Raw genomic sequence first — 72,089 nt, 5'->3', positions numbered from 1 at the left:
TAGCTAACGCCGCCGCCGCCGCCGCCGCCGTAGCCGCCGCCGCCGCCGCCGGATCACTATCCCTATGTCGAGCTTTCTGCGACAAAAGTCGCAGGCTCGACAAAAATTGAAAGACAATCACTACACGCAAATGAAAAAAAAAGCAAACGAACTCTGAGCAACTGTGATACATAACTGTTCTTTATCTAATTGTCTTTTCTAAAAATTGTTAAAAAAAATCATTTATTTATGTCTAAATTTTTGTTGAACCGTTTCTTTTTTCTGAGAAAAACTATTCGGATTATCATAGGGACGAATAAATATTTTCTCTGTAAAGTACTTTTGCAGCATCCAACCTCAGATTTGTAGTATAGAAACAATTGAACAACAGTTGTTGCTCATTTTGAAAAGCAGTAAACATCTGAATAATAAAACAAGGTGATGTATATGGGTATTTGACGGAAGCTTAACATCTTGCTTTTTGTCAATCTTCAACATTCAATGTCATATCAAATTTTTCAAAATAAAATTTTTTTCTCTAATTATTATTCATGTTTTGATACTCTTCTTAAATTTGATGCCCAAATTTGACCTGTCTAAGTTAAATATGTTAATAATTGGAAACCATAAAACCATTTACAAAGAGTTTGCACTATTATTCTGCATTTTATGGATGAACATAAACATCTTTGAAAACGGTACTACTTTATTGTCACTTAAGTTACTTTCATTCACACGGGGACTTTATTTCTTTACTCGAAGTGCGTAAATCAACGTGGAATTTATTACACAGTAAATGTATTATACTACAAAATCTATACTTTTTTATTTTTCATTTACATTTTATTACCTAACAATTACATAAAATATTATATAATGCCTTAGATAATTATCGTTTGTAGTCTACGCAATAATGGCGACATCCTATTTAGACCACCTAATAAAAAGTTTAAAAATGTTTAGTCCCATTTAGTAAAGTACGCAATTGTGGTGAAGTATTTAAGCACTTGTCTTTATAATTGTCAATTTACAGACAATTGTAAATAAACATAGCATTTTTGAGTGTTTTCACTAAATAAGTGCAAGTTTTATCTTTCAGAACTGAAAAGACATCGACTTGTATATGATCAGTGTTTGATTCACGACATGGCGAAGTTTAAATATATCTGTCTGTCTTAGTCATTTTTCAATATATTCGTACCATAATCGTAATTGAAAGGTCATGTATACAATTTCCGTTTTCAAGAAATATTAAATTTGATCAAAGAATGAATTGCCTTAGAAGAGCAAAAATAGTTTCTTGAGCAGACAAGAGCAAAGGAAAACATGCATTTTAAAAAGGATTTACTCGCGTCCTGTTAAATATAAATTGATTGTAACATGTAAATTTCATGGTTACAAGGAAATACTTCTTTGAATCAAAACTAGACAAACCGAATCGGCTGCATGCAATTGAAGCACTTCCAAATTATAAAAATTATTGAAGTAAATTAGTTCCCATCCTAAATATGTTTAGCATGTAAAACTTCTGTTGTTTCCAGTATTACGTCTGCTGTTCTCAGGTTGTAAATACTTGTCATGTGACATGAGTCATCTCATCAGTTATGAATGAACGTAGATTCCCGAAAAAAAATGTTTTGTCAATTGGATGTATATACCTGTAATATATTTTCTGCTTTATACAAACAACCCACAAACTAAATTAATGTATTTTTCAACGGCAGGACATTTAAAGTGTATGTACATTATAGCCGAATTGAAATAAACTTAACATATAATAAATGTAATCGATGTGCTGAGGTTAGTTCTATAGGTCATCTACCTACCTATCAAAAGGACAACATACTTTTCTTTACACAAAATGTAGGCAAAACTTTAAACAAAACAATCGATATAATTATACATACATTATAAAATATTCACAAGTAAATCAATTTTAGTCTTAACGGTAATTTCGGTCTCAAAAACCATGTAAAACTTTCCAGTATTCTTAAGAGTTTTTGAAAAGTTATTCTTCAGGAATTATTCTTGCTGTAAATTCAATCTTGTTCAGACTTTTTGTTTGTAGTCAATCGATTACTATTCAGTTGTTTTTAGACAATTTAGTACTTAAATCAATCACACAGATATGTACTATATATCAAGGACTAACAGTATAAAAATAGCCAGCATAGATCTTAATTGATTGCAAGCAATATTTCTGACACCCTGACTATAAGTTCTGAAAAAGACCGCAGTGGTATTGTTGTTTAAAAGAACGCATTGCATATGTCTGAAAACACCACCGTCAATATGTCTGAAAATACCGCAGTGAATGTAAAAATACCACAATGGATGAAAATTGTCTGCAAGAATGGACCTGATACACATATTTTATTTAAAATTCTGTTCAAATCCACATGGCAATTCAGATCAAAACTGACATACAAGAGGCGGTTATGAATATCTCGCCCTTTGCTAATAGCGATCGATCGGACTAACATCAACAAACAATTACAATGTCTCTAAATGCACACAAAGCAACACACCTAGATACATATATAAATAAGGAGATGCAGTATGATTGAATATGACTAGTCCAAAAGAGACCAACTGATATAGATATAAAAACTAAAGGTCACCATACAGCTTTCAACAACGATCAAATTCAATGTTCCTAGTATAGAATGTATACATATATATTAAACAAAGTACCCTTCTCTCCTTGAATAATATTTCTTGCGTCTGAGAAAAAAAAAAGAAACCTTTTGAAATGTAATTTCTAAGTAATTGATTGGATTAATTGTATTTATATATGTGCCAGACCACCGACAAGTGTCGTATTCTATTATCTCACTGATTTTTATAATTTTTGATAATACAGTGTCAATTAAACCTATGTTATAATTACAGATAGTTCAATTCACAAGTAATTGTCGCATATTTCCAATTATAATACTTTTGTTTGACTAGATGTATTAGTACCTATTTACCTAGCTGGATCTATAATTGAGATATTTCCACTTTTACTCTAACAAAAAGAAATGTACATAGTTATCAAATAATTGAGAAATCTGATAAATTATATGTTACGAAATTATTACTTTTAATTTTATAATTGGTTAATTCAAACTTCAACAATATCTTAATTCATATTATAACAAATGTTTCTATATATATATACACACACACAGAAAGTAAAAAGATTTAAAGCCTGCACGCTTTATGTTTTTATCAAAAGTTGTCATTTGGATTCCTACTTTATTGATTTATTTTTATTTGAACTTGGAAAATATATCTAGAACTTTAAAAAGTGCGTCACCATGCATTCCACATCACAGTTCAGTGTTTACCACGTGTGACGTCCGTTCTCCTGTATATCACTCCGGATATGACAAATAAATACATGATAATTATGGTTTCCGGGGAAGTTGTCATTTCGCTAAAATTGTCTTATTCTAATAAAAATGAACTATTATAGTTCAGCTATGACGATCTATAAAGTATATATCATCTACACTGAAAGTTAAAAATTTAGAATTCCATGTCAATTGTTGCAGCATGATTTAAAACAAAAATATCTGTTGTTTGTTTTTTGGTTGTTTTGAGTTTTTGTTGTTTTTTTTTGTTCATATTTTTTGCTTTGGTTGTTATCATGTGTGTTCATCTAAGATAATAAATTTTGTTTCAATTTTCATATCAAATTTGTTCCACAACTTGACATTTAGAACTAGAGATTTATTTTGCACACTTGCTCTTCTTACCATGCGTTGTTTGGATAATATACTAGTTGTGAATCTAAAAAAGGATTTAAAACACACCAACAATTTATCTTATGTCACTTTCTTAAGACCAGAGTTAAAATAAATCAAATCAGTAAGATACATACAGATTCTATATATATTTTAAACATTCATTCAGTGAACGCAAGTTCCTATATCATATGTAAAAAAGGTAAAATTAGTTTCATTATTTCATTATTTATTCAATTACTATAATGGTAATGTTGATTATTTGTAAACATTTCAATAACAGAAAAAAAAGAAGAATAGAATATATGTTATTTGGGATAGAAACGAAAGGAGTTTTTCAGAACATGTAATTTCTACAAGTTCTTAATACATGTATGTGTTCATGGATTGATATAAGATTAATTTTACTCATTAAAACATTTTCATCAAATTTGTTTAAAAAAAAATGCCATATGATTTGTTAAAATTTTCGTTTTCTCTCGTGTTGCTCTCCTGTTTTTCGAAATTCTTTGGGGTCAATTCTCCAACGAAAATGACTTGATGAAACATTTCATTGGCGCATCTAATTATGTATGCAAACATTTCTCAGGTTTTATCACCTGCTTTATGACGTGACAAGTCATCACCAAAAACTTTTAAAGGCGACTTCAGCGTAAGCACCTCTAAAACAAAACATTAAAATGACTCAGACGCCTTTTCGGGTGGTATGTCAATGTGTTTCGGGTGTTTTAACATACATAGTTAGCTAATTACGAATTGGTTACACCACGATATTTCATGTCAAAATGGGTGTTTTTAAAGTTTTAAAAATAGCCGATACCAAACGCAAATACCCTAATTGTAAAACATCATACGATGGGGCGTTAATTGAATGAGTATTTTTAGAATTCAAAGTTTAGAAAACCAATACTATGTTTGAATACGGATTGTTTGCTCATTTTTTGTTTTGACGTATTTGGAGTGTTTGAATTCATTTAGTATTTTATCCTGGCCATAGAAACCTCTTATGTTGACAAGATCACAATACATTTGGAACGTTATACCCGAATATAGATTAATCTGTCATCCCTTTAACGTTTCGCTAATAATTTATGTTCAATCGAGTGATATAGAATTTAAGAATAAGAACCCTCTCAAATCCTCTCAAATGTGAAATTAATTGATTTTATTAATTTTATCAACAACCCAAAATTAAATTCAAAATATATCAAAGAAGAAGAATTTGCATTTGTAAAACTCACGATTGATCCAGATGTGGTAAATGTATAATGAGAATAAAAAAACCAATCTTGGTATAAACATGTGACCTTCTACCCACAAAGGAATTTAAAAAAGCTAACCTGAGGAAAACTATTTGACATTTTAACCCTTATGAGGTATTTGTGGGAAAATGATTTTGATTATTGTATTTACATTTCAAGGTCGATACAAAAAGTTTATAACATTAAACAAAATATCTCTGTAATGCAATTTTTGCTATACTTATCAGTTTTAACGTTTTTGCATAATGGAGCTTACCAAAAAGGACCTTTTTGTTGTACACGTTTTGTTCTTTGTGTAACCATGTCTTTGAATAAAGTATTTGGTAAGATGAAATTATTGAAGAAGACAATGGCGTGCGCTAATCATATGAAAATATAAAACCATTTCCAGAATGTGAAACACCAGTTTGTTTCTAGAATAGCGTTTACCATTAACGCTTCAAGAGCATAAGGAGTCACAGTATAACTTTCAAATATCAATCTCACGATTTCTTAAAAAAAATCGCCAGCCATTCCAATCCCTTAATGTGTGATCTGGTTTGTTAGCGTGGATACTAATTCAAGGTTAATGATTATAAAATCTCAGTTTGACATTTTCTCACGATAACTTTATATACAAACGGGATGACTAATCCTTTCCTATACCTAATTTTCCATTCCTTAAAGGTGACATTTCGTTAACAATAGTTTTTTTATGTGTCATTACTTTCTTTTCGTTATTTATATGTACACAGCTATGGTGAAGTACATGTGCATGAAGGTATAGAAATAAGTATGTTACACTATTGTTTCAGATAAGGGTGAAGGTTTGGTACCATTAAAACGTTTAAACCCGCTGCAAATGTTTGCACCTGTCCTAATTCAGCAATCTGATGTTCAGTAGTTGTCGTTTGTTGATGTGGTTCATAAGTGTTTCTCGTTTCTCGTTTTTTATATAGATTAGCCCGTTGGTTTTCCCGTTTGAATGGTTTTACACTAGTAATTTTTGGGGCCCTTTATAGCTTGCTGTTCGGTGTGAGCCAAGGCTCCGTGTTGAAGACCGTACTTTGACCTATAATGGTTTACTTTTATAAATTTTGACTTGGATGGAGAGTTGTCTCATTGGCACTTATACCACATCTTCTTATATCTATATATTTTGAAACACTAAGTCATGTGCTTGTACGTCAAAAAGGATAGAACTCATTATAAGAGTTCCATACTCTTCTTTTTTAATTGGTTCATTAAGCATGTACCAAAACTAAGAGTTTGTTTTTCCAAAGCTGTTTGCTGGAATCTACAATAAACAATATTTGTATTTCTGTGTCATACTCATGATGTTTTTGCACGATATTCTTATTATAAGTATATTTGCAGAACTTCATACAAATGTTATGTATACTTGAATTCAAAGTTCTTCTTTAAAATGCTGAACCACTAACATATAAGAATAATAATAAAACAAGTACACGTCAGAAATCAAGTTTTACAGTCCTTTATCTGGTTGTTCAAAAGGAAATTACCTAATGTTCATACTGCACAATGATATTACAAACCCTGAGGTGGTTGAGTATCGCAGATACCCAAACAGTTTGATAAATGCCATTCCACTTATCAAGTCAAATCCTTTGAAGGTAAGTTGCTAGTGCTGTTGCGTTAATTATTTAATCAGAGGGTTGTCCTACAATATAATATCTTTGCTAAGCAATAGTTTATTACACAAGTATTATGGGTACCAAAGGGGTCTCTTTGTCAAAATCTTCAAAAATATTATAGTAGTTTCATGATGCATCGATGTATTTTTCTCCAGATGGAACACAATATAAAGATAAAAACACATGTTGGTTTTTAAACATAAATGATAAATGTTTAATTGTCTCTTTTGTAAAAAGGTAAAGTCAACAACAATAAAGTTATAATATTTAATACTTTTTGCATATCTTTAGGGGACAGACATGTGTTGTGAAAAAGTAGACTATTTAGCGTGGAGTAATGCCTAATTTCGATCCAAACTATGATAGTGTTCAAAATTATACGAAGGCTAATCTTTTTATATTCACTGCAATATTCTATCATTGATTTGCAGTTATTTTACTTACAAGGAAATAACGTTTTCAAATGAGTCACGTTCTAAAGCGTGGATTTTACTTGAAAATTCAAACGAAATGACCCTCTTCCGTGTCAGTTGTTCTGGACCGATGCAATGAAGAGCAAAGCCTGATGAGAAGAACATATATTCACTGCTAAGTTTATGTAATATTTGGTTCATATACATTTCCGAACAACTTGGGCCCTAATTAGTCGGTATTTCAGTGTTTATCGTTGATTGCCTCTTATCATGTTTCTTTGTTGTTTATCGTTTTTCACATTGATCAGGGGGGGGGGGGGGGAGGGGGGTTCACGACTGAATTGTTTTACATTTTTTCATATCGGAGCATTGTATACATGGTATAGCTTACTATACGGAATGGAGCATATACTTTTAGCATTTAATCTGTGGCGGATATTTGTCTGATTTGCAATCATACCACATCTTCATATTCATATATTGATCAAGCTAAGGATACATACATCTGCGCAAGCCTGTTTTTACTCTATTTCTAGATCTTTCTGACCGTTAAGTACCCATATACCAATATAAATCACAATGCAATGAAGAAAAAAATACATGGACACGTATTAAATGATGTACTGGTTTTGAGTAGCATTTACCAGATTGTCTTTTGATGTTGGAAAATGCATTTTTTTTTGCAGATTTCTCATTAACATAGGGCCGTTCGAATTTCATCAGACTTAATCCGATAAATGATACTGCCCACTTTCAAAAGTAATTACATGTGTGGACGTATACGTCTACCTATATAGATAATAATGGCGCTAATTAAGTTATGCCCAATCTAAAATTAAAACAAATCAGGTGAACAAACGAATAGCGTTTCTGGGTCTCAATAGCTCTGTCTAAACGTGCACGTCTAAAATGTATACTAGACAATGATTTAGTATGAAATCTATGGACCTTATAATTTGATATGATAATAATTCGTATAGTATAATATAGGGTGCAATCAGATTATTACTATTTAGTACCTAACTTTTTGAATACATAAATAATATAAATCTTCCGAATTATAAAAATCCTTTAAGGACAATTATGTATTACATATGTAATATGCACCGAAGAACGTTGTCATTATTTCAGTACAGAATGTTTCTCTTTATTCATTATTTTTTATCATATTATGTAATTTTCAAAAATGATATAAAAATCATTTTTGGCATGGTTGAGTAAATGTTAGTACAAATTTATAACTTTAAGTTTATTGCCATCGCTTTACTCAGAAGCCAAACGGTAGCTGGAACAACAAATACTTGCAGCTTATCGGTGTCATTGCAGATAGATAGCATGTGAAAACATCGACAACTTGAAATTATCTTCAGCATGAAGGAATTACCAGTTTCTGACAGACATTTTCCGATCAACTCACCTGATTAAATGCTTGAAACATACTTGAATAAAACGATTAATTTTGTAATAATTCAGTATTTAAAGTTGAAATAATCAAACAATAAACCGATAAAAATACAATAAAACAGGTCTAGCTGCCCAGAATAATATCTCGTCCTATAACGATACAGCCTCCGTGAATCTCGTACTAATTCTTCATGGTATAAATCATATCAAATGTGATATAATATATTTAATAAATCATAAAATGAATAAATATTTAGTACTTTTACATGTTTATAAGATTATTATCTTAGTATTTATATTTATAGGCGTGAGGAGAAACCTTATAAAAGACAGGGATATCACGCTACAAGACTCACCGTCGCGTTGTCTTCATAAATTTTAGACTTGTTATCAAAATTTGATCGTTTTATATCTTTAATGACTGCAGACACAATATTTTCTGTTCTTACGTAAAATGCCACATACAAATGCATGAGAATTCAAGAGTTATGCTGGAAACATACTCGAATAAAACTATTTGTGTATTGAGTAAGTATTTAAACCATTCACTCTTTAAAGTTGAAAATATTCAACAATAAACTGATAAATAAACAATAAAACAGAGCTTGCTGCCCAGAATAATACCTCGCCCAACATGCAATAATACAGCGCGATGGTATCACCAGCTCAGTAGGCAGCACTTCTATCCTCGCACTTTAATATTTCAATATCGTCTAGGAAGTCTTTTCTGTAAATTTAGTGTTCGCAAAAAGTTAAAATAATTTGAAGCTCTCAGGGTTTTCTTATCTCCAGGCCTAAATGGTCATATGCAAATGTACTAAAACTTTCTGGCAAAAGTGTTTTTAAATACTTTTTAACCATAGTTGTTATTAATATGGTTATCGAACTGGTTTGATTTTAGCACCAATGATTATGCAGACGAAACTGGAACCTTAATGAGTTTTCTTAAACAATAGATAGGATTCTATAGCATATTTCAAGCTCTAAATCTTAGGTTGTACGGACGTTGTAAATTATTTTCAGAGAAACAAAGTTCTGAAAATAAAAAATTTTTAAAGGAGAAAGGGGGATTTTTTGTTTATCTTTTCAATCGAAGTTTTTTGATAAAATAGTAAGATTTGACATATTTGGTTATGTTTTACCTGTTTTGCTTTAAATATTAGGCTATAATCTTATATTCATAGGAGTTGAAGTAAAATCTTAACTAGTTTAACTCACTTCTTGTGTACTATGTTGGATAGTTAGTAATCATATCATATATCCTTATTTTATAGTTGTTTAAAAAATGTTTGTATAATTGAATAAATATTATACACCTTTAATACACTTATATTGATAATATTTATCCAAATAAGTTTAACACTTTCTCATATAAACAATGTCGTAACAGCCAGATAACGACATATGCCTGAAAGCGGCAAGTAGAGTTACACCTTACCAGATTTCACAGATCAAACAGATTTTAATACTTTGTGTAACACTGATATAATGAAGTTAATATCTTTGTATACACATATGTATAGGATGACCAGAAGATTTACAATGTTGACAATATATATCACTGATTTAGATAACATTTGACAAATTAGACCTGCTAACGACTACCGGAAAACGTCCCTGGAATGACCAGTGTTTCTCTCCGGAAACAAGAAGGTTATAATGTTTATTAATAACGACCTTAATCTGTTTGACATTTTCTCTTAATATATCGTGTTTGGAGAATGAAATATTTGTCTTTGAAGTCGTTAACTTTTAAATTCCTAAATGTGACTTATTTTAATTTTTCATCCCCGAATTAATGCGAACTCAAATAAAATAAAACTGTCAACAGAGTTCATCAAGCCAACAAAGAGTGATCACAATAATATTTTAAAAAATGCATTTCTTCAACTTGATGCGCGTATGCGGATATTTAAGAATAATTTCTCTTTAGTTTACAGAGTACATTCAATACTCAGGGATGTTTCTGATAAACGACAGCCGTTTTTCAAATCTATTTAGGAAATGCTTACAATAGTTAATTTGTGTTTCAGGAAAGCGATAAAAGACAGAAAAGGAAAATTCTACTTTTATCCTTATGTTTTTTAATGTTGTATATTCAAAGTCGACATAGCATATGCGTTTAAGTGAATCATTCACAGCTCTCTACAGTAGTTAGCTGTGTTAATCGTACGTTCAAAACTTTATATTTGATAATTAATATCACCATATGACATATTGAATAAGAATATAAACGGTAAATATGAACTTCTCAACAAATAGCAGTGTTAGCCAATAGACTTCATTTCATTTGAAGTGATTGGAAATCAACCAAATAAAGAATTATTTACATTTACACGAAAAGCAGCGACAGAATGACAAGACATATTATTTCAAAGTGATCACAGATAAAAGAAATGCACATTTAAACATTAGAAAAAGACCAAAAATATTCGCATATAAGTTTTAATTTACGACAAATATTTATAATGTTTGTAAACTATGTTGTGAGAGCTAATTATTATTTTATCAAAATTACAGTGTTAATGACATATAGCAGTTTTTTTGTAATAATTATTTGTTAGTACTTCAAAAGTTTTCGCAAGGTATTTCAATAACCTTGTCGACCCTCTGTTCTCGCTCCATAGGAGTTCAGGAGAATTCTTCGGTTTTAGCTTGTTACCTAGATTTGTTTCTTAATGGGTTCAATAGATTTGAATATCGGCAAACTACTGTTGCCTTTAATTAACTATACAAAAGCTGTATATGGGAACATACAAACAAGCAATTTTATTCTTTATTCAACCAAAATTCTTACTTTTTCCAATTGTTTTACCTGTTTTAACCTGTCACATTACATGCCGTGATTCGTGCATGTGTTGTTGGTCATTAAACAGTTATTATTCAACATTTAAAGTCCCCAAGTTTAAAGTGATTTCTGCAGAAAATAAAACCCGTCTAAAAAAAACCCCGAAAAAATCTTAAGACACTTATATGTAGTGCGTGACTCTAAGAAAATTTCGTTTTATGGTCATGTAAACAATCGTATGACATGAACACTTTGGCCATATGAATGAATAATTACGCGTAGATTGATGAGGCTTTTTGCACATTGATACCGTAAAATATCGGCCACGAGCCACAATGTAAACCGCGGAAGAGACGAAAAAATATCACATCGTGTCAAGCGACTGTATTTTACGAATATCTATACACAGAAAACCTGATAATATGTTAATCGTACTAATTTTGACAATTTTTATCCTCCCTTAGACATTTCTTTTACACTTGGTTGTCTTTCTAAAAGTAAGATTTGTAAGTTCTGAAAGTACATTGTGACTTGCCGAAAAGTTTTGCTAAAAAAACAAAAACAATTCAAATGTCACAAAACCATGAAATGAAAGCTACAGAGTGACTGTGCTCGGAAAGACGATGATTAACACAATGTTACAAAGAATATAAATTATAGCAAAGTTATGTTAAACCATGTATTATCACAATATACTTCAGAGTAGAATGTATTTTGTCATAATTTATTTAGAATTTTTTCATTTCAGAAAAAATCATATTGCACGGTTTCGTGAAATTAGTGCTATATTAACATATGATTCAAACCTTGAATGGTTGAATAAGTGGGTTGAACTAAAAATAAGAGTACACCATTCCGTCAAGTCAGAAAGCTTGTGTTTACGTGATGTTTTGTTTCCTTGCATATTAGATACAAATTAAACCGCGGATACAAAACGTTGCACAAGCATTTCTCACCATACAGCTTTCGAAAGCTTACAAAATAATTTGTGTCCTTTTTTATTTAATATAATTAGAAAATTGAAAGTCATTTAAATCTACATAAAACTGCGACAAAATCACAAACATATCAACTCAAAGTGATCACAAACAAAAGAAATGAACATTTAAACATGAAACATAGACAACAAACGAATCATTTAAACATTTTATTTTACGACTACTATTTACGATTATTGCAACTATTTTATAAATGCTGATTTTAATTGATAACTAAAAATAAATAATATAAATATTATTCCTAATTGAATTATGTAATTAAACCTAATAGCATTCCCCTGCATTATTTTTGTCTCATGTGGTATAGTTTTATTTGTTTCTGTTTCATTAGTGCAAGTGTTCAGTCCGTACTGAACGGTTCGCCTGTCTTTTTATATGTTTGATTTTACAGATTTCAAAGTCCGATAATCACCATCCATCTTTTTTCTCCATAAATGTCAGTAACCATAAATTTTTTAGGTAGTTATAACAGGGAGCATCAGTAGTAATACTGATCTTTAAGACCTTCAAAATGCCAAAATAACAATTGCAACTCTTCATATACAGTAATGTTATTACTTTTCTAATGTATTCAAAACAATTTCCATTTAGCTTGAAAAATGGTTAATGAGATTGTGCGAGATCGTGGTAAAACATGAAAACGTTTCCATGTTACTTATGATTAACAGCACGACCAACATCGGGAATGTTTCCGCAAATAGTTGACGTTTTCAACATAAATTGTGCGAGATATCCCCTGTTTTGTTAAATATATTTTGAACAATATCTCATGGTGCTATTGTTGAAGAAGACGTTGTTGTATTTCGACTATATTGAAGTTATTTCATGACAGTTGCGGATTCGAAGGTCACCGGTAGCCAATTAAGAAGTGTTATATAAAAGAGGGGCGAAAGATACCAGAGGGACATTCAAACTCATAAATCGAAAATAAACTGACAACGCCATGGCTAAAAAAGAAAAAGACAAACAGACAAACATTAGTACACAAAACACAACATAGAAAACTAAAGACTAAGCAACACGAACCCCACCAAAAACTGGGGTGATCTCAGGTGCTCCGGAAGGGTAAGCAGACCCTGCTCCACATGTGGCACCCGTGGTGTTGCTCATATTAGTACAAACCTGGTAAATAGTCTAATTCGGTAGGTCACATTCGTGAAAAGGGAACGGGATTGTAGTTACAGTTATATAAAATGTGTGATAGAAGAATACGTTAGCGTCATTGTTTACTGTTATTTGACGTCAGTAAAAGCAAAGTCTCCCTAGATAACCGTGAATAATTGAATGCTCAAATATTTCTTTTGGTATGCTGAAAAAGAACATTGTTGTTACTATGACTTTCGCAACAAGGGTTAATATGCGAAATTTATACGTTAGTGACAGGCATATATTCAGATAATATCTAATTTAATTTGAGAGATCGTTAAGATGGAAAAGAAAAAAACACAGAATCAAATCATCAGTGTTATTCTTAGACGGATATTTTAATATATTGTAACATTAACCAATCATGTCTGTTCGGCTTGCCCACCCAAATTTGTCAATATAACAGAACTATAATAAGCTGTCATACAAGTGAGAAGTTTAGCTAGCTTCAAAACCAGGTTAGACGCACGATTATTTTCGCAAAAGGCCCGTACCAGGTTTCATGGACCTCCCTCTTTTTGAATCTACACTGGAGTTCGGTATATTTGTTAATACTTTTGCTTAAATTTCTGACGATAACAAAGTGTAGGACTTTTGATGCATGTGAAAAATTATTGGCATCCGGACATCCAATGCTGAAAATAATGCAGAAAGTGATTTCTCAATTAGAATGTATCTCAGTCACATTACATATTACACCTATTGCATATCATGTAATCTATCATTTTCAATTATCAGTTTAATCATTTTGTTTACTTTTAATAGTTCACGCTCATTGTTTTTCTACTATCAAACTCGGTTATTGCATCTGTAAATATAAAACAATATTCTTTCTGCCTGTAGGGTACATAATACCCGTATAAGTACTCTATAAATTTTCTAATATTACCATTTGATAAATGTTCATCCTGTGATATCCTGAATGAATGTGGATAGTCTTTCAATCTCATTGTTTATGCTGTAATTGTAACCATTTACACCTGTAACTTATGGTAAACAGGAAATGGTATTTAGGTGTGAAATGATTTTTAAGACCATATGAATGTGTATTACTAGAAGTTGGTCGATACTACTGCTGTTGGACTATAAGTATCATCAGCTCAGTAGTCAGTGCTTCGGTGCTGACATTATTTACAAAAAAAACTGTTCTAAAATTGCCTGTTGGTGAATTAAGAAATGATTGATTTATGAAACAATGGACACTCATGCAAAATTGACCTTAGAGAAATTTAGTTTTTCCCTTTTTTAGGTTCTTCTGGTCATGTAGCTCCTTATGTTTCTACGTTTTTACACATCACTTGCTATCACATGTTTAGGTTTGAGCGTTTCTGATGAAGGTAAATTCAGGAAAACAACTTCAAATGCACGAAATGTATAAAGTATTCTTGCCAGTTAACTATAACAATCTTTAAAAATTCATAATATTCTGCAGTGTAAATAATTTTCCTCTTGCTCTTGCTTTTTTCAATAAGATTTCTTTTTTAACAGTTTTACAAATTACTTCCAGGGCTTATCTGAATCTGTTGAATTTAGTGTCACCTTGGATGAAATGTATTCTGAAATTGTTCAATTATTAATACGTTTTAGAATACTTCTGACTGCATTTTGATAACAAATTCGTTATCACACCTCTTTTTGGTGTTCTTAAAAATTAGGTATGAGTAGAAGACATATTGATATGCAAGGAAATATGGCCTTTGACATTTGTCTTGCTTTTTTTCTTGAATTAATTTAGAGGCGTAAGCAGAAATTATCTCAGATTTCGATAAAATATTGCTTTTAAAAAGCATATATTGGAAATATTAGCAGGTCTTTCCTCACTACACCAATAAAAAACTCATTAAGCAATATCAATGACAAGACAAAGACTTCATTCATCTTATCTCCTTTTAATATGCAGGTCATATTCAAGTTATACAGAACTGATGTAAACATTTAAGCCTTTAATGTGCATTTTTTGTATCATTTTTCAAAAGTAGACCAAGTTCACATCACAAGAATTAACTGGTTATGTCTAAATCTGGTGTAGTATTTGCACATTAAATGCATCGGTATTCTTTTACACAGTCTTTTAGTGCAGCATTCTCTTACATTAAGACGTGGGTGCATTTCCGGTCCTAGTCAACCCTCGGCAATCTATAAACGTAGACATTTTGCAGTCTGTGGAAGTGAGTAGATGCTTTTATTTCATTTGTTTTTGAATTAAGATAGTGTCTGGATTCCTTCTTAGAAATGTTTACTAACAGCATCCGTTCAATCATAGACTACGCAATCAGGAAAAGACCTGGAATTTGTTGCACAAACATCAGTTAACGCTAAATGTTGTTGAAAAGATAAAAGTGCTTATTAAATCTGTCGTATTTGTTAAAAAGTTAAGATTAACCCATCGTTGAACCATACCTTTAGTAAATATTTTTATGAAATGTAAATTATTTAATCTTGAGAGAATGGTCCTCTGTAAATTATTTAATCTTGAGAGAATGGTCCTCACAACATTGTGTAGTTTAGACCAGTTTTATTAAATAATTTAATATAGAAAGTAAAAAAAGCATGAAACCCACATGTCAACAGCAAACTATAATATTACATTTCCACGTCGTTATCGTAAAACGGAGCGATATCATCAAATCTGTTCTAAGTACTTCCATTGTTCTACATAAATCAGATAAGAGTACTTCTTATAAGGTTAATGATACTTGGAAAGCATGTAAGTGCAAATGAACCCAACGTCCGGATCTTAAGATTTGTTTACATCATTCTGACTAGATACTCATTATAAATACAGGAAAGGTAGTTTATAGATATTTTTGAGTATATTGTACCGCATGGTTTGTTATGTCAGCTTCAAAAGTGCATTCCCCCTCCTATATTTCTTACATGTAGGAAAACAAATTTGATCAAGTAGTTCGCCCACAGATATCCTTTAGATAGATTTCAATAACCTCGTCCTGTATTTTTACAGATTTCTGTCAACAATTTTATTTTCAAATCCTGTCCTTTTTTTAAATTATTGTATTGGCAAACACATAGTTTATTGCAACTACTGAAAAGAAAAAGTCTGTAAACAACAAAAATGAAATTGCGCACTCCTTCATGATATCATTTACCAGTTAGACATAGACGATATCTCTGCACTCAATAAATCTGGCAAATGAACCAACAAAAGACCAAAACACGTTTGTTGTTTTATCGATTAATTTATTTTACATTTTATCATGTCGGGTCCTTTTAAAGCTTACTATACGGTATGTTGTTTGCTCATTGTTGAAGGCCGTACGGTGACCTACAGTTGTGAACATCGACTTCATTTAGTCTCTAGCATATACTTGTCTCATTTGCAATCAAACCACATCTTGTTATTTTTATTAATAAAAATAGTGTTTCATTAGTAAGTGCAATACTGATTCATGTGCTCTGTGCAAATTATTAAGGCCGAAAAACGCATTTATTTCTATTTTTTCTGTTAAGGAAGTACAGAACACCTAAGGAAGTTAACTCTTTAAAAATAAGCTGAGCTGTTTATTCGCATACAATTAGTAAAGAGAAACCAAGCTTCTTAATGTTCATACTATAAGTAAAGAGAAATCAAGCTTCTCAATGATCAAAACTAGTGGTTGTCAAATTTCTATATTTTGGTCAAGAGGTCAAAGTAAATATTTTGTAACAATTTTATGAAAATTGAACGAGCAAAATCTATTTAGTTAAAGTGCTGGGTACCTTCTTACGAAATGGTTATTTCTAAATTTTGATAATAATTTTGCTGGTTAATTGGTGTTGACCGGAAGCATAAAGCTGAACCTTGCATTCACTTTACTGAACACTATTTTGACCAAAATTCAGCATAAAACACATCCGATTACTTTTGCTTATGTGTTTTTAATGCTTGTAACAGTGCCAAGGCTAATAAACCGTAATATTTTGTCTCCATATTTTCATGTCTAGATTTAACCCTTCTATGCATTTAAGAGGATTTGGAAGGTACTAAAATCAAATGAAATATCCAAGCATAGTTTCTCTCCCTTTCTGACAGTGATACCTTTGTCCTCTTACTACCTACTTGTTACCAAGTGTTATTTGAACAAATAACCAGGTTATATACCATACTTAAATGCATTGATTTGCTTTGAAGTCAAAGGAATGTGCATATTGTTGTTAACTACCAAGCGTTAGATAAGGAGAAACACTGTTGTTTTAACGTGTTTAAAATTTGTGAATTTTTATTCATTTGAAGTTCGGTATTTTTGTTATTTTACTTTTAAGGCTATACTTCTCACTTTGAATATTACAATTTGAAGTTTAGAAATCCAAATTTGTCGGAATAATATTTCTGTGGGCTTCTCGATAGTAACGTTTTATAAGTTGCATGCATAACGTTAACAAAGAATAAGATAGATGTACATGTGACAAATATCTCAGGAAATAGCAAGATCAGGGAAAAGGGCAGTTGTTATCTTATAGTTCGTTTCTGTGTGTGTTGCATTGTCGTTTGTTTTTTGTTCACTTCAGTGTTTCTGTTGTTTCGTTGTTTTCCTCTTATAGTTGATGTGTTTCTCTCTGTTTTAATTTGTAACCCGGATTTGTTTTCTCTCAGTCGATTTATGACTTTCGAACAGCGGTATACTACTGTTGCCTTTATTTAACGTACATACCTTTGTCGCTGTTCTTCATCTTGACAGATTCTATAACGTTTCGACCTATTTATACATCCTTAGTTTTCAAATATTTGTTTTTGAGTGTTCCTGGTAAAATAAATCCAGAAAAACGCCTCTGACGCACGTTATTTATTGAGTGTTATCTTAATTTACCAGTTCTGGGTCGATACTAATGCTGGTGGACTATTAGTCTGCAGTGGTATTCACAGCTCAATAGTCAGTGCTTCGGTACTGACATGATTTATAACATATTTTTCTGAAATTCCCGTTGATAGATTCAGAACTTGTTATAATGACACTAAGTTACCAATACATGTAGGCAAGTTGACCGTATATGAATTTTGCTATTATTTTATGTCATTTTGTTCATATCGCTCCTAAAGTTTCTTCTTATATATACATGCCTTGTTTTCAAATGTGTATGGTTAAGCGTTCCTGATGGAAGATAAACCCAGAAAAGCGCTTCGGACGAAAGATTGTTTAATGTTATTTTCATTTACATGAGATCATCCAAAATATGCATGAAATATATGCCGTTGGACGTTAAGCAACCTTGACATCATTCTTATTTTCTCGTTTGTTTTAAATTAACGTAGTGTGTGTGCTTTATCTATAACATTAACGGTACCAATGTTACTGCACCAGATGCGCATTTCGACAATAAATTTCTGTTTATTGATGCTCGAGGCAATACTATTTAAAAAAACCGAAACTTATACAAACGTTAAAGAGCTGATCAAGCCAAAAAGGACATAAGGTGTAGCCAAGCCCGGACAATGAACCAGAGCTTTGCACGAAGGAGATATATTCCTTAATTCAAAATGATTATAAAAATTTCATAGCATCAAACTCTAATCAAACTGTCAGCACAGAAGTACTGGTTAGTGGACTGTTGATACATTTTGGTATGAACAGTCCACCAGCAGATGCAACGACACAGTAGTAGTAATAATATTAACGTTGCCAATTTTACTGCACCAGATGCGCATTTCGACAATATTTTCAGTGATGCTCGAGGCCTAATTACATATCTAACATGGATGGACATTTGTTATATTTGGATTTGATTGATACGAGACAACATATTCATAAATTTCTTAATTAAAGAATCAAAACGTTTCCATCATCCATGCAGTAAGAAGTAAAGTAATAGCATTTTGCACTTTTTCGAGTTATATGATAAAAGTTGTCAACATTTATGTCCCTCTTAAAGAACATACCTTAAATCTCGATCTTGGACAATGTAACGGTATCCTGTAACAACATATCTAAAGGTATCATATCCACATCCCGAAGTTTTACAAATTGAAGTACTGAGGGCGTTGCTTTAATATCAACTTCTGAAGTGATCAAAACGTAATCGAATATATTTTTTTCTAATTTGTCAGTGATTAACTAGTAACTGAGTTAACCGATATAAAACATGCAGGAAGTCCAGTAATAGTATTTTTGTGCCTTACCCTTACGACACACCTGGTCTCTTTCCTATTGGAGTTTTTTTTTTGTTTTTTTTGTATTGATAATCATTTATCCTCGGATACACACATTGGTAAACAACTGTTGTCTCTAATAAAAAAAAAATATTTGCAAAAACATTACAGTTATACGAATACGAAAGTTTTATTTTTATTCGGTTCACATATAACAATACAAACATAAGCTCTTACGAGCTTTTTACCGAATATAAGGTAACAGAAACACAACATTAAAAGACAGGATATATAACAGCTAGCACAGTTGTACTAAGGGACTTGTTTCATTATAATATATCTTCAATTCTAAGCGATATGAATCAAATTTTTCAACGAGTGAAACTCATGCAGAACATTTAGCACGAAATTCACACGCTTTTTGTGTGATCATTATGCAAGAAGTTATGTATATTCAAACTTATAACTTTTTTCCAAATTGCACACACAAACTCAATATTTCGTAGTCGTAACAAAAATAAATAGAGGATCACATGAGACACGAATATTGCGCCTATATCAAACGCAATTTGCAATGGGAAAAAAAAATAAATGAAATTATACAAAATAACGTTGAAGTATTATAATGATATCAGCAAAACTTACATAATACTGTTAGATGTACGGTATACATGTATTATGTGTGTGTGCTAGAACTGCAAATATAGCTCAAGTTTAACTGAATGATGGCCAATATATATAACCCTTCAATAATACATCAACACTACCTTCTTGAAACATCTTCATGCCCTCTCGTCAATAATTAAACCTCTCGAAAATACCGAGGCCAAGTCCTTACAGCAACTTCAAAGATGACATTCAACTCATCATCTATACAAAATACAGCAAATTAGGATAATTGCAGATATTGCTTTCATTTGTTTATGACAATGTTGGAATAAGCTGGTTATATGTTTATGATTAAATGAAAACATACTGATCACACTTTCTTGGCGTAGCCTTCAAGAGGCACATTCAGAGTCAAAAGGCTGTAAGCTAAAGATGTATAAATACAAGAGGGACTATGTGATAGAAAAAAGGTCTAAATAATATTGAAAGACGTCTAAGGTAAAACAAGTCCCATAGCACATAAAAAAAGGAAAGTGTCCAACACTAAAACAAAATAAGAATGAAAATATAGATAAATTTGAGGCAACAGTAGTTTAACGATGTTGATATATTATAAATTCATTAAGAAGATATAAATCAAGGTAAACAACAAAAACCGAGGGAATCGCATGAACTCTAAAAGGGGCGAAACCGGTCGCGTCGACATGGTAAGCGTCTCCAGTTATACATGCATAACCGGTCATGACAATCCATACTCGATTAAAATATCGCAACCGGGAATAAGACACAATGGTAACGGATCAAACGGCTTTTCTATAATCTTAAGACCTAAGACCTCGAAACATGTTGCTAGTGAAATAAGACACAGTCACATCGTATCGTTCAACCCATTCGTGATGGTGATCGTATAACTAATGTATTTTCGATTTTAATTTGAGCAGTTTATAAAAAAGGAAGGCTAACATTCATATACCTCATAAAATATCGCTTTGCACCTCCTTGCATTTAAGTAATTTTTCTTTAATATACTAATATCTGGGGTTTTAAAATATATGTGGAAATGGTGACGTGATGGGTAAATAGGTGTCACGTGCACTTGTCTCGTACACAGACGACGTAATTTAATCAATTACTAGGCGTTTGTGTATACGTCATCGTGCAAAATTTTCAGTTACAACCAGTAACACTTTGCATTTGACCATGTGTTCGTAGACTAAAAACTCTTTCACTTAAATTTGATTTTTTCCAGCTCATTTTTGCTACTTTAAACGATTTAATTATTCGTCAGATTTTAAAACGAACGGTTTAAAAAAGAGGGACAAAAGATACAGAACAGTCAAACTCATAGATCGAAAACAAACTGACAACGCCATGGCCAAAAATAAAAGACAAACAGACAAATAATAGTACAGATGACACAACATAGAAAAATGCTCGATTCGTAAATCCCTACATGAAGTTCCAAACATTTAGCCATCGCCTCAGTGAATTCCGTTTGTAAATTACCTCTCTGGCTTTGGATGTTCCCAATAATAATTTGACACTCTCACTGTGAATACATGCGGATGCCTGGTTGATGGCGCCAAACATTTATACTTACACAATGATGTCATTGGATTTAATTAGATTTCCAACATGTGTCCTGCTTTATCCTAAAAAATGGACACATTCCTGAAATACTCCCATTCTAAATTATTGAAAGCTATCATTTTGCATTAACCTTATTCACATTGTGTATATTAGATATACCCTATCGGGCTGACGCCCTCATGGATATATGTAATACATGCACCTACTCAATTTCTGCAGTAAGAATTTGCACTTGAATTTGCATTTAATTAACATTTTCGAATCTAAATCTTATTACTTGTTTTTAAATTTTCAAATCGTGCGTTGCTTAAGCAACAACCTATCTTGTGGGACCCAACAAACTATCTGTATATACAACTTAACTAGTTGTAAATAAGTAACGTGTTGTGATATCTCCAATAGTATTGTTGTAGTAAAGTGTAGGAGTTCTTAAATATGTAATCTTACATCTCATGTATGACTAAAGTTTAGGTTTTTCTGCTTTTCTTGTCATTCTTGTATTTATTTTGGCGACATCGTATTATCCTTACGGTAATACACCTTTGATGGAGTGCAAACAAATTTGGTTTTTGATTAATTGATTGGATTAAATTCCAGTCTCAAGTATGCATTTTTTGCAATTGGTCTACTTCACGTGACCAACTACGATATATATTATATAATTTAAATATCAAAAAGATATAACATTGCAAGATTAAGGTAAGTAGTAGTAGCTGGTATTATCGGTTGATGTCGTTTTCAGTCGCTATCAAAGAGTATTTACAAAACATTTTTAAAACCTGGAAAACAAGCACATCTACGTTATTTGGTCTCTGTTGGGTAGTTGTCTCATTGTCAATCTAATCACATCTAATTTTATAGAATAAGCGAAAAGGCATAATACTTAAGGATTTTAATAAATGCTTAATACACCACGTTTAAAAATACTTTTCAAAGCATTTTATCTGATATGGATGTACTTTTATCCATAACGCTTGTATCTCGTTTCTCACTGTAATATTTTTCCGGTATGGTACTATAGGCGTTTTCAATCGAGATCGAGTTTGCGTTAATCGATGGAACATCTGTAAGCCTTGTCGAAAGATCAAGAAACCAACAATAAGATGAAGTTATATAAAAATATGGAGATGAGGTATGATTTCAAATGAGACAACTATCCAACAAAGTTCAAATAAAGTGGATGTAAGCATTATGTTGGTCATCTATTGGATAATTAACTTCTAATTGTATGATATACAATTTGATGACATTCGAATGGTTGTAAACAAGGCCTTTAAACTTAGGCATTAAATAATATACTATTCTTTTCAATAAAAATTACAACTCATTTGGAATTTAACCAGCTATTTTAAAATGGTGGAAGAATTAACATGTTGTACAAAACTTATGAACTAATTAAAGTTGAAAGACTTACTTCCTTGACTGAGCTTGGCGATATTCTTCTTCATAGTGGGAATAAATGTTTATTATTATGCTCAACATAAGTATTTGTTCGTGGCTAGTATATAATTGTCATTTGAACCAGTGGGGTAAAATGCAAAAAACTTAGTAGGGTATACCTTCTTAACTTTAACTTGGTTCCCAATTGAACTGTTAGTGGTTTCATGTACTTTTCCGTTACTAAAACTATGATATAATGGGATAATAATTACATTAGATGTATGTTTCATTATAATACGTTATTCTGATTGGCTAACTGCAACCTCGCGTTATTCCTTAATCAACTTCATTACACAATGAAATTTATCATTCATGATGACACAAGGTCCCACAATAAAGTGCACAGGTAAATTAAATAAAAACTTGATAAAAATCGTGTTTTCATGATCCTAGCTAAAAAATGTAATTATAAGTATTGAATGCTTCTTTTTGTAACTTCATAGGGTTGTAAAAGCGTTGACCGTGCGCTTATTTTTAGAATGAAGAGCTTCCGCGCTTCATACAAAATGTACTTCGGTCAACGCTTTTACACCGCAATGAAGTTACAAAAAGAAGCATTCAATTCTTAAATAACGCACAATCTCAACAACAGCTGACGCATGTCCTGAAATCTATACGCTATGTGTTGCTTTGGAAACGCTTCCGCTAAGAGCAAGAAGAGGAAAGTTATTCGGCATTCAAAAAGCGTTTTTTATCTTAAGAATAATTTTGAATAGTTTTATGATACTTTCCCTTGTACTGGTAAAAATGACGTAAATTAATCTTAAGATGAAATACGAAAAATTGTTACCGATGTCATTGCCACTGTGATAATATCTAAATGATGCATTACATATAAAAATACTTTATAAAGTACAAGACAAGTAGTGTAACAAAAAAATTGTTCACCTTTGTTTCATTTGTTTTACTGTGGTAGATTGGTTTAAGTAGTATGTTGTAGGAGAAAACATTAAACTGTGAACAAACGACACTTCACGCTTTTCAAATTGAACATATGTAAACGTTTACGAGACTTTGATTTATGTCAGTGTCACTGATGTGTTTATGTTTTATAAGAAAAGGACAGAATCTGGACAAATATAGAAATTAAACAAATTACATTTTTTCTTTATCATTTGTAATCAATACGTCAAACTGAAACTATGCAACTGTCTTTTAAAATTTATCTTATTGTTTCATTCTATTTTTAGAACTATTGAAAAGGTATTTGAACATTTCCCATTTTGAAAATTGTTATCTTGTGAAAGCATCATGGCAAACAAGAAACCATTTGACAAAAAGTAAACAAACGAGAAGTCAAAATTGAGTTTGATACGATTAAAAAAGTTTCAATTCAAGATATGTATTAATTTTTAGTCTTCCTTTATGTTAATTGAAGCAAAACATGTCTATTGAAATATTACTATTAAACGAAAGATATATAATTTCCTCGTACGTTACAGAGATAACGTACGGAAAAAAACGTTTGTTTTTACCAGAAACATTTTAATTGAGCTTTTTTTTTAAATATTGTCTGTCAAGAACGAAACATGGATTTATGTAATTTTGAAATGTTGATAATAATTATCAACCTTATGTTCTCTTCTGTGTACTTTTCTTGAGATATCAATGATTTCAAGTATCTACAGCTAGTAACTGTAATAGATAAAATAAAAGAAAAACATGTTCAACAAGCTCAAAAAATTTGTATACAACCAATTGTTGACCGCAGTTAAATCGGAGATGACAATATGGTTTACAGTTTGATCACGTAAGGTCTAAAATCTACACAAGGTCAAACTGTTCATTCGTGGTTTATTTTCTAATCATTGTTCAAGTATCAATAAAATATCTTTTGACTGGGATTTAACCAATCATGATCCTATTTATCGACATTCTAGAAAAGAAACTCCATGTTTTTATTTCGGGGGGGGGGGGGGGGGGGGGGTGAGATTCATCGTTTTCCCTATGAGTCAATTGTATTCATGGTTCTACTCATTCATATTGTTTGTACCCAATGTCAATCACAATTAGCACGTGCTTCACTTGGAATTTAATGTCACCGATTTTGATTATTTCGGCATCACATTCAAAAGCTGAATGTAAACAGACAATATAAGCCAGGCAGGAATCTTAACTAAATTCTTACATATAATTCGAGACAAATCAAACCATCAAGTTAACTTATTTTCATTTCTAGTTGAATAAAAGACGCCATCGTTCAACATTATTCTACGATTACTTTGATTAAAATAGCATTCTTGGCATGATTACTTGGAAACAAACAAATAAACTTTCTATGTTATGCAACATTTATCAAGATTGTATACTTTATTGAAAAAATCAAACCAAAGTTTTATATTTTATTCTATATTTTTGTGTAAGATTAAAGGCGTGAACGTTTGCTATATAAATAAGCTGTTTATAAGCAAAGAATGACTTGTGTTAATTGAATATGACTTAGATTTTTTATGTAATCAGTGATTTAACAATTTCAAAAATCCTTGAAATTTCTTTACGTTTTGAAATTCCATTTCTTCTATTTAGATCCATAGTTTTTCACATAAATAAACATTTGATATTATTATATTAGAATGTTTAAATATTGACAGTTGTAAGGATGTATCGCCATGCTGGATAAAGACCTGAGAAATAAAGGTATACATCACACGATTCATATAGTCCCCGCCTATTTTACATTGTACTCAAGCTTAAAGATGCGAAGATAAATAATTTAAAATATTTCCACCATTTATAGGTACGTCACTGTGTACAGGTAAATCTAAAATGACATGAGGCTCCGTCCGTTCACTTGCATAATTAAATGCTAGTGATACTAAACTATTTGAAGTTAGTTTACCTGTGCTTGCCAAACCGCGTGGACGAAAATATTCTCCGATAGCGATTTTTTTTTACCCAACCACAGAGCACTACGTTCTGAATACAATCTACATTTGTGATTTACTTTGAAATTGCGTTGACGGTTTTACGCTAATAAAGGAACATTATTTCTATATAGGATATTTACGTGAAAACTTGATAATAACAACAAACATATATATTAATAGGAATATAAAGAATATATCGTGTAACAATTGGATTATACTATCAACAATTATTAACAAAATATTATAAACAATTTAGGATTTTTGTGAACATATAAGCTTACATATTATATGTGATAGAAAAAAAAAATACATTCTTAAAAAATAAAATGTGAACATAACTGAATTGGATTTATATTAAAAGGGAAATTAATATCAGTGATTTTCGTGTAGGGATTTTATTAATTTTGTGAATTATTAAATGTGCTGACAAATTTGTGATTTTTGTTAATTTCAGAAACTGTCCAACATGTTAGCCAGGTTATACATATATCTTTTAGCTTTTCTGAGTATTGGATATACTTTTGCAAGTGGTAAGTATTTTATATTATCTTATTTTGTACAGTATTTTTTACTATTAATATTATATAATTTGTCGTTCATATCTTAGAAAGTTTTATGCATCTAGTTTTTTTTTTTATATTTATGTTTTGATTTGTTTTGTTATTCAGTATATGAATTCTTCTTGTTGACAAACGGATAAAATGATATTAAATTTACAACATGAATAAAAAACGTACACTTAGTCAGAGTTTATCAAAAGATTTGTTTGAAGTGGTTTATTTTTGTCGTGTAAGCACATCCTCTTTCTGTAGTTAATAAAAATTCTTGTTATTGAAATGTAATTTTTTTCTTTACTATTTTCGCGCAGTTTTGAACTGTGCAAAAATTTTATAAACTTGAAAATTCAGCAAAAATTGACAAAATACTACGCATGTGGTTTATTTTAAAAGTCACAAGATATGCCATGATACGTGATCTTTTAAAGGGCCCTCACTGACAATAGTCTTTCCTTGTCTTAAGCCTCAAAATAAAAAAAAAAATGGAAAGCGATGATCTTTTTATCCTGTAAAATCTTTAACCTTGAAAGTAGACTGGTTTTCATCGTGACTTCGCTCCTTTTTTATAAGACAGAAATGGCTAGTTGACTTCAAATTATGTTATCACAAATGCAGGTCTTTCCTGTCAAAATAACTATACTCAGGTAAAATATGACATAGAACATAACGTGATTAAAGGGTATTAGATATTTAGTCTGAGCTCATAGATAGTTATCGTTGCAATATATTGCAGTTATGTACGAAAAAGAAACATTTATCAAATGAAATTGGAAATAAAGTAGATTTTACGTGACACTAGGCCTACAATTTAAAACATGTCTATTAGGCGACAAGATTACTGAATAAAATATTAATGTTTGTTGTACAGTTTGGACGAACATCGGAATTTAGCTGATTAATACTGTTAGGAGATTTTAATATCGAACAGAGTATTTTAATCGATTAATTATTGACTATTGGAAATGTAATTATATGGTAAGTTTCCTTTGATCAGTATACATGTATGTGTTGCGTCATTATTAAATGAGGATAACTATATGGTTAAAGTATTGCCGGATATTAAAGATAGTCCACCAATGTTCAATTTAGATGCAAATTGAATTTAACATCAATGTAAAACGCCATTTTAATTTTCGCCTCATATCAGTACTATCAAATCGCGGTCTAGTAAAGAGAGATGATGTTTTTTTGCCCAGAGAAAAGTTAATTTTTCATTTTAGGTAAACAAATGAAAGCTTAAGCTTTACTTTTTTCCTTGAAAAAAAAAACGAAAATAAATATTTGTTTAAATGACAAATCTAGAGAAATAATTAAAGCCGTTACGCGGAAGAATAATTTTAAGAGACAGAATAATGAACAATTTTGAAAATATCAACAAGAGAAAAGAAGAAAAAAAACCCCCAGATTTTCGACGAAGCAAGTACATAACTTAGCAGAATGTCTTGGACTAGAAATAGTAGGCATTCATTTACTATAGATTAGGGGAAAGTAATTTATCAATCTATCGCCCTACATAATTAAACAACATTGTTTTGAAAAACATAAAAATGATTGATCAAGCAACAAAAACAACATCAATGGGGCAATTACTGTGTTAATTTGTGAGGTTAAAAATAACAGATCATCCCTTCCGATGGTTAACGTTATTAATTTTTTACAACAAAGAAATGAGGCAAAACATTAGATTTTTTGGCAACAGAACACGAACATAAAATTCTACGGTAATTCCTCTCTTACAAATTTCACTGTCATTTTCTATCTGAATTGCAATTTAGCACATTCTCTTTTAATCATCTGTCTGAGATAGGTAGATATAAGTATTGCATAAAGACGGTAAATCTCTTTCTTATATTTTGTTAATATTCATTAAGATTGATGGATACTTATGAGTACACTCATTGTTATAGACACAGTTGCCATTAACTGAGTTGATTGGACGAGGTGAGAAGGGAGGGTCTAACTGGAAGGGTTTTCTATTTTAACAGCGCAACTTGTTTTTGTTATGTACAATTGCGACATTGACGATGGGAAATGTCTTCTGTCACTGATTAAGAACCAATATATATGATAGTAAACTTTTCTTCGAAAGAGGGTCTTAGATAGGTCTGAGACCCTTTTCATATATGTAACTACTACCATACCCTGAATGACACTTGAACAATATTCTGATGAAGTATGTAACCGAAATGTTATCCTTTATGATTGGTTGACCTTAATATGTATCAAATATTTGCCATTGGAGATAAAGAAACGAAAATTCAATCACCGAAAGGCCAATTTAACACAGGAAAAGGACAAAACTTAAAAGAAAAACTCAATACGCCTCGATTTATTTAGCGTCGGCTCGTTTATTGCTTTTTTTTTGTTACAATTATAAAAGGCGGTAAGTAGATATAAGAAGATGTGGTATGAGTGCCAATGAGACAACTCTCCATCCAAGTCAAAATTTATAAAGGTAAGGGCTGTATACATGTAGCTGCTGAGTTAGGGGACTATTGAAAGATGACTTCCTCACCTTTCTCGTGGTATTATGGAAATACAAGGACATTTGAAGGTCAATGAAAAAGTTTAATAAATAAAATGTTCGATCGTAAGGTTTACTGGGATGAAGCGAACATGAATTCAGTGGAATAGTATACAGACATACAAAAGCAAGCCAATTTTCTATTTTTAGAATAAATTTAAGTTACTTTTTGTGAATTCCTTTTTTAAGTTTAGTTTTTCATGGGAAGCATGACACATGGCAGTCTTACGGTGACCTATAGTTGTTAATTTCTATTTCCTTTGGTCTCTTGTGGAGAGTTGTCTCATTGGAAATCATACCACATCTTCTTATTTCTATATATTAAAGACACTTCTTACATTTTAGACCCAACTCATCTGTGGTCAAAAGTGAAGGTTTTTTGTTTCAATATATATTTGCAACGATTTGGCATCTGGCAAATATGCTAAACAAAAATCAGTCAACATAAAATATCGTTGAAACAATTCCAAAACATTTTCCCATTAAAACTGAAAAACAAAAATCAAACAACTAGTCTTTTCAGATAATCATTTGTTTGTTTTTGAACATAATATTAATCAGAAGTGGTAACAGAAGACAACAGGAGGTAGTATCGGAATGTGTTTGTGTTTTCAATGAATACTTTGAAATTCTATGTATATACCGAAGCCAAAAAGTAGATTCAAACAACGACCAAAAATTCCACAACTTTTGCGCAAAGAAAAATGGGGGAACAAGATAATCAAATGATTCATCTATATAGTAGAAACCGTCAACGTATATAAACGTTAAGCTATAGACAAGAATGTTAGTCGCAGACTGAACAGGTGAAAAAAAAGATACTGTTATGAAATTATTGGGAAAACAATAAAAGATATGTAAAAGTTTATTTTAGATCAGATATATAAAAAAAATAAATTTTTTAATCAATTTTACACAAAATTCGACTTTTTCACATCAAAAAGGAGACGTACGTGAGAACCTTGAGGCCGGCATTTTTAATCATACAACATTTTGTATCTTCTATTTGAAATTAGACGTTTACGTTTAATTTTAATTGTGGTTCAAGAACATTTTCGTCAAAAAAAATAAGGCTAGATTTTAAACAATTTAAACGATATTAAGTTTTTCGCATACAACTTCTACAGAGGTAACAATTTTATCATTATCATGTGCAACTAAGCTATCTGACCCTACATTTACCTTGAACAGTACACCAAACACCTCTGTAGTACGTTACTTAATAGATAAAATAAAATTCCTGAACTGAATGTATTTCAAATAAAACTTGATCAATTCTTTTCATTGTATAACAATGTACATGGTTTGAAGACGTTTTTTTCTCACAGTGACAAAATATATCAAACTCTCATCTTTAATAAGATCATAGTATACCATAGTTCGATTTTCTCTATATTGTCCCTGTTATTCAACACTTTCATAAAAGCTGAACAGATTTATAATTAACCATAGGACACTCTGAAACGTACTCCAATCTTTATATTAGTAGTCGGAGCACGAATCCGTGGTTTCTTTGCCAAACTCATTCGGATGTGAAAATCAGATATATCAGTTGAAGATTTTGTTTTGCTCCATGGAAATGCGTGAAGTACAAGTTTCTTTGAAAACTGACTTGAAAAATGTATGAATATTTGAGTTTGATAGAACTAGTGATTTATATTTAAACCGTGAAATAAATTCATATAAATATACGTATTTTATATTTAGATAGAATAAAAATTAAGACTCCGCGTATAGTAGTTTACTTATTGGAGTGTTAAACCAAGAAGATCCTGTTCAATTCGCTTTCATTACTGTAATGATTTTATAAAATAAGGAGATATGGTATGATTGCTAATGAGACAACTTTCAAACCAAGTCCAAATAAAGAAGACTTGAGCATCTGTAAGTCACCACACGGCCTGCATCAATTAGCAAAACCCATACCGTATAGTCAGCTATAAAAAGTCCGACATGACAAAATACGAAACAATATCAAATGAAAAACCCAACGTGTCCCAAAACAAAACGCTCAGCTTATATTTTCACAATACGGAAAATGGACACATTGTGATATACCGCAACGAAAAAGAAACCAAGCCATTATTGTGAACTAGAATTTCTAGTCGTCTCATGCACAAACCAGTTTCTGAAATGAAAAGAAAATACCAGTTTTTTTGTTCAAACATCACAACGACCAGGGTTCTCGGTCATAAAACTTTACTCCGTACTCAGAGTACAAAATCTGTGCTCAAAACACCAAATCCAGTATATTGCTTGGTTGATTTCTGAGTCTGAGTACGAAAATCATGCTCGAAATGTTTATGACCGCAAGACCAGTACAGTGATACAACAAACTTTTCGCAGAAACAGAAACAGAAACACACACACACTGTTTATCCACTTTTCATAGATCTAAGTTATGTTAGCATTTGATATGAAATTAATTTGATAATTAGAGGGTTGTGACAGGATATTGAACGTCTCTGCAGACGAACTCGATTTATTTTGGATCTTCTTACTAATTTAGAACACACACATGCACTGATGGCAGTTATGAAGAATTATTTGACATGGTTTTTTTTTCTTGCAAAAATAACATCTTACATAATAATGGTTTATGGGACAGAATCGTTATCTTTAACCCTGTTGTAAAGTTAAAACTTTATTGTTTCATTAAAAAACGATAATAATTCGCCTATTTTTGCTGGGAAAGATAACCCTGCATACAGATCATAAGTGTATTTGATAGCAAGGCGAGGAAACATGTGATCATGAACTGACAAAACAAATACCTATATGTTTTAAGATGTTCCTCTTTATGTGTGGTACTTAGGCCAAATCAAGTTAAAATTTCAGGGATATTTAGTACACCTTTATGATCAACCTAGACGGCTTCTGAAAGGATAAAGATAAAACTTAAGAAAAGCTAAAATGAAACTTCAGAAAGGCTAAATTAAAACTGTAAAAAGCCTAAATGAAACTTCAGAAGGGTTAAAATGATACTTTATAAAGACTAAAATGAAACTTCAGAAAGGCTTAAATAAAACTTCAGAGAGGCTTCAGAAAAAAACTTCAGAAAGGCTTAACTAAACTGTAGAAAAGCTAAAATGAATATTAAGAAATGCATCTTCAAGAGAGGCTTAAACGAAACTACAGAAAGGCTAAAATGAAATTTCAGAATGGTTAAAATGAAACTTTAGAAAGGTTAAGATGAAACTTTGGAAAGCCTAAACTGAAACTTTAGAAAAGGCATAATAAAACTTCAAAAAAGCCAAAATAAAACTTCAGAAAAGCTAAAATGAAACTTTAGAAAAGCCAAAATAAAACCTCAGAAAAGCCAAAATGAAACTTTAGAAAGGCTAAAATGACACAATTGTAAGGGAAAGTGAGCGTGGCTCATATCACACATTTTATGTGAAGCATTTACAGAAAGGGAACTCCAGAAATAATATATAGAAAGTACGACAGGGATGTAGCCGCGTTTGAAAATTAACTTTTGACGCCAAAAAAAACTTAATATCGGCCTACAAATGATTTGCAGCGTCGGTGTACTATAACAGTCAATATTGCATTATATATCCTACAAACACTTAAATCAAACAAGTTAATTTGTAAGAAATCATGAATGTGTTTTCGTTCATTAATTGAAGAAAATTAATAGTCAAAACAGTATTCCTGCCAAATTATAACCATGTGTTAAAAACATATCTGTACTTAGTATGCAATTAAATTTGGAAGATAAGAAATTACTTTAGCACAGTTTTCTCGCCTTAAATTTAGAGAGTCGACAATATGAATTAACGAAGCGCCGTGTTTAAGTAACAGTTTTACTATTTTGATACACTAAAAATCTCTATTCGTATATTTAAAGAATAATTATGTCAAAACTGTGCCAAAAAGTAAAAATACATCAGTTGTTTTTCAATCACCGGATTAGATCCTTAGTCATTAATTTTTGTGCGAGGTTTAACTACTTCCGTTTCATCTTGAGATCGTTGCCCGACTACGACGAACATTTGTCACCATTTTTACTTTCTTTCCGCAAGACATATATGTACAAGTGTTCAAGACGTTTAGAGAGTTATTTTTATCGAAAAGAAACTGAGAATAAAAGTCCAGTAGTGTACTTCGGATTAAAAAAAGGAAAAATGAAGAACGACGGAAAAGGAACATCTTGTTAAAACCTAACCCCCGATATTTGTTGAAACGTAAATGGTTAAAGATAAATTCCACTGAAATTAGAAGTTAGAACAATTAATCTTCATAATTGAAACCTAAAGAGTATTTTAAATTGTAAGATTTCACAAATGTAAGTCACTTTAGAATTTACAACGTTAAGAAACGTTGTATTTATAAAACAAACAAGAATTGTAGTTGTTTTCAAATATATGGACTGCAATATACGATAAATTTAAATCTTGAGGACGTTGGTATTTTATTTTTAATGAACAACATAAATTTTATTTTACATAATTTATCATGTACAAGACTTTTCTTATCTTTTAGTAATCTCGTATCGTAGAGTGAAAATTAGCATATAAAATTTAGATGACAATTATGTGCACATATTGTACTGATGCACCTAATCTTTTCCTTTGGGTGTGGTCGAAAGTCAACTCAAATCGTTATAAAAGCCTACAAAACATTAACCATGTGTCCGTGTCACTGCATATGATAGTATGTTTGTGACATTAAAGAGCTCGTAGTACTATAACGTGTGTGTCAAGTTCACCTGTACGCTTTCTTGGAGAGTTTAAAATCCAAACCAGATACGATTTGAGAAATTGTTCCGTTGTTGTAGGAATTTCTTTTCAATCAATTCGAGTTAATAACTGTGATTGTTTTCCTGTGATGTTTACACAGTTAGCGATCGTTAGTTTAAAATGCCATAAATGTTGCAGTTTGATCACCTTTGCACCAGGCTATCACGAGATTTCAATATCACCAAACTAGGAATTTGAAACATTTCTTTACAAGTTTAAAACATTACTTGTTGGCCTAACATTAAAGCTATAAATCAGACATTTTAAGCCATAAATTGAAGAAGTTTGTTTGATTTTTTTAAAATGTTTAATTTAATACACGAAGTCAATCATATCTAACTGATTTCGAACATTTGAATATGGGAAACAATGCATTTGCTGTAATCTTAACATTCCACTGGAACGATCATGATATATTTTAGTCTTCCCCTTATCAAAAACGCTACTTGCATTCCATTAGTGTAAGAGTTGGTGTTTTTTGGTATGGATTTTGAAGTCATATAGTACTGCGGGTTTTAATGTAAATAAATCACTCTAGACAAATGATTAAAATTAAAGAAATATAATTGATACATTAAGTACACAGTCACGCAGTTTATTTATCATTGACTTCGGAAATTAAACAAAAAAATAAGGAAAAAAGTCTAGACTTTGTTTAAATTATATCTACATTGAACTACCTCAACGGGAGATAACTTGCACAGAACATGTTAAATGAAAACATGGGCCTCATTTTTATTTTGTTTTTACAATGTCAGCAAACTTCTTCCTTCCAGATTTTTCCTCTAAATTTCCAATGTTTTTTTTTTAAAACTTTTTTTCAAATAAATAAGTTTTTATTGACACACTTAGAATAGCCAACACTAAATTAGATACTAAAAAACATACCCTACGTATTTTCTTCTGTACACATATTATCATATTCACTTCAAAGTTGTATCTCATTGACAAAAGACCAGCAAAAATTCGATAATGATAATAACAAAAACATCACGTAATTTTAATTTGAAAATACATTTTACGTTGCCTGTTGATGAATGTAGAACTGCAATACTCCCATGCCACAGAAAACATGACATGTCAACTTCATTCTGTGGTGAACTTAAAGGGCACTAAATGCAATTTATATTCAGGTTTTACATGTTAGGTCAAATTACATATTTGACATGCACCTGATTTTAATTTCAAATAAAATTAAGAAACTTGTCAAACGTTTTAAACGTCAATTAAACTGGCCCCATTAAATGTCAAAAGCAAAATTGAAATACACATTTAGCTTCACTTGTAGTACTGAGAAAAATGAATTAAGCAAATACTTAAAAGCATAACAATTGTGTGATTTATACAGCAAAAGAAACAAAAATATGTAATTTATTACAAAAGCATGAAAAATCTTCATAACTAATTTAATCAGTTAGCATGCTTTTATTTCATTACAAAAGATCTTGCGGCAATTACAAATCTTTCAAAGTACTGTCTTCTTTATAAAGTTGCGCTCTGATTAACGACAGAATCCTTTCATGTGCAAATTAACTGTTTTTTTATGTAAATATACAGTCGTACGACCATTGTAAACTTTGTATAAGTTTTGTTTCTTTAGCATCGTTGAACAAGAAGTATTAAATGATTAAGGCTCTTAATTGGGATAAAAAATATACTGTTGGGAATTCTATGACAATTTAGTATATTATTGTCTATAAGGGGAGGACAAAAATCGTTTACGCGTTTGACAAGAATGCAAACATTAATCTGAAAGTCCAAATAAAAAAGCGACCAAATTCCGAATCTTATGTTGTATCCCTTAACATACCTGAAAAAAAAACACCTTAATAAAAAATATTTATTTTGTACTTTCAGTGTGCGTGACGAATGGCCCCTTGGGCATGATAACGGGTGCAATTCAGAACTGGCAGATAACAGCATCGTCCACGTATCCTAAAGAATGGGATAAGAAATGTAGTGAAAAATATGCACGTGTCTATCTCCCAAACAAATATGGCTGGTGTTCTAAATATAAATCATCCTCTGAATGGCTGAAGATTGACCTTGGAGTAGCGGCAAGGGTAAGGAATCATACGTTTAACTTTTTTCTCTAACAGGTATATCTTCAGAACACTCATAAATTCTTGTTTGTACAATCATAATATTCATATCCATGTAGTAATCATAATATATATTGTTTGAAATTTCACAGTGATAACATACTCTAACTTTGTTTAAACCTGTTTATTTACTTTTGACTTTAATTATTTATCCCTTGTAATTTTTTATTAACTGTGTATTTGCATTCAGGTGTCACAGGTCAAATTTATTCGTTCATTGTGTGTTAATTTACGTTTTTTGATTGAGTTAAGCCTTCCAATTGATATTTTATAGTGTGTTTTTCTATGTTGTGATGTTATACTATTGTTTCAGAAAAGGGAAAAGGTTTGGTACCATTAAAACGTTTAATCCCGCTGCATATGTTTGCACCTGTCCTAAGTCAGGAATCTGATTACAGTAGTTGTCGTCTGTTTATGTAGTTCATACGTGTTTCTCGTTTCTCGTTTTTATATAGATTAGACCGTTGGTTTTTCCGTTTGAATGGTTTTACACTAGTAATTTTTTGGGGCCCTTTATAGCTTGCTGTTCGGTGTGAGCCAATGCTCCGTGTTGAAGGCCGTACCTTGACCTATAATGGTTTACTTTTATAAATTGTAACTTGGATGGAGAGTTGTCTCATTGGCACTCATACCACATCTTCCTATATCTATATCTATATAAATGTTTTTTATTTGCATTTTTTTGTCTTCTGTGATATAAAACCTTAGAGTAGGGGAAATAAGAAATGACAGTAAGATACCGATGTTGTAAACCCTTAAATTAAACTTGGAATTTTCCAACCAAGAAAAGGAAAAAAAACCAAACACTAGGCCGGAATCTCATAAATTCGAATGTAGATAGGCCGGGTTTATCGGCAGAGAAAGTTCGCGTCTTTTGCTTTGGTTGAAGAATGGCATGAAATCGGACTCGGTAAAAATGGCACAACAAGAAATGAAACACAATCAGTTAACGAAATTTATTAATATTGCTGAAATACTGAAATATCAAGACTGTCTGACATTTACCAACAAAATTGCAATGCTAGACGGGCTTGGATTTTACGGAAAAACAACTTTATGTTGAATGAGGACAACGAAATAATTCGAAATTAAATTATCTAGAGCAAAAATTACTCCCAAAATAAATGATTTCTCCCTTAAAACATTTATTAGTAATGGCAAATAGCTTTCTTTCTCATAGATATTGTTCTGTGGTATGTGGTTTCTGATTCTCCATTCAATTCAACTAGTAGTCATTAGCATGTGGTCTGTTATGAAAAGACAACCCATGACAGATGGGTTTTAAAATATTTTATCTCTTCGAATACGATACCAGGTTTTGAAAATTATTTAAGAAATAATGACCAAAATTTATTTTATTCTTTCTGTTCACAAAAGAAATGAGAGTCAACATCTTCTTTCATTGAGACCCCTTCAGCAAGTTGATTTATAACGTGCCCTAGTCATGCAAGACAAACTGTATATCTATTTAGAGCATATTTCACAATTTTCTTTTGATGAACATCATAGATAACAAATTATATAATAAACATTCTTTTCAATAAAAATGAATTGTTGAATTTAATGTCTATGTTTTGAGGTCGTGTTTTATTTCATCATATTTCTTGAAATGGAACAAATTTACATTTCAAGGGTGACACTGCAAAAAAAAAATATATTCAAATTTGAAATATTGAAAGCGTGAAGTGTGGTTACCAAAATATAATCTCAAACTAGGGAATATTTTAACTATTCTTTAAAGTACTCGTTAATACGTTTCACCTCTTCATCTAACAAAAGATCGTTAATCTCGTGAAAGGACGGTATTTACAGTTTATACGTGTTTTTTTCAAAATTGCTTCATCATTGGAATATAATACGATACAGCTCCCGGCCGGCAATAAACAAAATTCAAGTTATCGTATACGCCAGGATTTACTGTATACTAATGTCACATGTACGAAACAGAAAAAAGTTTTCTTTGTAATTTAAATCTTAAATCAACATGAAATACTTGTTTTTTGCGATAAGTTGTGTCTTGAGATGTATCTTGTAGGCCAGAACTTGTGTGTTGAATTTCACAGTAAACCTCATATATTTATTTGCTTTAAAGTATCTGACTCCCAATTAGAGGGTAAAACTATAATATGATAAATGCACCTATATCTGTTAATCCAAATCTCAGACAGCTAACATAAATGGGTGACTGACTTCCCAAACTTCTCAGTACTGTGTATGCCTTCCAAGCAGGAGAGTGCTTTATTTGTATTCCAAGGGAGACTAATCTTAGCTTGTTTAGATAAATATCTCTTTATTTCAACAGCAGACAAGATAAGTGTTTGACTAATAATTAAAAACCTTGTTAGATCAACAGAGTATTTTATTAACACTTTTGATTGAATATACTTATGTAATATTCAATAACTACCTGAACGAAATAACTTTAAAATTGGTTTATTATACGATTTTTACCTGTAATTCCTATGATATTAAAGTAAATCCGAAGGCAGAGATTTTTATCAGGAGACACTTCGGCGAAACTTTGTTTAACAAGTTATCAGAAATAAAATACAAATATTCTTTATGTTTATTGACAATCTTATTGAGCAGGTAAATAAATAGGACTTAAACTATCTTATTATTGTTGAAATCTCCAATTAATTTAAAGAAATCTTCAGGGAAAAGTGCATTTTATTTGTAACACAGGAATTTTGCCAAAGGAAGTATGAAATATGCTGAAATAAACATGCATTGGATCTTAGAGGTCTTTAAAGAAAACACTTACTTCATACCCAAATCTTTAAAAATATTAGTCATTGTTCTATTTTGTACAATTGTCATAGATAGTACTGTTTAAAAACTCTTTCTTTCGTGTTGCATTTTCAACAAATGTAACTGAAGATTTCACATTTGAAAGAGTTGTCTTTCATACGCGTTTGATAGGAATACTTTTAGTACACAATTTATGGATTTGTCAAATCAAATACTACCTCTAATGTCCTCTTTTACGTGTATCTACAAATAACCCTACGAAAGCTTTATGCCTCATTTGATAAGGCTGTAGCTTAATTTAATTTTAAGAGCTTTTTTTTTAATTTTTAAATTCCTCAAGGCGAAATTCAAATTACATGCTTGTTGAGAAAATTGCATATTTCACGGTTGTATTTAGTCTGAATTACATTTAATACATCTTGATTAACACGGTGGAAAATTTGTAGATTCGAAAATCCGATCAAGCACCTACGTCAGTAATCAAGATCAAGTAAACGTTTGACAGCATAGAAGTATTGTTGTCTTGTTCAATGAAGTAAACTTTTTGGTGCTATGCATTTTGTATTTAGCATTGTACTGCTGGCATTTAAAATTTTGACATGATTTTATCAAAAGTAATCATAAAGTTTACATCTTAAAAAACTACTATGTGACAGGAACATATCTGTATATGAAAAACTTGACAGAAAAAAAGTAAATGAAAAGTCAAACAAAAATTTTATCGAATGTTTTTGAGAGTTTATCAAATTACTTGAATGAAAGTAAATCACATGATCTTTTTGTGTAACGTTTCGTAAGTAGATCACTAGTACATGTACAGTGTATGTACCGATATGACATCAATATTTTCATGTGACCGAAAAAACTTTCAATTGTTTTGGAGACACACCTATCGTTTACAGATTAGACAACGCCAATGTTTTACTTACGAATGGCTAAAATAAAAGATAACTCACCAATTAGTTTTGTATGGCCTTCAAGTACTTATTTGTTGTTTTATGATCTTTTCTCAAAATATAAAAAGATAACAAAATCGTACTAAATTGCTTTATTAGACCATTTCAAAATTTCTCTAAAAACCATTATTCCTATACCAAAATAGGAATGTGGCATATTTAGAGAAATAGATGTTTTATAACGACATTATCACAAAATCAAGATATGTACTCTGCATGTGTCACCGTTTAAAAATGATTCTTACTGTTTTACATGAAGGGTGTCTTATATTTCTTCACATGTAGACCCATCAGTCATGGACAACATAGTCATGCTGATATTCCATAAATACTATTTGTACAACCTGGTTTTGTGTATAACATCTACAACTACCAGTGAGATTAAATTAATCAGAGGGACTCGGGAGTCATGACGTCAGTAGGCTCTGTAGTTTGTTTGTAATCCTCATTTTTCATTTTTTAGTTTTGATTATCGGGTAAAAAGAAAGGATTTCCGAATGTTTTTTTTTCAATCATCCGAATATAATTTATGTCTCACTTCTGTTTTCCATGCAGTAAGCACATTGAAAATATAGCTTGGGATCCGGCATGCCCGACAGTAGAATAGGATGGAATAACATCACACAAATACGTGTATTGAATATAAGAATAATGCTTTGACATATGACAGGAAATTTTGAGTTTGTCACAAACTTGCATTATCTCATTGCATGCTTTGATTATTATTCGTCAGGTGACTGGAGTGATGACACAGGGTAGAGGTGACGGCAAGGAATGGGTGACGTCATTTAAAGTTTCGTATAGTATGGATGATTACAACGAGGCATACGTCACAGACCAGTATGAAAATCACAAGGTAAGTAGTATCTATAGATTAAGAGTTGATAAATAAAATTAATGAGTTGATATAATAGTAAAAATACAAAATTATGACGTCAAGTTCACAACTTGTTATTACTTAACTGTTATGACGTCATTGCACAGATTGATTTTTCGGCCCGTACAAGTAGGGAGGTTCGAATATTTTAGTGTTATTAGAATACCATAGAATGTTTTAGAACCTAAATATTAAACGCGAGCTCCCGCGTTCACTTTTCTAACAAGTCACATTCGAAGTTTGAAACAGCTTTATCTTAAGAGGATGTTCATTCGAGAAAGTATAGTAAAACGTCTTGCAAAAGTTATCGGTTAAGTCATTTACTCCTTTTGTACTCATCTGATCTATTACATTTGAGATCTTTGAAGACAAGTAGAGGTGAAAGGTTATTCAAGATGTGACTAAAAATAACACAAGAGTAACATTTCACCGCAACAATAAGTGTTGACATCTGTAAACTATAGAAAAAAACTCGTCTAAGAATTAGAAAAATTAAGTTCACATTTGCATAAACATTCAACTAAGAGTGTCAAAGATATCTGATTGAAATGGGAAGACATCTATAAAATACAATTAAAAAAGGAATAAACTAAAATGTCACAACAAATGGCGGCAAACGTTTTCTTAAAGTACAGGTAAATTATATGGTCATATACATTGGCTAAATTGTAAGTGCAACGTGGATAATTTAACAAGAAACTGAATTTAAATGAACAATTTAAAGTATCTACCAGCGATAGTACTACTGAAAATTTAAATTAAAAACTAGATTATTCTCATTTCTTTTAATGCCATAGGTATATATAATGAAAAATGTTTATTTTAAATCTAGTTAAGGTGGTACCCAACACCTTGACTAATATTAATTTGGCTCGTTTAATTTTCATAAAATTTTGACAAAATGTATACTTTGACCCTTTGACAAAAATATAAAAATTTCAAAAAATTTGAACCAACCATTTTATCAGAAAAATTTCATTGGTTATATAGTAGTTTGACAAACACTAATTTTGATCATTGAGAAGCTTAATATTTCCTTAACAATACAACGTAATTAAAACGTTTAGCTGATTTTAACGGAGTTATCTCCCTGTAGTGTTAGGTACCACCTTAACATTAAATACTACCCTGCATATGGTCTGAAACGAAGTCGATAGTGAACTGGTTGTCATTGAAGGGCTACCAATATTGAACTATTGTTTCAAAGTCATGTACTCTTTTATTTCAACAACATTAGAAATCTGTTCATTTTCTAATATAATTTAGTTGCTTTTCCTTCTTCGAAATATAAATTGAAGTTTACTACTAAAACCGATGTTGATGATATCCACCTAATCTAAAATAAATAAGCCTGCAGGTTAAAGGAAATATTTCGTCGCAAAAAAAAAACTATCACTCACCCGAATTCAATAATCAAATTGTCGTCCCCTAATGTGCATGTGTTAAATTTAAACTCCTTGCAAATATTATCACAGTGTTAAATAGTGTTCAGAATCTCCTATCTATTCTTACACAATCAGTATTATTTTTCCCGCGCTTTTTTTAACAATAAACGTGTAAGATCTCCCATAACAGTCTTTTACCCCTGCACAGGTTGACATGTCTGCGGTTGGTGGCTTTTTGAATTCCTGCAATAAAGATCAATAAATTGATAATAATAAAATATGATGATTAATGATGTGCTTAATTGGTTTATCAATTATCTATTAATTATCATTGTATATATTGTCATAGCCTGACAATAGGTATTGTTACCTGTCAATCAAGGAATAATGTATTGATATATGAAGTTGTTAGTGGTTTCTTCATTATTATACTATTTCAAGGCAGAAATGCAGTGATCATTCTAATCAATGAAGATAATTTATATTACCTTCCACAAATTAAGTAAAGCAAAAAAAACGGCCAGTTTTTAATTAAGAAAAGATAACAAAACTTATGTACTGAAATTGGAAAAATTTGATATTGATTTTGGTCTTTTTGATTGTGCATTAAACACTGTTTTGTTCTCATATGCTTATAATCAAGAGTGTTATTGAACTTAAAGATGTCATTTTCACATTGAAACATTTATTTGAACGATCAAACATACGCTAGCTCATAAAATTGGTTTATTATTATAATGTTAATATTATGGATAAATGTTCTACGTTTTGAACTCCTTTCTTAACACAAAAATTAAGATAAAAGCCTTGCACTACGTGATATAACAATATTGGCGTGTATAGTTGTACGCAATATGTATAGGCATTAATTTAAAAGCGTATTATGTATCTATCTTCCCTAAAATATGTACTGACAACTAACCTTCAAGAATTACAACTGAAAGCATGAATGTAAATTTCCATGTGCACAGGTGGTACAAATCGTTTTAATAAATACCGAATCACGTTCCTGTGTTATTTATAATTGTTACACGCAGCACAAGACATTCAATAGGTCTTCAATTTGTTTATGTTTATTTGAATATGATGTAATAGGATTTATCTTTATTTTGTATTGGTAGATTTAGATTCAAAGCTTCATTTATTCTAAACACAATCACTGACATATCAATGGCTCAAAGATATGTCAACTTAACAGTTTTGCAATTTCAAAATGGTAAAAACTTGTACATGTTTGTAAGCACTTAAACACTTTAGTAATCTTTTCTGAAGCTCAAAGGGATGGAATTCGAATTCAAAGGTATGACAGAACATGTATAATTTTTCAGTTACCAAATTTACCTTTTTCTTTCCATTGTCAGGTTTTCGAGGGTAATACTGATGCATTTTCAATTAAACATACGTACTTAGATAGACCAATAATTGCACGTTACATAAAGTTCCATACAGTCCATTGGCACCGGCATCCTAGTATGAGAGTTGAAGTCCTTGGGTGTCAGCGTAAGTCATATTTACCGGTATTATTTAATTATACACATCAAAGGGAATAATAAAACAATTTTCTAAGGTAGACACGGAGATTGTTTACTTGTTACATCAGAGTTGTTTATTAAAAACCATGCACAATGATTACGATAAAGATTAAATTCGTTTCAGAAAAATGCAACTAAAGAAATGAATAAGTGATTTTAATATTTCTGCATAACGGATTAAGAATACTAAAATATAAAAAAATCTTAGTTCTTAAACACAGCAAGAATATATATTGACTCCGAGTACTTTTGAACGAATTCCAAAAAAATATAAAAAGATTCAAGCATGATAAGGAGGGCTATTAAGTGGTTTCGGTTTGTGCACATTTTCTATTTCATAAAATACATGTTTAATAAGCCAAATTGATGTATAAATGAAAGAAGTTTTATACGATATAAAATGACATAGCAATTTTTTTTAATTTTATGGCACAAATTTGCACATCTGTTTTTTGTTTTCGATCAAGTACGGCTTTGCCAAATAGTAAACTTAACCCAAAGACCTCGTAGGTAAGCATTTCAATGTAAATGAAATATATATATGACTATATACGAATAACAAAATGTTATTATTTTCTTAGTTTGTAAAGAACAAATTGGACTGCCTCCTTATGGGAAAATCCGAGCTTCAACATGGGCAAAAAGTAGAAAGAAGAGTTCTTGCCAGCCGGAAGATGGGAATATCCTCAGCAATAAAGCATGGTGTGCAAAGAAACAAAACGGTAAGTTATGGATACTATTAGTTAGAAGTTGTGTAAACAAATGTTTATTTATTCCTCAGAAATTCGAATTTAAAAAACATTAGAACCATTCTTCAAAAGCAATGGCAACATTTTTAAAATACATTAAGATTAATTCGATCGTTTCATTTTTAAGCGACGAAGGGACCTACAGACTTACATATGCAGGCAAGTGAACGTATAGGTTCTTATGAAGTGCATACCGTACCCTCTTTGCACACACTCATGCATAATGTATTGCTTTGTGATAAAAGACACTTTTGATATTGGTATAATCTCTTTTATCACACATATGCCGAAAAATTCTTAGTTCAAATCTATTTTTAGACGTTTACCAAATAAGTGGGTGATTTATTACTTTTTACAATCCTGTGTATTCATGTTGCTTTTATCAGATCGTGGTTGCAATTTAATTTTAAAATATGCCGCATTTCTGCATATATTTGAATTGTAAAGTAATATGATCAAAATATGTATTTGATTGTTTATGAAGCGTGAAATACTTTCTTTTATGGATAAGACATCCTTTTAAAATCTTTGAAATTCTAACAGTGTTGTGAAAAAGTTTAAACTTATGCACAAAAGAATTTGTTATCAAGTCTTAATTGGTACCACGGAGAAATATGCAAAATAATTATTGATCTATATGACTAAAATTTTAAGTACTTGTTAAACTATTGCCTAAGATGGTGTAAAGTCCTTGATACGCTAATCTTATATAGAGATTATTCTGACACGACTTGTCGAAACTAGTGTAATACATAAGTGATTTTGTCTATAATACTGTGTTTTTTTGCCTCGGAGATATTATACCTATCAATGCAAGCTCAATTTCGATAAACCGTTCTACATAAAATGAAATATTTCAGGACGTGTGTGTGGTATAGTTTACGATAATTTAAAAACCTGTAACAAAATCAGGGTCATATTATACGACATAGCATTACTCGGAATGGTATGACCTAGTGGTCAATATTTCGTGTATATCATTAGGCTTTGATTTGGTCATGACTAAATTACATACCTAGACCTATTTTATAATGTTTACCTTCTAATTTTCAAACAACTTTTACAAATAAGTAAATTAAATCACCACTGACTGCAACAAATAATGTAACAAAAGTCACAATAGAGGAATGCTTTGAAAGGTTTCCGAAAGACTCATTTTAAACATGTTTAAAAATAGTTTATAAATAAACATTAGTATGTAAATTTGCATCTAAATGTTTTCACAGACTTTGTCAATAACTCTATGTTTAAATCACATACAAATGTGCTCTAATTTAAATAATTATCTGCTTTGTGTTTACTTAACATAAGCCTAAAGTATGAAAGTAATAGATGTTGTAAACTTGCAAGTGCTCTCAAATCCACATACAGGAATATGATGTTTAAATCTCGAATTTATAATACAAGTCTTTATAATAATATTTGGTTAAATTCACTGTTATAAAATAATATAAATAAATAGTTACGGTATTCAACCTTTTTCATAACTATACTAAATATTACATTCATTTCAATATAATTGGTATAAACATACTTGTATTTAAAAAAAAATTTTGGTGGTCTCTTGTCTGTCTGTTTTTCTTCTGTCTTGTGGTTTCAAAAATGAAAAATGGTAACCCGTATGACCAAACACATATAGAAAACAATTCATGTCATTTCCACTTTCTCTGTCATATACACACACAAAAATGAGTATATCCAAATTATTATGAAAGCATTAAAGGAGTTTAATCGTCTGAAATAGTAGGTTTAACGAAAGCAGTAAACAAAGACTCATCTTCTTATCGAATCTTTATTCGACCATTGATTAACATGCTTTCAAAACTATAAGTATTCAAATGTACAAAAAGTAATACTATTTATTTACAACATGTAGAACATCAGTGGATAGAGATAGATGTCGGACCTCCAACCCTTATAACAGGGATTTTAACTAAAGGCAGAGCAGACAGTAAGAAACAACACTGGGTGACTAGATTTAAAATAACTTACAGCAACGACTCCCAAGTCTGGTACCAGTATAAAGATGCTCACCATGCGGAACCAAGGGTAAGTCTGTCTGTGTGTCTAACTCATGTACTCAGGCCTTCTGCATACTAATATACAACAACGAAACACGAGTAGCAAGACATAAAGGTTGAATTTTGAAATAATAGAATTTGTTATTCATCACGTTTAGATGAGATAAAAAAACAATGTACTAATACATGAACATATTTCAGATATATATATTTATTTGAGATATGTTAAGTTTTTCTGGAATGTTTGTAAATCAAAATTTTTTTCAATCTTTGTGTTTGTTTTGTCGTAAACTCTCGCGGTAGCACACAGTTGAAACAAATAGAAGTAGCGTCACAGTGGATCTGCATCTAGCAGTAGCAGTACACACAGTTATGTAGGCTGCGATTGATGATGTTCATAGAAAGAGATCATTTCAGTGACAGTAACTTTTCACCACAGTAATTATCACTGTGTATCATCACCACCGAATATAGGTACCCTTGGCCTGGTTCTCTTTTCATTGTCTAAGAAAAACTACATTACTGTACATATACCAACATATAGGTACCCAGGTAACTATACGCTGGTATTTGTACAGTAATGTTGCTTTTCTTAGAAAGTGAATAGAGAACCAGGCCAAGGGTACCTATATCCGGTGGTGATGATACACAGGTGATTATAATACAGTAATAAGTATCTATTGTATCTATGTAGATAATTGTTTTTAATATTGACTACTATGAAAACAAAATGTTTATGCTTTACTTGTGTTTAAACTTTACAATTTATCATTATTAAAACAATAAATATTTGTTGTGTGCTTTAAAAGATTACTCCACTAAACCTATGTATTTGCTGAGGTTTATTTCCCGGGAATGTATCCCTTATTTAATTCAATTAACCCTTTGTATTATCCAACTTTAACTAAGAGGAATGGGAAAAGGTTAACCCTTATCTATAGTTTTGAAAAGTAGTTTTAGAGAAACCACTTTGCCGTTTGGAAGGGGTTTGCAAAAAGGATAGTTGTATATTTTAAAAGCACTATACGTCTAACCAACCCTTATATTCGAGTGATTATCATAGAAACAACTCTAGATAGAACACCAATGCGATGTGGATTAGGAATAGAAAATTACCAAGAATTTCACCTCAAAGTCCTAATTGATATCATATTAAATGTGTCACAGCTTTGAAAAAATAACATGCCGAGTAACACAATACATGCTTACACCATTTGTCATATAACCAACTTAAAAACTAATAAGCCTTTAATCGCTTATTAATTGTATACATACAAAACTACATGCGCTTTAATGGTTATAACTTACAATAAATAATTGAGCTTATTGAAGGAATTTCACAGAATTACTCAACGACAATATGTATATACTCTCACAGATAAATACAGCGTGCTTATGCTTCGTTTCACCAGTGGCAGCAGTGTTCGTCATTTCCGCTTCCGGTAGAAGAAGATTCAGGAGGGATTAAAAATTCATCAGCAGGCCTCATTTCTAAAGCTGTATTGCGTAATAACAAAATAACTGAACTTAACAATTGTATGAATTCTGTCAATGTTGTATATACTTAATACTGGGATTTTATCAATGGAGGATGGAAGAAAGTCGCATTCGTACTCACAAAATTTCACTTCTTTTCAAGAAAAAACTTTAGTTGTAGACAGAAGTTGACGTAGTTATCACAGCACTTCACCTAGTTCTAAGTCTGATGTATAACAAATTTTCGTCCGAATCCAGCGATAAAGTCTCAGTTTCTTTTTTCTCTCTTCTTATTGACTTTATGGTTTTTGGAGTTGATTTTTCTGACAAATCTTCGTTTTTTAGCCTCTGAATACATGGTTATGGACCCGATATAACTCGTCCTCTGCGCAATTAATTCCTGACATTTACACGGATGACGGCCTGGTAAGAACTAACTACGGTGGCGTTGAACCTTTTCTTTTACTGTAAAGTAGAAATTTTCCAGTATTTTCTGTTTATGAATTCAGAGCGAAAATCCGATTGCCATTTGCTGCTTACAAATTTGAGTCCTCAAATGAATGTCTAGTTTCACAGTATATTATTCTTAACTTATACCATGAAAATTATTTTGGTTTTTCAATTCAACAATCTACACTTGAGTCGCGCAACTAAATACAAATACACGCTTAAATGAAATTTAAGTTTAAAGATATTCTTTAATTTTTAACAGAATGTAGTGATTATTTGTTTCAAATTTTTCACAGTATGACATTGTCGAGGAATCAAATTCGTAAATTATTATTGCACGTATATATTATAACTATATTTTATTTGATGATGTATATTCTAAATAATTTATCATCTTTAGCAACAAAGATAACGCTTTTTGAACTTCTCTTATTGAAATGTATAAATTGACATAAATTTCTTTTTTAACTGAAGTAAAGTTGTCTGTTCCTAATATATAATTTTTAAGAAAATGCTACGTCATTGACGAGTAAATTGAGCATGCGACTATATATATCCTTTGCACCAGCACCGACACCCTACTAACATGTCTCACCACTAACATTACAAGGGGAGCTAACAAATATTACGATAACACAGCATGTGATCATGAATTATTTAACGCTTAATACAAGTCATGTTTTTACAACTGCATGAGTGTGTTGCATGGTTATTTTTTAACTGAAAAACTAACTACAGGACGGAATGCTGCACAACACACGGGCTGTTTTATAGAATGGTTGTTATATAATGTCCATATTTGGGCATTGTTCTGTTCACTTGGAATTGCATGGCAAACACAAGAAATAGCCTACACACCAGTCACGTGCACATTATTACATGAAATCACAACACAATTTGCACTTGTTATGGTGGCATCATTTTTGCATTTGTTTCAGAGATTGATTTTTGAAATTTATATTTATTTCAGCTTTTCGGAGGAAATAATGATAAAAATACAGATCGTACACATTACATTAATTCACCTTTCGTAGCAAGATATGTACGTTTCCATCCTTTAGAATGGCATGGAAAAATATCAATGAGAGTTGGACTTCTAGGCTGCCCACATACAGGTAACTTATCTTTTCTCCCTTTGGGCATTGCATGGCAGGATCAATTGCTCCGGTAGTAAAACTTTTTGAAAATTCAAAGAGCAATCTTATGCTTCTTATAATTAATAAATGGTCTTTCTTAAAGGTTAGGGGTCTGCTTTGATTCGTATTTCACAGTAAGATTAAAATGTATTGCAGTAGAAAACGGCCAACTAACAAGTAATATAAATATTAAGAAAGTCCTTAAAACTTGCAAACCAGCTATACCTGTAAAGTTATTATTTATAAAAACAACTAAAATAAGTCACCATAGATATTGGACACCAAAAGAAACGGCACCAAATAGCGAAAGAAAAAGTAGAGAGACAAACAATATAGACCATATGAGCTAGAGTGCATGACTTAATAATAAACTTTATACACCTTTTTTTTAATACAATAAAAAAGAGGTATTCTTAAAAAAAATATTGTATCTCCCTTTTTTTTTTGTATAAATGCCGTGTGTCGTAAAATATGTTCGTTAGAAATTCTTATCTTGGATTTTTAACGTTTAAAATAAACGCATGCTTCCTTCTTCTATACCATCTTTTGATTTTGTAAGCATAGAGAGAATAACAAAAAAATCACCATAGATACCAGGATTAAAAATATTGTATCCCCCTTTTTTCGTTAAATGCCGTATGTCGTAAAATATGTTCGTTATAAATTCTTATCCTAGATTTTAAACGTTTAATAAAAAAGCATACTTCCTTCTTCTATGCCATCTTTTGATTTTCCAAGCATAGAGAGAATAACAACAAATTCATCATAGATACCAGGATTAAAATTGTGTGCCAGACGCGCGTTTCGTCTTCAAAAGACTCATCAGTGACGCTTGAAGCAAATAAGATTACTTGTTTTTGAATTTTAACAATACTTCTGTTCTAGTTTTTAATCTGCTTTACCATTTTAGATGTTGAAAAGTTTATATATATTACATTGAAGAAATTAATGCAAATTTACAGGATATATATTTCATAAGTGCAGACAATGTAAATATAATGCATTTTGTTTTCGGAATTCAGGACATGAAATTTCTTAGCAAGTAGTACCCTAGTTCCGATACATTAAATAATTCTTCATATAAATCTGGTCACGCATGTAGGCATATTTATTGTCACTACTGGTTTAACAAGACATTTAAAATTTTGAACATCTTTCACTTTACTTTTGTATGTTTTACGCCCTTGTAAACATTAATTTTAACATCTTAAAAAGATTCTCCTTTTATCTTTGCCTCAAACATCTACCAGCTGTTTACAATTAAATTAATTAATGAGAAACGATGAATCAGTGAGACATTTTGGTACCATTTGGAAGACCTACAAGAATAAAACAAACAACTTTCAAGTTATTATTTTCCTTGTAATTATGTTAAGTAGGAGAAATGCAAAAAAATGAAAACAACACTTTATAAATTTCATGCAATTATGGCTAACTACTTCATGTTTATTTGACTAAAATGTTCCTTAAAAGAAAACGAACTTTCAGTGCATACAAGTTATTATTGTCTCACTCTCTCTGCACAACATTCAGTTTAGTTGAAAAGAAGTAAATACGCAATACTGATATAGAGGGTGATGCAAATGTGTTTTCATGTCAAAATTAACATACCTTTCCCATGGGCTTCCTCAGAAGGATGATGGCATACGTCTATCAATCAATTATTATCCATTTCATAGACAAGGGAATATTGATTTCATATACATGTGTATCTTGCTTCATACCAAACCAACATCTTGAGCTGTGATCTATGTCATTACACCCAAACTTTGAAAATAAAATTCCCTTTGCAGATCGAACAATGATTAGATTTTAAATTTACAATCTACCCCTGTTCTGAATGATATGAAATACTCATTCATTTAACCCTTTCTTAAATGCATACAAGACTGTAATTATTTTTTTATAACATTATATTCAACATGAAACTGATGTCATTACTGAAAAACTGTGCACGTTTTTACTAGGTTCTTGTGGTGATCAGTTCATGCGTGTAAACGAAGACACCCCTTGTGGTAAGTAAAAATATGTTTATATAGTTTTCATATCATTAATTTTCCATTCTTAAGTGTTTTAATCATAACAATGTAACGATGATAATTTTGTAGTTCAGTGAAACACCCTTCTGGCAACAGACACAACTACAAAGTCTATTACATTTGGTAAATGGTTTTGTTTGTGCAAGAATCATTCTGCTATAAAGCTACACGCACCAGGATACGCCATTAGGGGAGGGGAACGATAATTCATTCAACTCCCTACAGATATTTATACATAAAATTATAATTTGTCTTCCGTATTTAAATTAAAATATGGATATTTGTAAAGAAACCGATGTCTCATATTTCAAATTTACTTGTACCAAATATATAGACGATTGATTTTATTTATACTTTATAAAAGTTACCCAATAACGATTATGATAAATAAATGCTCAATGTCCTGTGCAAGGAATCAAACTCCTTTGAGAAAATTAATTAGTACAGGCAAATCGTATCTTGATTTGTTTATATTTAACAGACAAAGGAGAAAATTGAAGCGCATAAGTATAAGCATTTTTTAAATTTTGAAAGCAAAATTCTTTAATGTTTTTTTTTCCAGTTGAAAATCTTGCATTTAAAAAAGAGGCTTGGATAAACAGCAAGCGTCACTACAAGAGACACATCCGTAACAGAATCACACAAGGACATGCATCAAGGGCAGTGGACGGTTTCATCGACCAGGATGTTCACCGATGTACAATCTTAGATAATATTTATGGAGATAATCCAGTCTGGACGGTTGATTTAGGACATAATGTTGACGTTTCAGGTGTTGTCATTTATACCTGGCAAGGATTTGATGAGAAAAGTATGTAGACAAATATGAACTTGTAATTAAAGAACATTACATTGGTTGATATAGTCGAGCATCTGGTTTTGTCAGGTTGAATGGACTTCCCCTTTTTTAATTTACCTTGGAGTTCGTTGTGTTTGTTAATACTTTTATACATATACATACAATATAGCTTTGTACAGCATTGTGTGTTGAAGATAGCAGAATTTATTTTGATCCGTGAGGTCAAAAACAAGAACAGAATTTTTTTTGGAAATAGATAACTCCAGTTTTTATAAGAAAGATACCAAACCAAAATCTCAGAAAACCTTTAAATTGAAGCATCGATACCAAAAGAGTTCTTATCAATAATACGAAGTATACAATCATAAACCTTTAAGGAACATAGACTATTTTGATTTTGTACAACCTAATTACACCGCTTTCACATGACTGGATACTGGCAAAGGAAAGGACATCAAAACAATCAATAGTAACATAAATCCTGCAGTCACTGTTTAGTCTTGTGTAGACGCAATACACAACTGGCGTAACAGTTGAACATATGTTAACTACTGTCGCATTACTTTACCAACGGATAAGACTCGTATCTTTGATGACAGTATACCTACCTTACACAAAAAATCAAGCTACAATGATTTTGCTTGGGAGAACCAAGATTTTATAAGTTATAATTACAATGGAATCTACATAACCCAAAGGGGGCGAAAATATCAGCCTTCTATGGTCACCTGAGAGAGTTGCAAGTTTAGTGTTTAGTAAATACGATTACAAAGAGAATCACATGAACTCCAAAAGGAGCGAGACCGGGTGCTTCGACAAGGGAAATCGTCTCCTGTTACACAGGCATCATCTGCCATGCGAATTCACACTCAGTCAAAATATCTCAGTCGGGAGTTGGACAAAATCGGTAAATTACAGATCAAACGTTTACGCTGGTATATAAAGATCTAAGACTGCGAAAACATGTCGCTAATGAGTTGAGACACCGACATATTGTATCGGTCAACCAATTCGTGATGATGACCGTAAACTTATGTAGTGTCGATTTGAATCATACTTCTCAAAAAAAGTACAACAAAAATACCGAATTCGAAGGCAAATTCAAAACTTGGAAGTCCATAAAAACCGACAAAATCAAACGCTATCAATCAACGGAACAAGTGAAAAACAGCTTCCGAAGAAAATGCTTTGTTAAACCTGGATATTAAAATAGGATATAAGTATTTCCTATATACAAGAATTTACAAATGAAAGTTGTCAGTTTGAATACCTTCACTATCAAATCTTAGATGAGACAACCACTAATAAAAGGAAAGTGATGATGTTTAAAGCATGATACCGTTTTGTCAATTTGATTGTATTATCAATTCGATTTGTTTAGGGTGATCCTGCATAGGACAATTCAAATAAAGTTCTTTCCTTAAAATTTACGACCGTTTCTGATCATTATGTCCTTATATAATTCACTTGTTTTTAATCTTATTCTGTTGTGTATTCTCTTTTCAGAAGATACAGCAACATCAGAACATTTGAATAATTTAGATAGACTAGTAATATATGTCGACGATAAGTCGAAAGGAGACGATGATTCGAGTGTGACTGGAAATATGTGCGGTTACATAACAAAAATAAATGGTGCTTTATCTTCAGACAAAATTCACATGCAATGTGTACGACCGCAAAAGGGACGATTTGTATTGATAGAGGCATGGGGTGCTTCTAATAGTTATAGTAGACTTTTTAGTGCGGTCTTGTGCGAGGTAATGGTATATGCATGATAAATACTCATAAATCCAAATGTATGACGTAACAATCATATGTTTTTTTCATGACAGAGAATGTGATATTTTTTATCGATATGACGATATTTTGTTACTTTTTATACGATAGTGGCAATTATTATATCCATTTTATTGGATTATGAATACAAAATGTGAGGGAGTTAAAAAAACATAAAGCACCATGTGACATATGATGTCAGACAGATTTCGATTTTCGTGTTGTCACGTGACATACAAGGTTGACAGGACCAATCTTACATATAAAACGCTTAGTACTTCGTAAATACCTCATATGAGATAATTATATTGTATCAAATATACAACATTTAAGTTATCCCTCATTGTGCCAACAAGATAGAAGAATGGTTAGTTTCGTAGAAAGCTTCAAGTACATAATAACTTGTACGAGTTGTACGCCAAATACAACTAGGAACCTCGTCGAGGGTTAAAAATACATTACAAATGTAATAGACACATTTTATAGTGTATAAGAGATGAATTGTGTTCATTAAACATTTCTTAAGTATATACATTATAGAATTATAGTTCATATGGTGAGAGTCAGTTTGATGAAACTTGTTAGTATGGAATAATCATGATGACAAGCAAATATTATTATATAATAAATTTCATTATTATAAATATGAAAATAATATCATCCAGGTAAAGATATATATTTTGTATTATATCTTTGAGAACCTTAGTGCTGGGCACTTAATGCATTAGTTTCGGATAATCACATGTCGTGTTACATATATCATGTGATATCCTCATGGAAAGAAACTTATTTATGTTATGTTACATCATTTTGTATATTGAAAACATCCCATTTCTTCAGTAATTAATAATTTAACAAAAAGAATTTAAAATTTTGCGCACCCCTCAAGCATTATTACAAAAGCTTTATTTAATATACTCGCAATGTTTACTGCATTGAAAAACATCTTGATCAATATTATGAAATATAAGCAAATTGGATGAAGTGAGAAAATTATTTTAACATTCATCAAGATAATTCACAATTAACTTTGTAGTATAAAATAAGCAAGTGAATAAATTAAAAAATATATGATAAAATTGTTTTCCTTGTAGTAATATGGGACACGAATCTCATTTGAAATCTTTTCAACGCATCCAATCTTAACTTTAAATGTTTAAGTAAAGTAAACAAACACGTTTCAATTGAGTAGACATTTAGTTTTATTTTAAGACAATAACATTTAAAGGTTTCTTCAAATTACATGGACGGAATATTTTGTATAACAGGGTATATTCATCCACACTGCCTAAGTTGTAAAACTGTTTACGAGAATTTAAGGGTAATAGTTTTCAGATAAATAAGAATGCACTTAGTGATGTTCAGGTTCATACATTCATTTGATTCAAGTGTTACATCTTTTTGACGCTCCACTTATATAAAGGTGATATTTTCAAACTATGTTCAACCTTGAACAAGGTTTTATTGAGGGTTTCTTTTTAGTGTTAAAATTTATCTGTGGTGTGACATAAACAAATGCAAATTGCATGAATCTTTGTATAGATGTAATTTAGACAACCTTAAGTGGTTTCAAATTTTATGTACTTTTTGACGATTCAACTTTTTTAAAGAACCAATATAAGCGTTTTGAAGTAAAGAATAAAATGACTTGCTTGTAATTTATACAAGGTATTTTTTGTTTTTGTTTAAACGTATTTAGGTCAACAGTCTTTCTATTTTTTCGGTCTTTTTCTGTCATTTAAAGTCTGTATAAATTTTAGGTTCTGTATTTCAGTATTTGTAGTTGTAAATTTAGTCTTTGGAAACGTAGATCTATGATTGTGTGATAAAAATTGTTGACCGGATAAATAAAGTTTGTTTATGATCTGATCTTTGTATACATAATGGTTATTAACTAAATGTTTGTTTTCCACTTCCAGATTATCTTGCTTTACTTGCAAACTGTGTGCTAGTACTTATATACGTATACTTTAAAACATTTCTTACACACAATTCTCTTGTCATTTAGTTCTATAGTCCTAAGTATAGGTATAAGTAAGAAACACATTACCTTCTTGGGGTCTTATAAGAACATGATTCATCAATAAAACATAATGCATTATGTTAAGTTCATAAATATATTTCATATGTTGCTTCATGCAAATAGAATCTCAGAGGTGCCTATAGGAACAAGATATGGTGTATATATTTCGATTAATATCGTATTGTTATGATATTACTATATTTATTGAGTGTGTGTGCATCAACTTGTTCTTGTAACTTGGTGTACATTTCACTTATCATTTGATGTCTGATATATATCATCAAAGAACTGTATAATTGTACGTTTAAGTAGCTCCAAACCGAGGATATTTGATCTCGGTACTACACATATATAGTGTTGTTGAAGTATAGGTGATCAAGAAGAATAAAGAGTTTGAAAGATCCAGACTAAACATGCCGTAAACCGTGTTGTGTAATCAACACATGTTACAACCGAAACAATGAAACCGTGTGCAGTTCACACCATCTATGTGCCTAAATGTGGTTATAATGTGCCAGTAAAATGTATCATATGGATTCTTATTCTTTAAATAAGAAGTTATGGTTGAAATTCATTGCATCTTGTCGAATAATCCTTACAATTGTATAAGCACTTACTTGAAAATAAATTATTATATATTTTAACATATTGTTGGATAATTAAATTCAGTTTGTTGGCTATTCGTGAATTTGTGATACGTGTTTTATATTGTTTTAGGTTGACTAATAAGTATTTCAACGTGAAATCCATTTTCATAATATTCGCATTTTCCATGTTTCTGCAAGTACATACCAGACTTCTTATCAAAATTTATTTGATTCATACTAAATACAGTTTCTTTGTCATGAAAAATTATGATAGTTTTAGTTTTTAACATATTTCTGCATATGTTAGTTGATTTATCCCCAAAAAATAGTTTTTTTTCCCAAGGAACTTTCAAATTTTTTTAATCCATAAAATATTGCAGAATTCTGTTTGTTACTATAGAAACAGACCATATTATTTGTTTTTTTTTCTGGTTACTAGATACTGTATAAGTTATGTTAAAATCGTTTTTGTTGTTATGTATTTCAAATAAAATTACAAAAAACAGATTTACTAGTTTACTACATGTTAAATGTGCACGTCCAAATTCAGGAACATCGTCCTCGTATTTCTTTTTATATATAATGTTTTGGTGTTTTTTTAGGGGTTTTGGTTGGCTTTTTGTGCCTAAGAATTTGATATGAATGGCAAAATTTGTGTTAAATCTATTCTTAAGTTGCCAAAGAGAGGCGAAAGATACCAAAGGGACATTCAAACGCATAAGTCGAAAATAAACTGACAACGCCATGGCTAAAAAAGAAAAAGACAAACAGACAAACAATAGTACACAAAACACAACATAGAAAACTAAAGACTGCGCAACATGAACCCCACCAAAAACTGGGGATGATCTCAGGTACTCTGGAAGGGTAAGCAGATCCTGCTGCCAAGACTCTGTTTGAAAAATCATCAAAGATCCCAGGCTTATAATGTTGTACACGAAAATACATAGGACTCATCAGTGATGTTCGAATTGAAACATTTGGGAGGCGAAATCTAATACGAAGATGCAGAGCTTGATTTAGAAGTTGACATTAGGGAGGCCCCTCATGGGGGTGTTCAAGTAATCATATAGTTAATAAACAGCTGCGCCATGAGCGCATGATACGCCCGTCGTCTTGTGTGTGAATTTTTATGCAATAAGCATAAATAGTTTCTGACATAGACGTGACATGCGAAAACCCCCCCTTTTTTTTTTTACAAAAAACTCAATATCTCTAAAATAAAATTTTGAATCAAAACCAAAAAGTATACAGATCTTAAGTTTAATATAACTAAGAAGTGTGTAAAATTTTAAGCAATAATCATAAATCGTTTTTGAGATACGGCGCGACATGTGAAAAACCCCTCCCCCTTTTTTTTTTACAAAATACTCAATAACTCAAAAATAAAATTTTAAATCATCACCAAAAAGTATACAGATCTTAAGATTAATATAACTAAGAAGTGTGTAAAGTTTTAAGCAATAATCATAAATTGTTTTTGAGATACGGCGCGACATGTGAAAAAAACACACACCTGTTTTAGTTACTAAGTCCCGTAACTCAAAAAGTTTTAATCTTATTTTCACCAAAAAGTATACAGATCGTTTGACCATCATAAGAAACAACTATGTTAAGTTTCATGAAATTTGGATAAGTCATTCTCAAGTTACGATGCGACATGTTTACGCCGGACAGACAGACGGACAGACGGACAGACAGACGGACAGACAGACGGACAGACGGACGGACACCGGACATTGGTATACCATAATACGTCCCGTCAAAAATTGACGGGCGTATAAAAACCCCATGATGAGGCTCATAACGTATAGACACTGTTACTCTCGAAAACAGTATCTTATTCTATGTACATTTTTTTAGTTTATTGTTGTGTTGGCTTAGGCTATGGCTTTCTTTATTTCTTAGTTTACACTTAGATGGAAATATCTAATAAAATGATAGAAAAGACTGCCAATATTTAGATAAAATGTTGTCTTCTTCTTGTGTGTTAATGATAAAAGTTATATTCAGCTACTTATTTAGCGTAATATGGTTATATTAAGCTATAGTTGTGCTGATGATAGAATCAAACTTCTAATGAGATATTCTCAACGTTGACCAATGAAAACGGATTAAAAAAATGTGAAAAAATGTAACCTGATTTCATTTTCACTTTTTACATCAAGATAGATTTTGTAGTGTACATGCATGAAGATAGAAACCCTACCCTCATCGATATTAGAATTGGTTTCTGCAATATAGCGTGCATTTTGTGATGACGGAATAAGGTTTAATATTTCATCGATTGATTGGCGTCTAAATATTGGAAGGTCAAAACACATTTGTCTTCGGCGAATTCACGTCTTTTGTTTCGTGGATAGCATTGTCCTCCATTTGGGTTGGTATTAAAAATCAAATGTATCTGACGAATTGGAATCTTTTTCAAATGTTTTACCGTCTCTTCTTATAGAATTTGATGATGTGTGTCTCATTAAGTTGGTTCACTGTCTCCTTTTAAAGTATCGTAGTATTGATATCTCCATCAGATAGTTTACTGACTTTTCTTAAAGTATCTGCAGTATTGGTATCTCATTTAGACGAGTTTTTTTTTCTTTTCTGATAGTATCTGGCGATTTGCTATCTCCTTTATTAGGTTTACTGTCTCCTCTAATAGTATTTAACAATTTGGTATCTTCTTAAAATGGTTAACTGTCTCTCTTAATAATATCTGAAGAATATGTATTTCCTTTAGTGTATATTTCCGTATCTTCTTTAGACGGTTAACTGTCTTCTCTTATAGTAGCTGACGAACTGGTATTTTCTTGAGTTTGGTAAGTGTCTTCGCTTACTAGTATCTAACAAATAGGGGGGACTGTCTTCAGTTATAGTATCTGAAGCACTGGTACCTTCTTTAGTTTGTTAACTGTATCCTATTATAGTATCACACGATTTGATTACACTAACACGAATGTAACTCTTTTGTGTTTAATTGACGTCGTACGGTATAAGCTCTTCTTTTTATGGTATGTTAGTTTTTGATGATCTTAAAAGTTTAAGATTTGCCTCCCGAATCATTTTGTATCGTATTACATTGTAAAACAATACTATATAATACCGTCCGTCTCGAAGTATTCAATCTACTAACAAAAAGTTATCCTTCACTCTAGTATCAGTGACTGTACTTCGCATTAAATTCCATACGGAAATGTCATAACAGTGCATAAAAATAAGATTTTGCGCAATGGTTAAAGAAATTGTGTACAGATTTTCCATGCAGACTTTGTCATTTCGGGGCCTTTTATAGCTTATGTGCGGTATGTGTATTGCTCATTGTTCAAGTCCTTGCGGTGACCTGTAGTTGCTAATATCTGTTTTACTTGATCTCCATTGGATTGGTCACACTGAAAACCATGCAAAAGTATCAAAGAGTGAATCTCACAGAATCTCGTGAAATTTGGTACACACAACACTTTGGCCATGCCAGATTCACTTGTAAATTGTTTTGCTTGAATTTTATCGGATAGCCGAGTTTTGAAGCGCCATCTGTTTTCACCCTTTTTTACGGGAAAATTGAATATCATATCTCCTTATTTTGTATTGAGTACTTTTTCCAAATGTGCTGTCCTTATTCTTATCTAAACATGATCATTATATGATAAGTTGTGATTTGGATGTCGTGACTTTTCGCATGTTGGTATTTTAGTTATATAATATAATAGTAGTAAACTGTTGTAAACTTTTGAAGGTTAAACAAGTACTATAGAGTAATTTTTTTCTACAAATGATTAAAATGAGAAAAAAAAGGTGAAAGCATTATATTCTTGTACATCTGTTTGTTGGACAGCAGAATAATGATAGTTACACGTGCATCGTTTGTGTTATTAAGTACATGTACATCTATATCGTTGACACTTTAAATGATAAAAGTATGGCATTACCACGCAATCAGCGTATCGTTTGCATTATCTAACAATCAAATATTCAATTTATTGACCAACATACATTAATTTAAAATACAACTTGTTACTTTGGTTCCATCTACACCTGGCTTTTCTTGCAACACTGAACAAAATATACATGTCTAAACTCGAGGCTATTCAAAACATGCAGACTATATCAATTAAAATTTGCCTCTAAATATCATTCAAGTTTTTGATGGGTTGCTGTCTCATGGACGTTTGTTAAACATATTGGCATGTAGCGGTATATATTAATGGGTGAGGTCGTCTTTCTGTCCGTCCGTTCGTTCATCCTTATGTACCAGTTTTGCTCCTGGCCTGGATCTCTTATGAGAATAGTGTAAAATTAGTGTAGAATCTTACTCATATGGTGTGCTTTTGCACTTCCTATTTCATTTCTTTATTTGAAGGATTTTTTTCCGGGTTTACTTTGGGGTAACATGAATATCGTCATATCTGCACATGAATTGGAATTATTATCAATGAGACAACTCCACCAAAGTTCAAATGACGTGGATATAAGCAATTATGGGTCACCGTACAGCCTTCAACAATGAAAAAGACCCTTATCGTACAAATTTGTATCAGCTTCTCCCAAACCACTTATCATAACTTAATGAAAATATTCTTAAAAACTTTACCATATAATGCCATTGTGCACCTCTAATTTTTTTAATGGTCCGAATTATTATTTTTTTTTTTAACAAATTACGGACTTTGCAAAGGGAGGGGTATTATCATTTTTTTTAAACTTTGCTCGCAGGACCTCTAGTTTGCATTGGTTTGTGGTAATCTATTAATAGAATAATGTATGCACCATATCATAGCATATCAAAGGTCCTTAAAAGTACAAGCTTCTCTAACTTCTATGAGCTTGAGGAATAGACAACATATTTAACGTTGGATCAAAGAAAAACATTTTATCGCTAATGATAAAAATAAACATAATAGTCACATGCCTTACATGTTAAAAATGACAGCATAAACCTATACAAATATTTTCTTTTGTAAAAAGACGATCCTAAATATTTAAAGATATGCAAATTTAATTATTATTTATGCTTCAGAAAGATTCTGCTCATTTATTTAAGATAAACAATTATTCCCGGTAGCTATCCTGAAGTGATGAAATGTCAAAATCGGTCACTTTTTCATAGATAGACGTTTGTTGGTTTTAAAGCGTTCAGGTAGGATTAAAGGTATATATATATATATATATATATACTTTATGACACCATATAGCTGTAAGCTAAAGTTGTAGATTTAACGACTATAACATTTGATTGGCGTACAAAATTACAAGCCTGGTCTTTGATGCGTTTTTTTAACGCGAATGTGACTGATTATTCTTATTAGGATACATAGTTTGTATTTTTTAATTATTATTTCTAATGATAAACATACCGAAAAATGTTCGATAGTTCATGATATGCTGCTTGTTATCCTCAATAAATAAAAGAACCTTACTTTTTATCTTTTGTCCATATACTGCAGAGTTCTGCCCGGAGCGTTTTTAAAATCTCTGTGCTCTCAACACAGCACATGAAAGAGGCAGCTGTGTTATTGTCTCAAAAGTTTAACACATTTGAAATGGCAACATTTTATTTCCAAAAAGAGAAACCTGTACTAATATATGGGCTAGCGGACATACAGCTTTTATATATCGAACTAACCTAGGCTTGGTAACATAAAAAAAGCTTCAATAATATATATTTATTTATAGAAATAGTCCTTTTTCCAATGGCTGAGAATGATCGTCAACTTATTGAACAACCAATGTTGTGGATACATGTTTTGTTGATGGATAAATTTAAAGTTTCCAAGTTACTTATTTCTTTGACCGATTAAATTTTTTGTCTAATTCACATATGAACGATCAACCAACAGTTCTTATAGACTGATTCCCTGTCCTTTGTCTGTTTGTTTCAGATACCCGTATGTTGCAAGGGAGAGAACCAGACTACAGTACTTATTCTATATTTTTCAAAGAAATATAAATATCTATTTAGCTGATTCTACTAAAGGCAAGGGACAGATTCTAATTTAAAGGATGTAGCCGAAGTTTACAACTTCCTTAGTCAAAACAAACAACTTTGTGGCTTTTGTTTTTTGTGTCGTTGGGTTGCCACCTCATTGCCGTATACCTGACATCTCTTTTTATTCATATACATGAGAAAATAAACCAGTTATACATGGTTAAGGCTCTTCTGAATCTATTTTAAATGAAAGTATATAGAAAAGTAACCCAGTCAATACACTCACAAGTACAAAGTGTTGTTTATTAAAGGACATAAAATTCAAAATATTTATGTTTTAATGTACAATCATTCTGTAATTTACCATAACAGTGATTTAACCTTGGGAAATAAGTCGCCATAAAAATCACAAAATGTGCTCCATTATAGCGCAATATCATCTATAATTATACCATTTCAACCAACATTTTAAAAATACACTGGTTCACAATCACGAACAAAAACGTCATACATCAAATTTGACAACGGGATATTTTTGTCCTTCAAAATTAAATTAACAAACCCAGGGACCTATGAATAAAATACCAGTTATCCTTAAAATGAATCTTATTAAAATGAAATAAATTTTAAAATGATACTGGATGCTGATTTAGGACATGATGTATAAAGGTTTGACTGTTATGGTTTGTCTCTTTCAAGGTAAATGGGTATACACCCATCGTAAGTAAAAATTGTTATGAAATCGTAGGTCAAGGACATATATATGTTAGGAGATTTAAAACGAAAGATACAAAATTGAAATGAAACCACTCACTGCCTTAGCTATACTGCATCATTTTCGTTTTACTTCTTACAATTCACTGCAAAAGCCATACTACATCATTTTTGTTTTACTTCTTACAATTCACTGCAAAAGCCATACTGCATCATTTTCGTTTTACTTCTTACAATTCACTGCAAAAGCCATACTGCATCATTTTTGTTTTACTTCTTACAATTCACTGCAAAAGCCATACTGCATCATTTTTGTTTTACTTCTTACAATTCACTGCCTTAGCCATACTGCATCATTTTCGTTTTACTTCTTACAATTCACTGCAAAAGCCTTATTGTATATCATATTTATTTTCAAATCATGATTTACCCCTTAATGTTTACTTTTTAATTACAATTTACAGCTTAACTAACTTAGGTCATCGTGATTTTCTTTATACTCCAATTCTCTAAATTAAAAGCAGTTAACAGTGGTTAAGGGATGTTCAAATCTTATAAATTCATTAAGAACATACAAATCAAAAGTAAAAAAAAACAAAACAGTGTGAAACAATTGTATTGTTTAGTAATAAATTAATGTCATGGTTAACCGTGGTGTGACAATGACTGTATGGAATGTCATGGTTTTTCTATAGTCAACAACAAATTAATTAATTGCTCTATCCAAAAAGACATGAATTAAAAGGAACCTATAACAGGAAATTTCTATTGTCTTTCGACGCTCACAACCACAATCGCTTACTTTTTACTTAAGGGGCATTTATATGATCTTCCTGTGACAGTTGTGAAAAATAATAATTATTTGTACAGTTCGTTCTTAATATTTTGTGTTCTTACAGACCTGTCCCATGTGAGGAGAGAATTGAGCATTCACCATTATATTCTTTTTTCTTCTTTTTCTTACTAGATAGCTAACTATATAGTGTGGGTTTTGCACATTGCTGAAGGTCGCATTTGTTCATATGCATGTCATTTTGGTCTTTGGTGGATAGTTGTCTCATTGTCAATTATACGACATGTCCTTTCTTTATCTAGATATCAAATTAAGTATGTTTAATTCGCTCCTCTAGTCTTTCGTGACGGCTGCATGTTCAGAAGCAAAACTTCAAGTATCCATAATGTATTTGTGTAATTTTTTTTCAAGATTCAGGGTTTATACCATTCATTGCATTATAATGCAGAACAAAAGGTCGTTAATATATAACTATAAATGGTGAATCTTAAATGATAGATCATTCACTTATATTGAATTGTTTATCCATTTTGGGGAGTTTAATTTTATAATTGTTAAAGTTACTTAAAATCTGTCAATTCATCAGATTGCTCCATGAGGGTGTGGATTGGGGTTTACAGAATAGAGAATAATGGGCAGAAAATATAAAGAATAGAGAAAAATGGACCCCAAAAAAAGGAATAGAGAATAATGAAGTGCTAAAATATAAAGAATAGAGAATAATGGGCAAAAAGTATAAAGAATAAAGAAAAATGGCCTAACAAATTGAAAGAATACAAATGAAGGACTCCCCATCCAGACCCTCCTCCATCAATCACGTTTTCAGACGTATATAATTTCTCTGATTTTCTATCTTTACCTAAATGATAAGTATTAATTCTGCGGATTGAAATGACTTATCTGTTCCTAAAAAAGGTTTCAAGTCCGAGAGTAGAATCACTTTCTCCTTTTAGTTATATCGAAGATCGAAAGCCAAGCGTGTCATCCATTACGCTAACAGTAGACGAAGCCAATTAAATAATTGGAAAACGTATTAAAAAAATGCATAGTAGAAATTGAAATATCAAAAGATAAGGGATGATTACATTTGTAGCTATTAATTAATGACAATTGAAGTAAAACGTACATTTGTAGCTATTACTTAATTATACTTGCAGTAAAACGTACATTTTTAGCTATTCGTTAATAATACGTGCAGTAAAACGTACATTTGTACCTATTACTCAATGATACTTGCATTGTAGATATTACTTAATGACACTTGCAGTAAAACGTACTTTTGTAGCTATTACTTAATGACACTTGCAGTAAAACCTAATTTTGTAGCTAATACTTAATAACACTTGCAGTAAAACGTACTTTTGTAGCTATTACTTAATGACACTTGCAGTAAAACGTACTTTTGTAGCTATTACTTAATGACACTTGCAGTAAAACCTAATTTTGTAGCTATTACTTAATAACACTTGAAATAAAACGTACTTGTGACACTTGCTATAAAACCTAATTTTGTAGCTATTATTAATATCATTTGCAGTAAAACGTAGTACTTTATGTAGTTATAACTTAATGACACTTGCAGTAAAACGTACTTTTACCGAATAAAAAACACGAAGAGTAATGAACTCATTTGTCAAAAAACGATAACAAATTAAACAAATGATAAAATTTCACAAATGTAATTTAATCCTACTTTATAGGATATATCTCTACACATATAGGTTCTTATGTTAAATGGGGTAAATTGTTCTCTTTAACATTTAAAACTAGATACTAAGCGTAATATAAGAAGTGACAATCGTCCCATTTTTGTTTTACATCTGTTGTGAAATAATTCTGCGAAATTTGAAATGTCGTCCATGCACTAAGTATTATGAGATTAAAAAAATCACGACCCCTATTAACATTTCTAAAATTGTTATGAAAATTTGGCAGCAAGTCATGTACTGTGACCAAATTTCACATTTATATTCCAAAAAGGTAATATAAATAATCATAAATTGCAAAAACAAGCATACACGTGAACTACCACCTAATTATATCCCAACAAATCAAGATTAGGATCTAAATAATATATACAACGATACAACGACTTCATGAAAAAAATTCCAAATTTAGTTTATGAATATCAATTTTAAGCCTATCATCTTCCAAATTAAAGCGTATTCATCTTCTGTTAAAATGTGATAGGCATTCTCACGTGACCTCTTAAATGTACAATTTGAGTGATAAATGGCTGGGCGTGATGACCTTTTCTGATGTTTCTCGTGGATCATGTGACACAAAGCCTCTGTTCAGTTTTCTTGATGGCGGGAGATGGAGACAGGAGTAAGAAACAAAAATGTCCTACAGAGGAAATGACGTATTAATGCCTTTAAACAGTATCAGATGCTTTAGAACATAATATGATGGATGCTTCAAGTTGCATAGCTTTCTGTCAATTAAAATAGCGTAGTAATGAAGTCATTCGCTTCGTATTCCAGTACTCTGTGGCCATCGATGATTCCTACTCTATCAAGTAAAAATATCACATGTTATCCAGGGTTCACCACAGAATGAAAATTAAGGGTGGAGGAGAGTTGTCAACAATCTTCAGAGGATGTGTCGAGTTCGTTTTTTTCTTCTTCTGGAAAATAAATGTTCATGTATCATTATTTTTATGTAGCAAGAACATTTATTTACAAGGAAAAAAGTAATCTCAAAACAATTTTGATGCACGCGCATATTGTTTCAGAAGACCTTTTGTTAATTCAAACATTTAAATCAGACATGCTCTTCCAAATGTAAATTTGAAACGGCAAAAGTAAGTGTTATTTATTTTGACTTAGAACAACGAATAAATAAATACACTGAATTTGATTTCATATGTGTTATGATCATTAAATAAAGTAAAGACACAAGAACCACCAATGACAACAAAAGTAAAGAAGTGATAAAAACAAAAAGGAAATAGTAATTTGAAAAGACATCTATGACAGTATGAAACTGAATTAATTCATAACAAATTAATTAAAGATGGTTGTAGTTATTACCACACAACTAACACTGAAAACAAACCCTTCCTTAACGCCAACAAAATGAAGAATAGTGAAATCAAGATCCAGACCTGCTCCGGATGCAATGCTAATCTTTTTGCCAGGTATCCAAACAACAAGACGTAGACAAACCAAAATTAGATAAAAAAGAACGTTTCTTTTTTTGAAATCTTATATGACATTAACGAAAGTGACTTATTACCTCATTATATTTACTTGCCCTAGTAACCCCTCGGGTGCCACTATTGGAGCAGGCACTGCTGACCCTTCGAAGCGCCATGGTTCCACTCATTTGTTGGTAGAGTTCGTGTTGCTCAATCATTATTATTTTTTGTATAGTGATTTATGGACTGTTGTTCGTTTGTCTTTTTGTCTTTGGCTATCTTGTTATGTCTTTTTTCTATTTGTGTTTTATCATTTTCCCATTCGTATCTTTTTCCATTTCAAATGAGAAAAGCAGTCAGAATTTCTGTTATTTTCGTGATAGTATTATGTATCTCATCAGCCCTCAAATGGTAACACCCGGTAATAGTGAGAATATGACCAAATTTGTCATAAACGTGCTTGTGTTTTGTTAAATTTATGTCATTATAGTTATCAAGTTTCATCATAGTTCTATAAATATAAGTTTTATGACTCTCTTTACATCATAAATCCAACTTATTTTACAAGTTCAAAAAATGAAATTGAAGTTTTTACATACCATCCAAACTAAATTGGTTGGATCTCACAAACCTAGGTACGAATTTTTCTTTGAAGAAGGAACCTTTGAGATGATTCCCAACCAATTAAGAGCGCTTCCTCCCGCTATTCAAATATTCTGATAAAATGTATCTGCATATAATGAACGATGGATTTGTTCAAACGTGTAATTTTATAGACTATATCGTGTGAGCATCCTCTCTTTTTATCAAATACGTAATAAATTTTCAATTTTAAGGTTGAGTAAGTTATCTTTTATACTTAATGCACATCAGGAATTTAAGATGGACGGTTTTGAACATAAAAATAGATCTTATATTACATTATAAATATCTTTTGAAAAGTTTTCAGCATCTTATATGCATAATTTGAAATATATACTTATCGTTGTCTGCTATTATTATTTAGTGAATGAAAACAATAAACGGATATGCTAATACATTCAGACAACCAAGACACACAAAAATTTTAAAATGTGGTTCTGTTTAGAGATCCAGAATGCAATCTGTGTCATACTCGACATAAAATTACAGAAACATAATTAACGAATATCAAAAATACCATTTACTATAGACTATGATTATCGTATACATTTTAAAAAATTCCCAGACAATAAATTTGGTAAAACGGGCCTTAGATTGTTTTTTAGTGTTATTCTTAGGTCCATTATGTAGCTTCCTTTTTATTTATGCATCTTTATTCATACAAATTTTTTCGACCAAAGCTCAAAAAGACATTGGCTATCAAAGAGGCAAAAATGATTTGATATCAAGGATACAGAAAAGACCACATTTGTGTACAAAATATAAATATTCCCCTGTTCGGCGTTTCGGGAATCATATGCTAAAAGATTTCTGTTGTTCTTGCAATGCAAGTTCTGTTTGAATGACAAATTCGGCTTCCCCAACATAAGGTCGTCGCTAAATTAGTTTTCGATAATTACCAAAACTATAACCAACTTTGCAGAAGATATCTATTGTATTAACTGTTAACGTTTATTTGTCCTGAGTATGCATGAAATATTTGCCACTGGACGTTAAGCATAAACACATTAACAATCAGAACTTTTATTTCGTGCATTCACACTGAAGCGGAAAACAAACACTGCTATTAACATTGGGTTGCCTCTACCTACACAACTAATAACAATTGTGTACATGTATATTAAAAAACAACAACCCAGAAAAAAAATACACATAACCACTCGGAGATATTCTGCTTTTTTAGTGTCATTCCTAATATTTGTGGTAATAAAACAAGGATATACGTCAATTTATTCTCTTCAAAGTCATTTTCTGGACAAGACCGCACGCCACAAAAACTTAAAAATTATCAAAACATATGTTTTAAGACATTTATCAATGACATACATGTTTAACATAACAAGGTCATAAAACAAAACGTCCCGTTGTAAAATGACAGTAGGTGTGAAAATTATAATTTATGGGGGTAAAAGGTGCATTTTAGGTAAGGAAATACTAAAGGCGCCAATATGATACGTTTTCTGGACACGAAAGGCGAAACTATAAATCATAATTGGTCACATTCTGCATAAAATATAGGACAACAAGTCATTTTTCTCATGGAAATTATGAATTTGTACATGCCTTGAGTGAAGTTTACTTTTTGTGAAAGTATTTGATAAATAATTAGAAATGTTTAGCAATTATTCTGACATGCATGGCAATTCATATCAATTATACCCTAATAATTAGTATCCATTGATGAGCTACCTATAACTATACTTCTAAGTGAAACAGAAGAAAACAACTGGATACATTATCAAAAGGATTAGTCTGGTAACATGAATATATAGTTGCAATTTTAAATTGCAATTTAGTTAAAATCATGTTATTCGCCAAAGACGATCTGAACAAAAATTAACTAATAGACGGTACAAATAGTATATAGATATTTGCAAAAACTGGCTTTGCACACTGACAACCGCGGAGTTGAAAATTATTGTAACGTTAAATGATTAATATTTAAAAAAAAAATTAAAATGACAAAAATAACTTTTCTGTTTCTTTGGTTTTAAACGAAAAAGATAAAATTTGCCCTATGAAAAAAAAACTTTTGATACCTTCAAAGTAAAATCAAAATAAATTTTCGATACGAATTTATAAAAAATGTTTTTATTATTTATACTAACATGCTAATATATCTAAGTAATTCAATTTCCTTTAACTTAATCATTATAGTAATTATGTTTAGTATCTCCACGACAAGGATATCTAATGTTCTATATACTAGTATACGTATTTAAATATTACAAATGGATTAGGGCTATTTTAGCCGCGTTAGTTCAAATGTATTATTATCATACATGAAATCAGCCTGCTTGTTACCATGATGAATTTGATGAATGAATTAAGACAAAACTTTGACACCTAAGTATGAAATTTTTCTCGAGGACAGGACTGACCATAAACGTTACATATTTAAACCTTTTTTCATGGTAATTGTACCATAAACAGATATACATTTGTCATCGTGAACTAGCGAAAGATAAAATATAATTAATGACACATATCGTAAGAGATTAGAAATGAATACGTATTTCATTTTCTTAAAATCTAAAACGGTTCTAAAGTACCCATATATAACTCCAATACTTTAATCTTTACGATTCATAAACATATAGATGTTAATCAATTGAACTTGCTAATATAATCACGAAGTTTCAATTGATAATATAGTCATTTGTATAATAACGCTCTTGCTACGAGAAAAAATGAAAAAGAACGCAATAGGTTATGTTGCGGGCACTGGCATTGATGCCGAAACGATAGGCAGTGACCAACGACTTACAACTTGCCTATAGATCACAAACCTACTGGCCTAACTTACTCACAATTTGGTAGATCAATAACATGCCGGTAATCAGGATTCACGGAATTTTAACTCTCAACAAGTCGGGTGTTGTCAGTTTGAAAGGTTTACTTCGACTTAAGCTCTAAATTCAGTCCACAAATGATCAAGATAGATAAGGTTTACAGGTTGCAAAGAATCAACTTTAAATAACAATAAAATTGCAAAAATACAAAATATATGATTAGCACTTTAAGAATAACAAAAGACTACGATTGAAAATTGATTAATGTCACTGTGACCACACATGTACAGGACATCCGGACATGAACTGACAAAAATTGATATTGAAATTTGTGTCTCTTTACATTATAAATAACTACGAATTAAAGCCAGAAATTGGTTAGAGTAAAACAACATAATTCCTTTTAAGTTTTTCACACAATTAAGAAACATATATTGAATCCTGAATTAAATGGAACTTGGGAAAGTCACAATAACCTGAACTCTAAATTAAATGATAAGAAAATATTAAACTATAATAAATTATACAAAATATTTGAAATAAGTAAACTTAACGTCCAAGAGTCAAAATATTTTTCTCACATATTTTATAATTTTTTAAAGTTGCTATAATGTATAACTGATCTTGCCGCGGTACATATGTTGTGCTGTAACGTATCGATCTTGCCGCGGTACATTTATTGTGCTGTAATGTATTGATCTTGCCGCGGTACATTTGTTGTGCTGTAATGTATCGATCATGCCGCGGTACATTTATTGTACTGTAATGTATCGATCTGCCGCTGTACATTTGTTGTTTTGCGGGGTATACATGTTACTGGCTATTACTTAATGTATTTCATTTTAGTATTCACATTGCAATACAAAGAATCAAGATAAAACATAGAAAAGTTCAGAAATTTAACATCTGTCCTCGTAAATCATGTAGCACTGTCACAGCGACCTCGTTAATACGTACAAAACAAAAGCCTTGAATAATGCTCCCAAATGTCAACATATATCTGAATCCTTGCATTGCCCCCAAACTCGGATTCATACTATATCCTTAAATTAGACGTAAGTAACGCAAAATACAGATTTCCTGCATATTATTGGATAATTGGAAAAATAAATATACATTGAACATGGCAAAAGAGAGGCGGAAGATACCAAAGGAATATTCAAACTCATAAGTTGTAAACAAACTGACAATGCCATGGTGAAACGATAAAACACTGAAAGACAAACTACAATCTACAAAACAAAAAATAGAAAACTAAAGACTGAGCAACACGAACTCCACCAAAAAACCGAGGGTGATCGCAGGTGCCCGGAAGGGTAAGCATATTCTGTTCCATATATGACACCCTTCGTGTTGCTCATGTAATCACAAATTTGGAATAAGTCTAATTCGGTAGGTTAAGAAGTAAATCATATTATTTTACTTTGTTGACATACATGTAATGTGTGTTTTATAGTGATTAAGATTATAACACGATGTTGACTGCAGTACCCCAATTTTTTTAACATTTTTACCTATAACGTCTGTGTGTTCTGCTCACACATTGTTGTCAATATAATGGAATTCTATGCAACTGTCATACAAGTGAGAGGTTTAGCTAGCTATAAAACCAGGTCTAATCCACCATTTTCTACATACGAAAATGCCTGTACCAAGTCAGG

General features: G+C 31.2%; 1 protein-coding gene across 3 annotated transcripts; it reads left to right on the top strand.

The window, feature by feature from the left end:
* Nucleotides 1-25,828: 25,828 nt before the first annotated feature.
* On the top strand, nucleotides 25,829-56,938 carry LOC127705225 (lactadherin-like). 3 transcript variants are annotated; one of them, XM_052209544.1, is made up of 12 exons: nucleotides 25,831-25,905; nucleotides 26,398-26,473; nucleotides 35,627-35,832; nucleotides 40,312-40,434; nucleotides 43,202-43,340; nucleotides 43,954-44,094; nucleotides 45,998-46,170; nucleotides 47,964-48,044; nucleotides 49,039-49,183; nucleotides 51,172-51,219; nucleotides 51,806-52,054; nucleotides 53,549-56,938. In XM_052209544.1, exons 2-12 carry the CDS (start codon nucleotides 26,410-26,412, stop codon nucleotides 53,818-53,820), a joined length of 1,641 nt encoding a protein of 546 aa, XP_052065504.1. In that variant the 5' UTR covers nucleotides 25,831-25,905; nucleotides 26,398-26,409; the 3' UTR covers nucleotides 53,821-56,938. The 3 variants fall into 3 exon arrangements, with proteins under 3 accessions (XP_052065503.1, XP_052065505.1, XP_052065504.1); XM_052209543.1 differs by having other exon boundaries at nucleotides 25,829-26,473; XM_052209545.1 differs by lacking the exon at nucleotides 47,964-48,044 and having other exon boundaries at nucleotides 25,830-26,473.
* The last annotated feature ends 15,151 nt before the right edge of the window (nucleotides 56,939-72,089 follow it).

The sequence above is a fragment of the Mytilus californianus genome, unplaced genomic scaffold, assembly GCF_021869535.1.
Source record: "Mytilus californianus isolate M0D057914Y unplaced genomic scaffold, xbMytCali1.0.p SCAF_6, whole genome shotgun sequence".
Lineage (NCBI taxonomy): Eukaryota > Metazoa > Mollusca > Bivalvia > Mytilida > Mytilidae > Mytilus > Mytilus californianus.
Note: the sequence above shows the minus strand (reverse complement) of the source record. Positions and strands in the feature narration are given on the sequence as shown.

Excerpts from the sequence above, each read along its gene's own strand:
- LOC127705225 (XM_052209543.1), top strand. The coding sequence starts at position 26,410 with ATGTTAGCCAGGTTATACATATATCTTTTAGCTTTTCTGAGTATTGGA. Across the intron at positions 35,833-40,311 it reads ACCTTGGAGTAGCGGCAAGG|GTGACTGGAGTGATGACACA; the intron begins GTAAGGAATCAT and ends ATTATTCGTCAG. Across the intron at positions 51,220-51,805 it reads AAACGAAGACACCCCTTGTG|TTGAAAATCTTGCATTTAAA; the intron begins GTAAGTAAAAAT and ends TTTTTTTTCCAG.